This window comes from Oncorhynchus clarkii, chromosome 5 (genome assembly GCF_045791955.1).
Source record: "Oncorhynchus clarkii lewisi isolate Uvic-CL-2024 chromosome 5, UVic_Ocla_1.0, whole genome shotgun sequence".
NCBI classification, from domain to species: Eukaryota; Metazoa; Chordata; class Actinopteri; order Salmoniformes; family Salmonidae; genus Oncorhynchus; species Oncorhynchus clarkii.
Window position 1 is genome coordinate 54481093 of NC_092151.1, and position 71899 is coordinate 54552991.

The window sequence follows — 71899 nt, forward strand, 5'->3', positions numbered from 1 at the left end:
CTCCACATCACATCACAAAACTGATTTAGGTAATAAGATTGTCCATTATGATTCTGGACACACATATGTAGCGTTTTTTAAAAATCTAAATCCGGAAAAACTGTCAGACACTCTCGGCAGTGAGTTGTGACATGAATACAAAACAGATCGTAACTCCCAGCCAGTGGTTTAACTGGGCAGATGTCACTTACTTTATTATCTCCAGGGGGTGCTTTATGTATGTTAATTCAGAACCAGACCCTAATGGTTTGTGGACTGAGTCATGACCAGCCCAGCTGACCGTTATAGGCCTACTATAACACTGACAAGGCATTGCACAATTGATCAGTAGGCTACACACTGAGTTGACTTGTTATTTGTAGCTCTGGTCCAGGTTGCTGGTACGTGTTTGTCCACAACTGTGTACTAATGACCTGGACCAGAGCTAGGCTATTTGGTGTTGCAGCAAAAGTGAGTGGGCAAAGAATAACATTTCATTTTGACAGAGTCGACATCACCCTTGGCTCCGGGGGAAATCAGAGCACTGTATGCCTAGCCTGGTCCCAGATCTGTTAGTGCTCTTGCCAACTCCATTGCCAAGCCAAACATGACTTGAGTGACAAGGAGTTGGCATGAGAGCACAAACAGACTGGCACTCAGATCACTATGCCAACGTGATCATACATGGCCAGAATATTCCAACAATTCAATACAAAATCTAGCCCGGTGGTCTCAGATCTAATTGGGCTGTCTTGCCAACTCCTAGGCTAAATGGCCATTGTCATCGTCACACAACGGCCATAGAAGGTTGCTAAAAGACAGCACAAACAAGTCTTTAGTGTGGAAAGGGGACACATGGGCTACTTTTAATTTCATAAATGAAACACAGTTCATTTATTAGCCTGGCCACACTTCAAAATGTGGATATGAGGTGACTGACTACCTTTGTACATTGTGGCACAAACAACAATAATTAATCGCATCCTTACTCCGGAAATACCACATACTCCAATTTGATTAACATTAACCTTGCAGAGGAACTTTATAAGTGCCTTGCAGAGGAGCAGAGTTTATTAGAATACAATCACAGAGGGGCAGCACAACCTCATTGATTAGGGGGCTTTCGTGCCATAGATTTAATTACACCAATGAAAGAAAAGGACCACTCCACACCGTTCGATGTATGCACACATGCACGCCAACACACACGTGCTTGCGCTTAAAAAAATGTATATAGCTATCCCCTTGCAGTCTTCGCAGATTGTTTTTTAATAGAGCCTCTTCATTAAAGTTTCAAAAGGGAAATTAAGAGACACGTTTCGAAGTGTAATTCGTCATCATACACGTGTGTGCCCGTTTTTTGTTATCAATTAACATGTAATACATAGCCTATTCTGTGTAAACTACATCGAGCGCGTAACCTAATTGGTAACGCTCGTCGTTGTTTATACTTTTGTAGCCTAATGCATGATCAATACCGTCCTTAGCATCCGTGTAAGTGCTTCTGCATGCTACTCCGAGCAGAACTCGGCTAGGCGAAGTGAACGTATGTGCCTCGCATACTAGTGATGGGTCGTTCGCGAACGAGTCGGCTCTAGGTGAACGTTGGGAGCCGGCTTGCATATCAGAAGAGACGAATCTATTAAAAAAATTAAGACATGAATAACCAAAATATTTAAATGACTAGAATTAACTAATTCAAGGAATCAAAAAATAAATAAAATAATATAGACCTAAATGCTCAAGCGCACATATTCGTTCTGACTGTCTGCTCAGACTAACAGCTTCACCTGTTGTTCCTGTCAATCAGACACGCAGTGCCAACCAATGAACCAAAGATGCGTGAGGGAGGGCCGAGCCAACTCACTCACAGTCACACACTTGGCAGCCGAGGAGAGGGAGGAAGGACAGCTGTGAAAACAGCTGGAAAATGAGTCGGAAGCACAGTAGCAATTGGAGGCATTTTAATAATGTAGACAAATGTTAGAGCACAGTGTAGAATTGGCCAAAACAAAATCTCCTATAAAGCCGGTTCTACACACAACTTACACCGACATATGCGAACTGTGCACCCAACTGTGAAGCTAGCTGTAGCCGAGCTTCGATAAACTAGCGGGCCTGCTAGTGATAGTGGTGGAACCTGCACCTCCACACGTGGACTATTGCCACCGATTTCCAGCCATTTTTGATCATGGAGGACAGAGGTTTTAGAAATTATAGCAATAGTCTAAATCAATGTACACAATTCCAAGGAGGAAAACCCTTTCAAAATCACTTATTCCACAACTGTAGGAGAGCCCACAGGCTTCAGTGCGGGAAAGAGTCCGAAAAGCTACTGCAGTTTGCCTTACCACTGACTGCTGGACATAAAGGGTAACCACATCATTGAAGATTTTTCGATGTCTAGCTGTCTTCTGGACTGGTTTGAGTTCAGCGACAGACACACCTCAGAGAACTTGGCAGAGGAACTGTTGAGAGTCGCCAGAGAATGGCAAGTAGATGGAAAAGTGGTTTGTTGTGTTAGTGACAATGCAGCTAACATAACCAAAGCCATGAAAATGTTCAAATCGACCTATCGTCCATGTCTTGCCCACACAATCAACCTGATTGTAAGAGATGCTCTGAAGGTGCTGAAGCCCACTGTGGACAAAGTGAAAGCAGCTGTGGAATACTTCCACAGGAGCACAATAGGTGCTGAAAAACTAAAGTCTACACAACGCCAGATGGGGATGCCTGAGCTAAACAAGACTGCACTAAAAGGTAGAATTCAACATTTTACATGTTGAAGCGGTTTCTTGAGTCAAAGGATGCCATCTTCTCTACCCTGGCCATTGTCAATGCACATGTTGATGCTCTGACCCAAGAGGAATGGGAGGTGGTGGAGGAGGAGTGCAGAGTCCTGGAACCCTTTGAGCAGGTCACTGTGGAGATCAGTGGAGAGAGGTAGAGCAAGCAGTTATGACTACATCATTATTTAATCCAGTATTATATATGTATATGAGCAGTAGATGAGAATGTAGTATCAGTAGACAAAACATTAACCTGAAGTAATAAGTTACTGTTCTCTCTTTTCAGCTATGTGACAGCCTCAAAAACAATACTCCTGTGTAAGGGTCTGCAGCGAATCACAGCCAGCCGCCAGAGAGAAGCAAATGTAACCACAGGACATGTGACAGAGTCGACGGACACCCTATGTTCATCAATGGACAGAAAGCTCCACAGAATGGAATATAATCACGTGCTATCAGAAACTGCTGCACTTGACCACAGATTTAAGAAGTTAGCCTTCAGTGATGCCAGAGTGATTGATGAGGATCTTCACAGAATAACCTCAGCAGTAGGGAGGGACAACCCCAGCAGTCAGCTGGTTCAGGCACCAGGTAGTGCCACAAAAATCTGCTGTTTGACGAGAGAGCAACTGGGGATGCAGCACGAAGTAATCCCTCAGCAGATGCCATAATGGAGGTCCGATCCTATTTGAAGGAGCCCATACTCCAAAGATCTGCAGATCCTCTGAGCTGGTGGAAGAACAAGGCCTCTGTCTACCCACGGCTTACTAAAGTCATGACAGGGAGACACTGCATAGTGGCCACATTCGTTCCCTTTGAGAGGATCTTCTCAAAAACGGGACAAATAATTACTGAGAGAAGAAAACGCATCAGCCGCTCGAAAGTGAGGCAGCTTGCATTTCTGAATGCAAATCTCTCAAAGGCAAAATATGGTCAGCATTGCTGTGTGCTGCTGGTTATAACATGGCAATAAAGAAGAGAGAGAAAAGAGGGACCAGTTTAATGTTTTAAGTGAGATGCTGCAGTTTTGCACATTGTTATTAATTTTTCTTTGATATGGTGCAATATTCTATTATTATGTTGTTCAGATTGTATTCGATTTGAATTGTTACATTTATATGCACTTTGTTTATATACATTAAAAAGTTATATTTTAAATGCACATGTGTAATAGCATCCTTGTTTACATTTATTTCAATTTGTGGGATGCTGCAGTTTTGCAAATTGTTATTTATTTTTCTTTGATATGGTGCAATATTCTATTATGCTGTTCAGATTGTATTCGATTTGAATGTTTAGATTTATATGCACTTTGTTCATATACATTAAAATGTTATACTTTATATGCACATGTTTAATAGCATTATTTTTCATAACAAACCAATGTATTTTTAAATACTTTGTGGTTAAGGTAGAGTATGATTTCATTTAATAATTTAATTATAATTGTTTTAACACCAATCATAGTCAAACGATCGCAAACTGCTTTTTTTTTTTTTTTTTAAAGAGCCGGCTCTTTTTGGTGAGCTGAACCGAACGAGCCGTCTCACTGAAAAGAGCCGGAATGCCCATCACTATCGCATACTCCTTAAAAGACCTTCACTTGATAAACGATAAAAACAAAGCGGAAATAGTACTATTTGTTCCTCTTGAGACGCCGTAGTGTACGCTTCATCAACCTAGTCTGAATTAGTCTAAAATAACTCAAGAAGTCTGTAATTAATTTAGACGTTTTTGCCGAGGAGGTCTTAGTCCCGCAATTTTACATCTAAGATGTTTGTTGCATTATTTTTCCAGTGAAAAAATATGCATGAAAACGAGTTTTATGTCCTTGAATGACAACAAACACTTCATTGAATAATCCCTACTGTTCACCAATCACAAACTAAGGGGCGTAGAATTCGGCGACCGAATTTCTGAACTTCGGCTTGCCTCAAGAAAAAAATGTCACGTGGACGAACAGCCGAAGAAAAACCTCGCTGAAGACCAAAATGAACAAAAACGTTGCAAAATATGCACAATGCCATTAGTGATACTGTGGTAAAAAAAAGCACTTCAAATACTCACAGATGGAGCCAAAGATGTCGCGAAAAGAATCCAATAGACAGGGACGCACATCTTGAGTGTTCAAAGCTGTATGAATGCGCCAGTACAACTCAGCTCACAGTCCGCTCTTACTGAACTGCTGTCTATTTAAAGAAGTCTCCATGCATCCTTTATCATAGACAGACAATGACGTGCACTAAGGCAGGTAGCGGGAAGCTTCTCTCTCCACCACCCAGAAAGATTCATCTAAAACCATCTGCTCTCTGCTGCTTCGGAGCCTGCGCGTGCCACTTGTGGTCTGCACAAGCATCTCGCACTTCAAAGTCACATTTATGAAGCAAAAATGTTATCAAAACTAACACCTGTGTAAACTTTAATTGTGGGTGTATGCTTGTGCGTCAAACAAAGTGTCCTATTGCAGTCCAGTCCTTTGTCGTGCGTAATTGGACATTTCTGTAAGCATGTATGGGTGGAATAATGACAATTTCCACGTAGGATAGATCACCTGTAGACTGGAACGAACGTTATGTATTTTATCACAATTGCATCTAAAATACTGAACACACCAACAGCGTTTCGTGCACGAGCGTTGAATTTCATCCAAACGGGTCGTGCGCGTCTGCGTAGCCAGGCGACTAAAATAGAACTTGGCTCTATTTTTGACACTTGACCCGCTGCAAGTCCCGCATCTCCCATCTCATTGGTTTTTAAGAGCATATACACACGTGGGTGATTGAAATATGAAGGTGTCCCGATCAGTTGGTTGCGATAATGCACCTTAAAGTTGGTTGCCAAACGCCATATAAATTCAAAATCAAAAGAAGAGAGAACTGAAAACAAACTAGGTTTCCCCTTTTATCTGTGGATGAATTGTTGGAGTAGAGAACACATGATTTTGTGTGACTCCAAATCCTACAAAGATCTAGCAAAAAAAAGGACCTCAAATAACAACCCAAATGTTTATATCCCAGAACAAATTAGCTAGCAATAGCAAGTTTCGACCTGTCCCCAATGAATATAGTTGTTCACAGTTCGTTTTGATATTTCAACATGCATGTCCTGAACGCATCTGGCGGGGATAGACAAACTCAACATACGCACAATGGCGCACCCGCAGAGCCGGATTGGTCATTATATAAGTCAATAGGTAATGATATGAAAAGCACATTATGCACTCAATTAACCCGTAGCTCCAGCGAATATCATTGTTTTCATTGCTTCCCCTCAAGCTGCGTCGATGCGTTTGTCTCCAACTGAAAGGCACCGTTGGCCCTCGCCAGACGAAACAGTGGCCAGGTGAGAGGGGATGCCAAGACGCAACAGAGGGAATTAGGGAATGAGGGAATTAGGCTTGGAATGTCAAAACCCCTGGTCTGTGCAGTGTCCTCAGAAAAACGCATAGAAATTGAGACCCTGAAAATCACTCTACACACACACAGAAAAAAGGGTCTACCTAGAACCACAGGGATAGCAGATGGACGCCTTATTTTCTAAAGACTGTCCACCTGGAATAGGTGTGATGAGTTAGGAAGTGGAAGAAAGTGACATTTACAAACTTTATTTTAAAGTTGAACTGTACGTTTTACCAGTATCATAACCATTATAACAGTGAGTGCATAGATAGAGAATATGATGGTGGCTGACTCTTGAAATAAGTTTTGTTTAAATAAAATACATAGGATATCTTCCCCAGCACAACCACCATCAAACAGACTTGGTTCAAAACACAATTCCTTGTGACTTTGTAAATCATTATTATTGTTTTTCATTACAAAAAGTGCAAAACTGTAGAGAAAATATGAGGCTTTTTGTATACAAATTGCACAAATTTAGACCACTCATAAAATCTTAGAAATGGGAAACAGTTCTCTACAAAAGCAGCATCCGATTTAGCCTTCGACTCTTTGGTGTAGGGTGAAGTTGCCCCTAGAATCTGATCTTGGGTCAGTATTGCATTTTCCACTCGAATGGTTATCGTTAGGATGGGGGAAAACCCCACCCCGGACCTTGCTTCAGTCGTGAAAAACATTGGTAAGCTCCTTGAATAGGCAGTATTGTAAACAAGGGTGGTCACGCCTTATTACTATAGCGACTAATAGAGAAAGACAACGATCAACTTAGATTAGTGACAACAACAAAAAACACAAGATCTAGAATGTATGGCTATAACAAAATTCTAAACTCCCTTACAAAGATATATTACAAAATCATATTCCTATGATGGTATATCATATATAGGCCTGCTATTATAAACAGTTCAGATAGAATCCAGAAAGACCTTACACAAACATAAGCTTGCCATGGTACACTACACCAGCAATTCTCAACTGGTGGGTCGCAACCCAAGGTTTTGAACGCGTCTGGGGTGTATTTTTTTTAAACAAATATTTATACCAGTCAAAAGTGTGCAAAGCTGTCATCAAGACAAAGGGGGGCTACTTTGTAGAATCTCAAATATAAAATATATTTTGATTTGTTGAACACTTTTTTAGTTACTACATGATTCCATATGTGTAATTTCATGTCTTCACTATTATTCTACAATGTAGAAAATAGTACAAACTAAGAAAAACCCTGGAATAAGTAGGTGTGTCCAAACTATTGACTGGTACTGTAATATATATATGTATATATATATATGGAAAAAATACTCCAGTCTGAACTTAAATCAGGTAGGTGTGTAGAAATTATAATGAATTAAAATTTTAAAATAATTGAATCTCTGAAAAATCTTTTTTCAATCACAGTATTTCAATATATAACTATTAGCAGTGCAATTTTTGGTTGATTTTGTAATCTCAAACCAGTGAGTTTATAATTCTTCATCAAGAATATGGTCCAAATTGAATTAATGACAATGAAAGAGGTGGGAATGTTTTTCCCTTGTCATATAATTTCTACATTTACTACTAATATTGCATTAAACATGGTTTTTGGCACATTTTGCAACTGAGACAACCTGGTTCAATTTGGGACCCGAGGCAAAACCAGTTGAGAACCACTCCACTCCACTGTGCCCTGAGGTGCTCCTTGAGGATAGCCTTTAGGCTAAGTATTATTCCATGAGGATAGCCTATGGCTAAGCATTATTCCTTGAGGATAGCCTTTCGGCTAAGTATTATTCCATGAGGATAGCCTAAACATTAAAGAAGTAGAAGCACTGTATACAACAGTGGATTCTTAAAGATGCTGAGTATAGCATGAACTTGCTATCCAAAACACATGTCAAATCTGCACACGTGAAAAGACAATGTGCCATCTTGGCACTTAACTTTTCATTTTCACAGTGCAGATTTTATGTGTCTTGTAATGGAAACATAACTTTGAAAAAATGATGTTCAAAGGCAAGGATTGGCACGTGCTTTGTCAGTGAGTGAAATTGAGCTTGGTAATAGATCATAATAGTTGACAGTGTGCTGCAATAATATAATATAGTGTCCTTATAAACAATATTATTATGTTAAAATAAGAGAAGACATTGTCTTTTAAACAAAACCACTTGAAAATGGATTTCTCTTTGGGATATAAAAGCCCCCCGCCCCCTTGTGCTTTCAACATGACATTGACGATGGCAGTCTTCCATCTGAAAACATGAAATCTGGACTAACTTCAGGAAAGGCTATCGACGGGTCGAAGAGAGAGGTCCTTCATAGTGTTCAATTCACTCAAACAGTAGGCTTCAAAAGTCCCACCTGACACAAGAATTTGGTAGCAAAGCTTTCAATCCCCCTGTACTACTGACTGTTGACCCGCACTTTAATTCTGTTCCCTCAGCATCACAGCATTTTGGGGATGCTCCAACGTAACTGCCTTCTCCTTAACAACGTGTTGATTTTGGAGCTTGAAACAGATGCTCTATTGTTGGTACAGTGTTCCCTACTGATTGTGTGATTCAAATGTATGCAGTTGCTCAAGAAGAATCATCTCACCTGTGGACACTGTGCTAGTCCATGGTAGAAAGAACATCAGAACTAATAACATGTGTATACATGTGTGGTCATCTTAAGGAGTGTGTGCAATCACTTCTCCATCTTTAACAAGACCATGGCGTGTACTTACAAGGTAAGCATTTTAAACCCTTAGCTGTGGATAGGTTTTGTTTTGAATTTCACCACCGAATCTCAGTGAGGAGTCCATTAGGTCAAACCATTTGACTTAAGAGCGAACTGCTATGTCTGTAGGGTGTTTGTGCTCTAACTAAAACATAACTAACACACTCCAAAACATAAAAGCACTAGCTAGTGTTAAAAAATATATAGGGATCCTACAAAAAACAATTCAGAATAAAACAGCAAAACTAAACATAAAATACTTGGTGGGGAACACAGAACAAAATAAGCACATGGAATCCTTTCAAATTAAATACCTGTAAAAATGAAATGGACACATTGTCCTCCCTCTGTACCCTCTCCCTCCCCTATAACATTTAACCTGCGTAAGTGTCCACTATCAGTCTTAAAAATCCCTTCCGTCGTAAATAACCGGCTTCTCGAGTGTCAAGTGGTAGAGGACTTTCTTGGAGATGAACCTGTGAGGATGCGATGAAGAAGTAGAACAAAATGAAAATATGCAACATTAAGATTATACAATCACAAGCAATTAGTACGGCGCAGTACTTCATTGTACTTTAGAGCCGTCATCCTTCGCCACAAGGGCACCTGGGAACTGGATACGGACTTGATGCTAGCGATAGACGTTCTACACAAGCACACGTTACCATGAGGAGGAGGATTTCAGTGTGAGTGTTGAAGGGTTTTGCGCGAGTACGTACGGGTAAGCACATTAACGTTTTGCCTGTCGTATGCTGATAAGGAGTTGTCAAAGGGATGACGCTCTGCTCTAGACAAGCACACAGAGTGTTAAAGAACTGAGTGAGTATGGGTAACAACAATAATAATACAAATAATAATGGGAATCTTTAGCGTATCGAACCTTGAGAAGGAGTTGTCGAAGATGAGTGTGTAGAGACCAGGGTTCCTGACTTTCAGCTGGCCTTGGATGGCCTCTTTGTGGGAGTTACAGCGAGTCAGAGGAATCAGCACCTGAGAGCAGAGCATTAGAAGATGTCTGTAAAGTCCTAGATTTTAATGCTATTACTTCAAAAGATGCTCAATACAATGTTGTCTAAGTCAGAGGTGTCAAACTCAATCCCTGGAGGCCCGTGAGTATGCTGTTTTTTGCTATTTCCTGTAAATGCGTGTCCAATTAAGACCTAGACAACCATGTGAGAGGAGTTCCTAACAAACAAATTGCCTTTATTGATCAATCAAGTACAGGGGAGGAGAGAAAACCCGTAGACCGAGTGTCCAGGAATTGAGTTTGACAACCCTGGTCTATGTACTATTTATGTGTAAAAAGGTTTTGTATTATCGGCTTTGGATTATCTTATTTCCAATTAGTAAACAGTATGTATGTAGAATCCAGGGTAACTTAGGTCACACAAGATTTTAAAGTATTTCACATTTAGTCTAAAACCCGCTTCAAAAAGAAACAAAAGAAAATGTCAACATGAGAAAAAAATATGATTGTGTTGACATTTAGACAGGAAAAGAGGTGACTTTTCAGAACAACCGTTGCCCTTTTACACAAACTGTAGAAACAAGCTTGAGAAACAGACTATTTAAAACACTCATTGACTAGAATGATGAGTCAATTATTTATTCTCATCGGCAGTTGAAGCCGATGGAGACAAACTCTATAAACTCAGTGGTGTAAAGTACTAAAGTAAAAATACTTAAAAGTACTACTTAAGTAGTTTTCTGGAGTATCTTTACTTTACTATTTATATTTTTGACAACTTTCACTTTTACTTCACTACATTCCTAAAGAAAATGATGTACTTTTTACTCAATACATTTTCCCTGACACCCAAAAGTACTTGTTACATTTTGAATACTTAGCAGGACAGGAAAATGGTCCAATTCACACACTTATCAAGAGAACATCCCTGGTCATCCCTGCTGCCTCTGATCAAGTGGACTCACTGAACACACATGCTTTGTTTTTGGGTACTTTTCCCACCACTTCTTAAACTCGGGGCTGTTCTGAACAGAATGAGCCCATGTTCACCATATTGTAACGACAATTGCCCACTAAAGTCGCACCTGATGAATTAATTAATGAATCCATTCTGGGCAAAACAAAATGACGATGCGTTTCAATAAAGGGCCGTGCACAAATATTATTACCAAGTTACGGAATGTTTCAAGAGTACTTTCAGATTTCGTTATCAACAAATGGCTGTGAAAAAGTACAGTATAGATAAAATGCAGATAAAAGTCATTTCCAAATTCAGTCGTGTCCGGTCAGTGTTTTGAAAATGTCACAATTATCTCCAAAGTGCTCCCTTTATACCATGGGCATTATGGGTCAAATATCTTGTTTCTGTTAGAAGCATTTCAATTTGGCCCTGTCCATATTCATTTATTTTATTTAACTAGGCAAGTCAGTTAAGAACAAATTCTTATTCACAATGACGGCCTACCGGGGAACAGTGGGTTAACTGCCTTGTTCAGGGGCAGATTGACAGATTTTTACCTTGTCAGCTCGGGGATTTGATCTTGCAACCTTTCAGTTACTAGTCCAACGCTCTAACCACTAGGCTACCTGCCGCCCCCATAGACAGGGGAGATATAATCCTAGAAGATCAACTCTCCCAAACCGAGACGCTTGACACATCCCATAAATCAAATAAAGCCTGGATGACTGCAGAAAATCCTGCCTGTACACACAGTAGCTCTCCAGGACTTGGGTTGGTGATTGACCACTGATCTAAGAGCTGAGCTGGGGCGTGGTTGTCCTACCTTGGATTGTTCCACAGGGACATCGGCGGTCACGCGGTACACCATGCCGAACGAGATGCTCTTGGGCTCCGAGGAGAACATCCAGCTCACGGTGGGGCTGCAATCGACCACGACGATGGAGATCACACTGTAGCAACTGGACTTGACAAAAAGCTCCCGGGAGCCATCGCCAAACTGAGAGATGTCGTCGATGCTGACAGGGACGACCAGACTGGAAACACAACACAACACAACACAACATATCAAATCAAATATTTTTTGTCACATGCGTCGAATACAAAAAGTGTAGACCTTACAGTGAAATGCTTACTTACAAGCCCTTAACCAACAATGCAGTTAAGAAAATACCCCCCGCAAAAAAAAGTGAGATAATAATAACAAAGAGCAGCAGTAAATAACAATAGCGGGGCTATATACAGGGGGTACCGGTACAGAGTCAATGTGCAGGGGAACCGGTGTCGAGGTAATATGTACATGTAGGTAGAGTTATTGAAGTGACTATGCATAGATAATAACAGAGAGTAGCAGCAGTGTAGAACGGGAGAATGGGGGTAGAAGCTGTTTAGGAGCCTCTTGGACCTAGACTTGGCGTTACTGCTTGTCGTGCGGTAGCATAGAGAACAATCTATGACTAGGGTGGCTGGAGTCTTTGACAATTTTTAGGGCCTTCCTCTGACACCGCCTGGTATAGAGGTCCTGGATGGCAGGAAGCTTGGCCCCGGTGATGTACTGGGCCGTACGCACTACCCTCTGTAGTGCCTTGCGGTCAGAGGCCGAGCAGTTGCCATACCAGGCAGTGATGCAACCAGTCAGGATGCTCTCGATGGTCCAGCTATAAAACCTTTTGAGGATCTGAGGACCCATGCCAAATCTTTTTAGTTTCCTGAGGGGGAATAGACTTTATCATGCCTTTCTCATGACTGTCTTGGTGTGCTTGGACCATGTTAGTTTGTTGGTGATGTGGATGCCAAGGAACTTGAAGCTCTCAACCTGCTTTACTACAGCCCCGTCGATGAGAATGGGGACGTGCTCGGCCCTCCTTTTTCTGTAGTCCACAATCATCTCCTTCGTCTTGATCACATTGAGGGAGAGGTTGTTGTACTTGCACCACACGGTCAGGTCTCTGACCTCCTCCCTATAGGCTGTCTCATCGTTGTCGTGATCAGACCTACCTACCACAACTTAATGATGGTGTTGGTGTCGTGCCTGGCCGTGCAGTCATGAGTGAACAGGGAGTACAGGAGGGGACTGAGCATGCACCCCTGAGGGGCCCCCGTGATGAGGATCAGCGTGGCGGATGTGTTGTTACCTACCCTTACCACCTGGGGGCAGCCCGTCAGGAAGTCCAGGGTCCAGTTGCAGAGGGAGGTGTTTATTGATAAGCTTTGAGGGCACTATGGTGTTGAATGCTGAGCTGTAGTCAATGAATAGCATTCTCACATAGGTGTTCCTTTTGTCCAAGTGGGAAAGGGCAGTGTGGAGTGCAATAGAGATCGCATCATCTGTGGATCTGTTGGTGCGGTATGCAAATTGGAGTGGGTCTAGGGTTTCTGGGATAAATGGTGTTGATGTGAGCCATGACCAGCCTTTCAAAGCATTTCATGGCTACAGACATGAGTGCTACGGGTCAGTAGTCATTTAGGCAGGTTACCTTAGTGTTCTTAGGCATAGGAACTATTGTGGTCTGCCTGAAACATGTTGGTATTACAGACTCAGACAAGGAGAGGTTGAAAATGTCAGTGAAGATACTTTCCAGTTGGTCAGCGCATGCTCGGAGTACACGTCCTGGTAATCTGTCTGGCCCTGTCTGGCCCTTGTGAATGTTGACCTGTTTAAAGGTTCTACTCACATCGGCTGCGGAGAGTGTGATCACACAGTCATCCGGAACAGCTGATGCTCTCATGCATGTTTCAGTGTTACTTGCCTCGAAGCGAGCATAGAAGTTATTTAGCTCGTCTGGTAGGCTCGTGTCACTGGGCAGCTCTCGGCTGTGCTTCCCTTTGTAGTTGGTAATAGTTTGCAAGCCCTGCCACATCCGACGAGCATCGGAGCCAGTGTAGTACGAGTCGATCTTAGTCCTGTATTGAAGCTTTGCCTGTTTGAAGGTTCGTTGGAGGGCATAGCGAGATTTCTTATAAGCTTCTGGGTTAGAGCGGCAGCTCTACCTTTTAGCTCAGTTCGAAAGCTGCCTGCAATTCATGGCTTCTGGTTGGGGTATGTACGTACAGTCACTGTGGGGACGACGTCATCGATGCACTTATTGATGAAGCCAGTGCCTGATGTGTACTCCTCAATTCCATCAGAAGAATCCCGGAACATATTCCTGTCTGTGCTAGCAAAACAGTCCTGTAGTTTAGCATCTGCTTCATCTGACCACTTTTTTATAGACCGAGTCACTGGCGCTTCCTGCTTAAATTTGTGCTTGTAAGCAGGAATCAGGAGGATAGAATTATGGTCAGATTTGCCAAATGGAGGAAGAGCTTTGTATGCATCTCTGTGTGTGGAGTAAAGGTGGTCTAGAGTATTTTTTCCTTCTGGTTGCACATTTAACATGCTGATAGGAATTAGGTAAAACTGATTTAAGTTTCACTGCATTTAAGTCCCCGGCCACTAGGAGCGCCGCCTCTGCATGAGTGTTTTCCTGTTTGCTTACAGCGGTATCCAGCTCATTGAGTTTGGTTTTAGTGCCAGCATCGGTCTGTGGTGGTATGGTAGATAGTATGGTCTACAGCTTATCATCAGATATTCTACATTAGGCAAGCAAAACCTCAAGATTTCCTTAGATATCGTGCACCAGCTGTTGATTACAAATATGCATAGGCCCCCGCCCCGTGTCTTACCAGAGGCTGCTGTTCTATTCTGCCGATCGTGTATAACCTGCCAGCTGTATGTTATTAATGTCGTCGTTCAGCCACGACTCTGTGAAACATAAGATATTACAGTTTTTAAATGTCCCGTTGGTAGGATATACGTGGTTTCAGTTTGTCCAATTTATTTTCCAGCGATTGAACGTCAGGTAGCAGTATGGAGGGCAAAGGCAGATTAGCCACTCGTCGCCTGATAATCACAAGGCACCCTGACCTCTTTCTGCAAAATCTCTGTTTCCTTCTCCAGCGAATGAAGGGGATGAGGGCCTGTTCGGGTGTTTGGAGCATATCCTTCCCGTACGATTTATTAAAGAAAAACTTTGTCCAATTTTAGTTGAGTAATCACAGTTCTTTTGTTCAGAAACAATTTTCGGTCATAAGAGACGATAGCAGCAACATTGTGTACAAAACAAGTTACGAACAACGCAGAAAAACAAACAAAATAGCACGGTTGGAAAAGAGCCAATAAAGCCATCCCCTCCAGCGGCATCATCACATATCAGAGGAAGAGTAGTAATTTGATTTGACTGAGATTTCAACTTGAGTTCTCTCACACAATACACTGCCAGTCTTGGCCGGGATTCAGTGTAGTCGTGAAATTGCCTGTAATGGAAAAAGGAAGTACTGGCAGAGGGAGCTGGAATAGTAGTGCTGTTATTGACATCAGAAATGTTAGTTGTTGATGTGTTATTCGGGGTTCAGTGAAAGATCTGCAACGTGTGTGTGTGGGTATGTATGTGTGTGTGCGTGCACAAAGTTCTAGACTCACGTGACTTCTCCAGACTTGAGAAGGGTGATCTCTGCGTCCTGCAGAGTGGGCACATTCTCTTCTGGGTCATCTGGGGTCGTGTCTCCTGTGCCTCTGCATGCCGTGGGTCACATGACAAAAGACAGTATTGATTTACCACATAGCTTCTCATAACCACACATCTACTGTGTCTATTGGATAATTAAGACTTTAGGGCTGAACCAAACCATACGGTGGTCGCAATGTTTACAACCACAAATAACTGGTGTCTATTGGCTAATTAAGACTTTAGGGCTGAACCAAACCATACGGTGGTCGTAATGTTTACAACCACAAATAACCGGTGTCTATTGGCTAATTAAGACTTTAGGGCTGAACCAAACCATACGGTGGTCGTAATGTTTACAACCACAAATAACCGGTGTCTTTTGGCTAATTAAGACTTTAGGGCTGAACCAAACCATACGGTGGTCGTAATGTTTACAACCACAAATAACCGGTGGCGTATTGGAGGGTAAAACTGCATGACAGTTTATCTGCCTGTAGGGAAAAATGTATAGGGAACGTAACTTTCTCACTGTGACCAACGATCAGAGTTTTGCCCACCTGTTCTTTTGCCACTACATCAGTGCAAATAGCAATATTTGTGTTAGTGACCCTGTGTTTGAAGACGTTTGGCAATTTGATGCTATATATAAACATTTTTTAATATTTTCAACAAATGATCCACCATCAGGTTTCTGTGCCAATGCACCACAACTAATGAGCAAAGCATAACGACTTTGGGCGCTTCAACATCCTGGTTTGCAATTTCAACACCATCAATCTGCACAGTTTGGATGCTGGATTATATTCCGGACGAACGCGCCCAGGTGGCCTACAGGAGACTTTTGAAGTAGCCTAATTTATGCCACACATAAAAGGAAATACATTCTAAAAGTGAAATTACAAATATTTAGGCTATATTGAAGCGTTTTGGGTTCTAGGTACGCGAGGAAAAGCCACTCGGATCAGAGAGGAGGCAGAGCAGGTGTTAAGCCACTCGGATCAGAGAGGAGGCAGAGCACGTGTTAAGCTTTCCTGAATAACTAGGCCTGCTGGGAGCATATTTGGCCACATTATTATACGACAGACTGAGCTGCTACTGTGTCTTTCTATACCTTATGAACTGTCGAGAGTAGACCCACAATTGGTCCAAATAGAATGAATGGCATGAAACATTCTAATCACAAGGCTTTTGCGCCGTTGTTCAAATGACAGTTGCAGTTTACAGCTTACAGTAGAATGTTTTACTCACTTAAAAACAATAACGCAATTATGCATTACAATGTGGTGCTGTAGGCTAGCCTGTGCAGGATAATTGTATTGTCCCTAAACAAGACCAATAGGACAGCTTTTTGAGCTGCGTGTCTCAAGCCTTCACTGTTCTTTCATAGGCAATGACGCACCTTGGCATCTCCGCTTATATTGAAAATTGGTCCAGCTTTGAATGATTTTATGTGTGGTAGGATTGCTAGTTAGCATATTGCAGATCTGGACAAATAATCCGCCTACCACCACAGGCACTATGAATGGTGGATAGAGGGCAGGCTAGACAGACTGGTTAACTATATTGACCTGTGTGGTATAGTTAGCGCGCGGAAAATCAGAGTGCATAACGGATGTACCAAAACACCTTGATATAGGGGAGGCGCATGCAAGCAGATGAGGAAATTTAGCTAGGATGGAAGACATTATATAGGAAACCTTGGGGAAAAAACACACCACCCTACCCAACCTGCCAATTTAGCTAGGATGGAAGACATTATATAGGAAACCTGGGGGAAAAAAACACACCACCCTACCCAACCTGGCAATTTAGCTAGGATGGAAGACATTTTATAGGAAACCTGGGGGGAAAAAATGCACCACCCTACCCAACCTGGACGTGTTAAATCACACCACTGGATGCATACATTTACGGTCATTTTCTTTCCCACTGTTAACTCCGGGCTTTCTCCTTGATCTGCTTAGGACTTCCATTCACAATCATTTCAGCAGCGGGTGTCCACAAATGGAAGGCAGCAGAGTGTGTGAAGGTCACACTGAACTTTTGTTTGCGACCAACTTTTTTGTGTTTTTTTTTTTCTTGTGAGGGGTTCAGATCACAGACAAGCAATAATATTCATAGAGAAAGAATCCCACCATCCCCACTGTCAAACATGGTGGTGGCAGCATCATGGTTTGGGCCTGCTTTTCTTCAGCAGGGACAGGGAAGATGGTTAAAATTGATGGGAAGATGGATGGAGCCAAATACAGGACCATTCTGGAAGAAAACCTGATGGAGTCTGCAAAAGACCATGAGACTGGGACGGAGATTTGTCTTCCAACAAGACAATGATCCAAAACATAAAGCAAAATCTACATTGGATTGGTTCAAAAATAAACATATCCAGGTGTTAGAATGGCCAAGTCAAAGTCCAGACCTGAATCCAATCGAGAATCTGTGGAAAGAACTGAAAACTGCTGTTCACAAATGCTCTCCATCCAACCTCACTGAGCTCGAGCTGTTTTGCAAGGAGGAATGGGAAAAAATGTCAGTCTCTCGATGTGCAAAACTGATAGAGACATACCCCAAGCGACTTACAGCTGTAATCGCAGCAAAAGGTGGCGCTACAAAGTATTAACTTAAGGGGGCTGAATAATTTTGCACGCCCAATTTTTCAGTTTTTGATTTGTTAAAAAAGTTTGAAATATCCAATAAATGTCGTTCCACTTCATGATTGTGTCCCACTTGTTGTTGATTCTTCACAAAAAAAATACAGTTTTATATCTTTATGTTTGAAGCCTGAAATGTGGCAAAAGGTCGCAAAGTTCAAGGGGGCCGAATACTTTCGCAAGGCACTGTATGTAGATGCTAATGTTAACAATGGCATCATATATTCAATATGCTGTGGGCTATTGTCTTAACAGTTTTGCTCAATTCATTCTGCTCAACCTGTGACGTGGTTAGGTTGGACCCAGGCGCAGAAAAGAGACCAGACGAGGAATCAGTGCTTAAGTATAAACATAATGCTTTACTGATATACGGTAGCCGCAAGATCACTGTATACTTGAAGGAACAAACACTAAGTCTCAAACTCACTCAGGAAAGGAACGCACACGATAAACAATTCAAGCATCTGCAAAGGACCACAGAAGACACACCTCTTTAAAAACAGGGACACAATCATGAAATAAGACAATAAGAATAAGTCCAATAAAAGTCTCTAGGACGGCCTCTGTCGCCCTCTGGTGCCAGAAGGAACCATGACACAACCTAGCAATTATGACACACCCCTCACTGTTGTCATTGGTCGCACTAATTGTACTGTTTGTCGACATAACCGAGTTCAAGCATTCATGAAATTACCCTGAAGTAGGCACAGTGATGCCGAAATGTTGGTGTTTTTTTACCCAATAAATGACTGGGAAGTTATATATATATGGAGTGTGCGACTCCCTTTCTATAGCTTACAGTTTATTCACCGCTAGTCAGCACCTCTACACTAAATCATTTTCTCTGGGTGTGCGCCAGCTCATGCTTTTTATGTGTCAAGATGTTTGGGATGTTGAAAACGCAAGTTTCCGAAGTCATTATGCTTTGTCGATTGGTTGTGTGGTGCATTGGCACAGACACCTGTTGGTGGAAAAATCATTGCGTATATTTTATATAATTATAAATATGGCATCAAAATGTAGAAAATACTATTTCTACCTAGCTGACAATTGTCTGCAGCCGGCTCTGATCATAGTGTAATTAAACAGGCAGGGAGAGTGAGCTCGTTGGCGAACCGTCAAACTTCTGGTCCGTAGCCCTGTGTGGCATCGTCTGTGCCACCAAAGCATGCTTAAGTGGCAAAGTTGATAAACACAGGGTCGCTACAGTTATTGCTATTTGTAGTCATAAACATTATTTTTTGTTAATTCTATGGGGGGAGCCCTCCCCATTAAATTTTGATCTGTCCCTTACTGCTTTTGTTTAATTATTAGCAGTAGAGGAGGCAGCCACCTTGAAGTTGATGTTTTCTATTTTGCTTATATATCATCCATCATTATTATGAGTTTTTGATTGATTTTCCTCATTATTATGAGTTTCCTTCCTATTGATAATATCAAAACAACTGTAGTAGTACATTTTCTTTGTTCATTCATGCCCTGTAAATTCCAAGAAAGCACTGATAACTTAAAAAGTAAATAGATGTGTATTCTGTAACCAGCATAGAATATGTATAAAAAGAAAAAAACACATTTCCCAGGAGTCTCACCAGGTCGCAACTCATATAAACCTCCCCCTTTCCCCCCCCTACCCTCCCACCAAAAAGGGAATATTCATGATTACATTGCAGCTGTGTTATATTCGTAATATTTACAACATCCCTTTCTTGTAGACTCCAACAACGATGCATACAGTTGCAGGGCTCTGGCATGACAGGAACAAATAGCCCATCCACAGAGCTCCCTCTATTATCGTCCCATAATCTAAATACCAAATACATTCTACTGGACTAGAAAGGGGGGGATAATAAACCATATGAAATCATTAACGTGAAATAAAAACTCATAAGCTTGAAACCTGTTTAATAGGGACGAATATGAAGCATTCAACAGATCCTAATTTGAACAGTAATTTGCTCATTGCTGTTCAGTTCCCTCTGGGACATTCTATTCGTGGGTCCCGTCTAAGAGGGTCAAGAGGGTGTAAAAAAGTAAGTGGGTTTGAACACCCACACAAAGACAGACGGGAGTCGAACGCGAAATAAATAATACAGAAAGGGGAGGGGGGTCAGAAAGCCTGTGAGGCCGAGTAGATTATGGTCGGGGGAGGAATCCAGCATTGGCTTGACTTCCATTGCTTCAGAGGCTTGCGTGGGTCTTGTTGTTGATGCTTCGCCGGGTGAACCACGCTGTACCTCAGGTTAGTTTCGCGCAGTAGTCCTCTCACCTGGTTGTAGGTAGCTTGCTGTTTCTGTAGATCTGTGCTTACATAGGCTGTTGGTTAACCATCTTTGGATTCCATGATCCAATCCGATTATTCTCAAATGACATTTCCTGCCGTGGTTTCCCAGCACCTGTGTCTTTTCCTCCAGCAGCTTATTTGTAACTAGCAATGTGTCATACTTCTCCACCGTTTCCAGCCAGGTGTGTAGGGCGGTAGCTGAAACCTTGAGATCTTTTTCCTTTTAGCCTCAATTGATGACCGTGGTTTGAAGTTTCACTACTGTGTTGTTGATTGGGCTCAGCTTGGTGATTGGAGGATATTTCCTCACGGACAATCACTCTGATCACACTTGCAAGATCGTCAGGATCCATTGGAGTGCTGCATGTCTTGTACGGCATCCACGTGTAGGCTAGTTGTTACTTCCTGAAACGTTAACCTCTCTTGGGTAGGGGGCAGTATTTTCACGTCCAAATGAAAAGCGTGCCCAAAGTAAACTGCCTGTTACTCAGGCCCAGAAGCTAGGATATGCATAATTGGTAGATCTGGATAGAAAACACTCTAAAATTTCTAAAATTGTTAAAATAATATCTGTGAGTATAACAGAACTGATATGGCCTGCAAAACCCAGAGGACAAACCATGAGAGCGCATTCTTTGGTATTTTTTCTCCGGCAGACAATAACGATTCTCCATCTTAAATTTGATCATTTTTTACTTATTAGGATACCTAAGGTTTGATTATAAATGTTGTTTGACTTGTTTGGAAAAGTTTATTAGTAACGTTTGTGATTCATTTTGTATGCATTTTGATGGAGGGAAACTGGGTGGATTATTGACTGAAGCGCGCCAGCTAAAACTGAGTTTTATGGAAATAAAGAAGGACATTATCGAACAAAAGGACCATTTGTGATGTACCTGGGACCTTTTGGAGTGCCAACAGAAGAAGATCATCAAAGGTAAGGCATTTTTTATATCGCTATTTCTGACTTTCGTGTCGCACCTGCCTGGTTGATAATATGTTTTTCATGGTTTTGTAAACGGGGCGCTGTCCTCAGATAATTGCATGGTGTGCTTTCGCCGTAAAGCCTTTTTGAAATATGACACAGCGGCTGGATTAACAAGAAGGTAGGCTTTATTTTGATGTATTACACTTGTGATTTTATGAAAGTTAAATATTTATAATTCTGTAGTTTGAATTTCGCGCTCTGCAATTTCACCAGATGTTGGCTAGGTGGGACGGCATAAGAAGTTTTAAGCCAATACCGTTGGAATTCTTAATATTTAAAAATAAAGATATATTTGTTGTGAATAAAGTCTTACTTTGAGGGAATTCTGTGGTACGAGATAAACCCGTTCACTGCATGCCACTGGAAATCAAGTCCTCCTAAAGGACTGACATTTTTGTCATGAAATGAGCGCACGTCTTTGAGAGATTTGAGAGTTTTTCATGACTCTTTGAGAGAGAGCTTGTCATTACTCAAGAGTTTGTCATGACTGTGCACTTGGAATGCTGTGTGTGTGTGTGTACCCACATTTGTGTATAGGCGCATGCGTGTGTGTGTACATGTGTGTGTGTGTTTATTTGGCTAGGTATCTGTCCATGTCTGGTTGCACTCACATTTCCAGCGCCCCCAGTGTCCGTGCGTCCTGCTCCCCCTCCAGTGAATCCCCTGTGGTTAGGGACAGCGAGTCGCTGTCATAGATACCGTTCGCATCCTCCTCTGTGATGATGTCATAGGCCCCGTCATCTGTCTTGGCGCTGGGGTCCGACACTGCACAGGAAACAGGTGATCAAACCAGTCATGTACTTGTAACACTAGCCTGTATGTATGCATTAATAAAGTGTTTATAAGAGCTGTCTAAAGACATAACAGGAGCAAGAAGTCACACCTATACCCAATTCTATCCCAGGCAGTCATACATGTTTTACACATAGAAAAGCCATAGAGATCACATTATGTTTTTATGAATAGCAAATTGTGATCACCAAGGCTTTTGTCTTGATGTTCTTTTACAAAAAAAATATATAAATATTTTTTTACCTATCCACCTTCGGAGGACAAATATATATAATTTTTTGTCAGCTTTTCTGCTACACATACAGGTCCAGTCAAAGGTTTGGACACACCTGCTCATTCCAGGGTTTTTCTTTATTTGTACTATTTTCTACATTGTAGAATAATAGTCAAGATATCCTAACTATGAAATAACACTTATGGAATCATGTAGTAACCAAAAAAGTGTAAAATAACCCTTTGCCTTGATGACAGCTTTGCACACTCTTGGCATTCTTTCAACCAGCTTCATGAAGTCGTTACCTGGAATGCATTTCAATTAACAGGTGTGCCTTGTTGAAAAGTTAATTTAAGGAATTTCTTTCCTTCTTAATGCGTTTGAGCCAATCAGTGTGTGTTGTGACAAGGTAGGGGTGGTATACAGAAGATAACCCTATTTGGTAAAAGACCAGGTCCATATTATGGCAAGAACAGCTAAAATAAGCAGAGAAATTAAACTCCACCATTACTTTAAGACATGAAGGTCAGTCAATATGGAAAATTTCAAGAACTTTTTAAGTTTCTTCAAGTGCAGTCGCAAAAACCATCAAGCGCTATGATGAAACTGGCTCTCATGAGGACCACCACAGGAATGGAAGACCCACAGTTACCTCTGCTGTAGAGAGTAAGTTCATTAGAGTTACCAGCCTCAGAAATTGCAGCCCAAATAAATGCTTCAGAGTTCAAGTAACAGACACATCTCAACATCAACTGTTCAGAGTAGACTGCGTGAATCAAACCTTCATGGTCGAATTGCAGTAAAGAAACCACTACTAAAGGACACCAATAAGAAGAGACTTTCTTGGGCCACTAAACATGAGCAATAGACATTAGACCGGTGGAAATCTGTCTTTTGGTCTGATGAGTCCAAATTTGAGATTTTTGGTTCCATCTGCCGTGTCTTTGTGAGACTCAGAGTAGGTGAACGTATGATCTCCGCATGTGTGGTTCCCACCGTGAAGCATGGAGGAGGTGTGACGGTGTGGGGGTGCTATGCTGGTGACACTGTCTGTGATTTATTTAGAATTAAAGGCACACTGAACCAGCATGGCTTCCACAGCATTCTGCAGCGTTACGCAATCCCATCTGGTTTGCACTTACTGGGACTATCATTTGTTTTCAACAGGACAATGACCCAACACACCTCCAGGCTGTGTAAGGGCTATTTGACCAAGGAGGGGAGTGATGGAGTGCTGCATCAGATGACCTGGCCACCACAATTACCCAACATCAACCCAATTGAGATAGTTAGGGATGAGTTGGATCACAGAGTGAAGGAAAAGCAACCAACAAGTGCTCAGCATATGTGAGAACTCCTTCAAGACTGTTGGAAAATCATTCCAGGTGAAGCTGGTTGAGAGAATGCTAAGAGTGTGCAAAGCTGTCATCAAGGCAAAGGGTGGTTACTTTGAAGAATCTAAAATCTAAAATATATTTATGTGTTTAAAACTTTTTTGGTTATGACATGATTCCATATGTATGAGTTCCTAGTTTTGATTTCTTCTTCACTATTATTCTACAATGTGGAAAATAGTAAAAATAAGGAAAAACCATTGAATGTGTAGGTGTGTCCAAACTTTTGACTGGTACTGTACAAACATTTTACATACACATTTTACATAGACATTTTGCATACACGCTTTACACACATGGTACTTTTATATAAAGCAGTCACATAACAATAACACATTACCAAACATAAGCTCTTTAATCCCACCCCCTCTGCCCATCCCGCCATATATTTTTCAATTGTGCTCTGATGTTTTACATAATGTTTTAACCTTTCTAATCGTATAGTATCTCTTGATGTTTTTACTAGCCAATCTCTTTGAACTTCTTATCTTATCCCATCTGTCAGGTTTTGTATGTGTGATGACGACGCGCGTCGTCATTGTCATTGGGCTTTGGCTGTTCTATAAACGTCCACAGCAGAACTTACCTTTTGAGGAATATGAAGACTTCTTGAAATCTGTAGTAGCCGTACATTTTCCCTTCCCAGTACAATGATGTGACAAAACAAGGCAGATGTTTGCCAAGCAACCTCCGCTGTGGTTTTTGCCCTTTTTGTTCATGAAAGCAGTAAAGCGGAAGGGAGATTAAGACAATTGAATTGAGGTGGCACCTACCACCCCTCGCCCTTTTGCTTAGAACAAGATAATGGAAGTATACCACTAGAATGGTTAGGAATGCCAGAAGGTTTCTGTTCTTATTCCACAGGGTACAGAGGATGGTCTTGTTTCAGTACCTGTTATGACTTCCCTATTCAACACAAAACCACTTTACACAACTTTGAAAGAAGGCCAGAGTAATTGTAACAAATTGTGTTTTTCAATCAAATTGTCTAATGGGGGTTGCTTAAATATGTGTCCCTTTCGACTGAGTGTTTGAAAAAGGCCTTTGCAAGTGTGTGTGTGAGCATGTATTTGTATGTGTGGGTTTTTGAGTGCGCATACTAGGAGTGTGTACGTGTATTTGCGTGTGCATACGTGAGACCATCTATATCTCACCTGTAACCCTGGGAGTAGGTTTGTAGGGGGCTGGTTTGGGGAGTGAGTGAGGCCCAATTACGGGGGGAGGCAGCTGGGTGTCGGAGGGACTCAGCTCACCCTCTGTGAACCTCTCCACCACGGCTCTATGTTGGGTGTAACATTCCCTACAGCAACGCTCCTTTTTCCCACTGTGCTTGGTCATCACAAAGTTGTTACTGCAGTAGTAGCAGAAGATGCGTCCACACAGCCTGAAACAAGAAGAGAGTCTAGTATTGTATCACTGTGGAACATTCATTCAATACAGGAGTTAAATTACTAAAATGCCAATTCAAATACTGAATTGCCTGAAAGTCCAATATAATTGAGACCTTGAAATTATTAGCCAATATACTCAATCAACCATCCTGGCAATATCGCCAGATTCACCACCCCTGTCCATTGTAACCACTATGTAAAATGGCCTGTTTACAAATGTGTATAACAGTGGCGGTCAGTGGCGTTAAAGATGAGGGAGGACAATTTATTTTTATCAGCATGGCCTTATCTCTATTACAGCATATTGGATGACTGTCATTCATATTCCATTCACAGAGATAGGTTTAGGCTATTACATGATACTCTAATTTTCCGTATACCCATCATGAGGTTGCTACAACATAGCCTATGAATGAAAGTTTACAATGTAGGTTCACACAGGTCAAGAGAAGAATTTGAGGTGACAGACAGTGACACATGGACAGACAGTGACACATTCAATACCGCCTTACACACTCTTGCCTGCATCTAGCTGATAAAGGATGTGATAATTAGTCCAATAGTTGCAAACGAGAGTTTCTATTGGACAAATTCAGGTATGTTAATCCCGTTTAAAATCAGTGGAATGAATAGACCCCTGATCACACGTAAATACAGTTCACTTTCATAATAGCCACGTTTTATTCCTTCTCGCATCTATATCCTCTCCTCCTCTCATATTTTCCCTTTGTCGCTTGTGGACATTAATGCACAACACATCAGCAGTATGTGTCCAGGCGAAAAAACCTTTCTAAGCCAAACTGCTACCCACAGCCTACATCGTTGTCACCATATTAGCTAAAGTAACGTCATAGTCAACATAACTAATAACGTTACAGTGTACAGTCAGTAAGCAGTTTAGTACTTACACCGGCCGGCTACAGTGGCAATACATTTGTAAAAACCAAAAGCTTACCTTTACTTGGAAGAGTTCCAGTGTTGTGTTGGATAGTCATAGCCAGCTAGCTAACATAGCATCCCTCTGTTTGAGTAGGGTAAAGTAGCTAGCTGCATTTGCTAGCTAAGTGAAACTGAAAGTTAAAAAAATTAATCTCTCTCTCTCTTGCTTGCCCTTCATTTTGGAAGGAATTAATTTGTCCACCCAATCAAACTGCAGTGCTAGCTAGCTGTATCTTATACTTTCAGTACTGTATTAGTCTATGGAAGGGGGTGAGATTTGTATTGAAGTCAATGGACCCAGAGGTGTACGGAAGCTAGCTGTCCTCCGGCTACACCATGGTGCTTCCCTACAGAGTGCTGTTGAGGCTACTGTGGACATTTCTTAGCAAAATAGTATGTTTTAATCAATCAATTATTTGGTGACATGATTATATTTAGCTTAGTTTTATCTAAAAAGGATAACTTTTTGAATGTAAAAAAATAAATAAAAGAATATGAAAATCCCTGAGGAGGATGGTCCTCCCCTTCCTCCTATGAGGAGCCTCCACTGGTGTATAGGTGTATCACAATGTTTTCAATCATTACCAGTCAGACCGTAGTCTGTTGAAGTCACGATAAGAAAAAAAGAAGAGTCAGCAATTTCTAAAGTCACCGACTCTCTAATAGCAATTAACACCGTGTCTACGGTTCCCGTAACATGACGTAATATGGCCATTTGGTGAGTCAGTGCCCTCTCAGTGCCCACCTGCAGTGGTGTCGGCGTAGCCACCAGGTGAAATGGCCCTGACAGCCCAGGCAGTGGGTGGCCTCCTTGTCCTGCAACCAGCGTTCCTCTGCACGCAGCTTCTGCTCAAACTCCAGAGCATCGGACTTCTGCCACAGAATGTCCTTATCCCTGCCGGAGCACATACACACACTGTGAATACATTTTGAATGTTTGGATCCAGCATCCAAGCACAAAGCACCAAAAGGTCACAAACACACACGGGTACACACACACATACACAGGTAGGGGGTTAGAGCGCAGGACGTGCTGTCAAAAAGAACATGGGTTATACAAATCTGGTTGTTCCCCTCTGTTCATCAGAGCGTGACAGAGTATGGCAATTATCCGCTCAGTTAGGTTCATTCAGGCATGGTTTCTTTGTAACGAGTGAATCATACATTTGTATGGTTTGTGGGTACATAATCATTACTCATGCTATTCTGTTTACATTGTCCTAATCTAATTTCACATGCACTTTCCAATGACCCCCTGTTCTGGAGTGCATCTTTCTGCCAATGAGCAGTAAGGAATAGGAAAAAGTGAAAGAGTAAATGAAGACGGTAAATAACAGCACTCTAGTGGTTTAAGGAGACCCCAGGGGAGCTGGAATTGTGTTTTATCCCCTACTGGGGATGAGAGCTATGCGAATAGCTGAGACAGAGAGAGAGAGAGAGCATCAATTACTGCCAAAACAACGGGATAATCATAAGCAGACGAGAGCTGTTGCTTTCTCTTCATTATTCTCCCTCTTGAAATCCCCCTCGCACTCTTTCTCCTTGAAATCATAGACTTTCTGAATTCCAAATTGACTACTCCTAGGCACTTTATGTACAGTAGATTTCAACAGATCGGATATTTATAATCCATACAGTACAGTAGTTCTTTCATCTTGCCCGTTTAGCTGTATATTGGATACACCTAACCAATTGTTTTACACCTACAGAAGTGCCTACCGGTTGATTTGGAATTCCGAATTGGTTTCTGTCTGTCTCCAAACAACTTATTTCTTCGTCGCCCTCCTCTGTGTCACTTTTTTATACCCTTTCCCCCCCCATCCATCTCTTTCCTTTCCCTCCCTCCTTCTCATCAGATGAGACTGTCAGTGGTGAGATGGCATATCAAAGGCCCAAACTGTGTTCGCTATGGGAGAGCATCCTCAGAACACACACTTCCCCCAGGGCTCAGCTAAGAGGGCAGAACCCAGACATAACATGCCATCTGATCGCCCAAACAAAGGGGGGAAAACAAGTCATCAACACCCTTTCAAGTTCCTAAACAAAGCTCCTCCCCCTCTACAAGATCAAAAGGTGCAGCTGTCACTTTTCTGTTTCCTCCCATGGCTCGGGGCAGGTGCAGAGGAGGGTGGAAGGCCCAGGGCGTACTTGATTAGTTCGATGAGGCGCTCCTCCAGGGTGCTCTTGGTTCGGTAGAGGTCGTCGATCTCTGCTGTCGTCCTGAGGCAATGGCTATGCTTGTCAACCTCGGCCTGCTCCAATTTCTTCTTCAGCTCCTCACGTGCCGCCTGGACCTCCAAGAGAGCCTCCTCGGCACTAAATAGGGGAGCGATTAGAAGGGAGTGAAAGGGATTAAGCGAATGGAAGAGCGAATTGGCGTTTGTCTACAATGTGAGTTTTGATATTGTACTATATTGTACTATTGTACTATTGTACTTTGGACACATGGGGTTAAAGTCCTGTGAATACATGTTTAAATGATCAGATCATAATGATGTTTGGTATATACTGTAGATTGTGAGGACCAATATATATATTAAAACTATATCTAAAGAAATCCACTCATACACTTCTAGAGTAGATTATACAGTATAAGCAAATTCCATGGAGAGTGAGGCCTGCTACAGCATTCTCCAATGTTCTCTCCCTCTCTCACAGGCACACATGTACATACAGCACACATGTACCACAGACATACAGTATATGTTATTTAGTATATGTAAAGACAACGTTAAATTAAGAATAGTCTGATGGGTGACAATATTAGCCTATCATTTGTGAATGATGTATTATCACAGCTTGTGCAGTAAGGCAAGAAACAGTGCATGCCTTTTTCCACCATAAAAAGGCATCTTTATAATAATAATCGCATTTGCCATCACTTTCAGGAAGAGCGTTTTCCCGCTAATTGATTGCATTTTGGAACATTTGCGCTTATAGCCTCCTGCCGTGTGCGCATTGCTGCGCTGATAATGGGAAGAGATAGTTTATCAACATTTTAAGCAAAACGTTCTGTTACATCATTGCTTACATTTTTTGTTGTTGATGCGTGTGGTTGTATTAATTTGGCCTCAGAGTTCATGGTTTTCTTTAGGGGGCATTACAGCCACACAAGGGAGATGCCACTGGGAAATTCCAGGTCTGGTGAGAATATTATCAAGTGCTTGTAAAATTGTGAATGAGAGACTGATGAAGTGTGTGCAGCTTGAACAAAAAAACAAAATCACAGCTCATGCCTTTCATGCAACTTTTTTTCAAATCACCATTAGAGTCCCGTCATGCAGCCTAAGAATGTATTAAAAATGTTTTAAAAAATATAGCCCTACGTTTGTATCACAACTTAAGTTGCATAAATAACTCTAAATTAAACATATAGGAGGACCAGTTTATTTGTTAAATGCTCCACAGAATAGCCGCATGTGCGCACTTTCTTCGAAATCGTTTGGAGAAAAAATCCTTTATATTCTATGAAGCTATGTTCAATTGTTCCTTCATACTATAAAATGAAATAAAATTATGCCACGGAATTCTAGGCAAATCTTGTCTTCTAAATGAACTAGTGTAGCTCACAGCCATATGGTATAGCCATATCAGGTCCTAACATAAGGACAACTCAGTATGCTATTCTGTTCTTCTGAAATAAGACTACATTTTGTTCATATCATGTTTCTTTAGACGTGTCTAAAATAAAGAATGGATTTATTGTAATGGTGTCGTCCAGGGGTGGGCAAACTTTTTGGCTCGAGGGCCACATCCGGACTTTGAAATTTAATGAAGGGACACATTTTTGTTCAAATCAATTTGTGGGGGCTTCCTGAGTGGCGAAGCGGTCTAAGACACTACATCTCAGTGCTTGAGACGTCACTACTTCGATCCCAGTGACTGGGGGACCCATGAGGCGGCGGACAATGGGCCCAGCGTTGTCCGGGTTACGGGAGGGTTTGGCAGAGCGAGATTTCCTTGTCCCATTACAGCGACTCCTGTGGCGGGCCGGGCACATGCACGCTGATATGGTCACCAGGTGTACGGAGCTTCCTCTGATACATTGGTGTGGCTGGCTTCCGGGTTAAGAGGGCATTGTGTCAAGAAGCAGCGCGGCTTGGCTGGGTCGTGTTTCGGAGGACGCACTAATCTCCTTCGCCTCTTCCGAGTCCGAACGGGAGTTGCAGCGATGGAACAAGACTGTAACTACCAATTGGATAACATGAAATTGGGGAGAAAAAAAAGGGGTAAAAAAAATATTGATATTTTGAAGTGCCCAGTGGGCCGGATACAGCCAATACTTTGCTCCTCCTTGGTGTACACTATATTAACTAATGTAGATGTTCCAAAAGGATTGCATCAGTATCTTGTAGGCTGTGCGTGAAAGCCAGGAGATGATAGACATGTTTATGCTAATTAACGGTCAATTACCGTGAGACAGGCAGTTATTTGTTTGACAATCACTGGTTGACAACATTTTGTGACCGCCACGGCCCTACAATAATAATAAGGTGACATTACAAGGTGTGGCCTAAACATATGGTTAACGGTCCGGTCCGCAAGTAACCCAGTTTTAGAACGGCCCGAGATATGCATCATGAACGTAAGAGGCGGCCGCCAACGCACAATAGAAATCTTTAACGTATAATGGGTCATATCTTTTGAACGGTAAGGGCTAGAATCGAGACGTTTTCCACCAGGGAAAGAGGGAGACTTGGCCATGTTGGCTACAGAATCTGGCTATGAAATGCAGTGAGGAAAGTGGGAGGGTTGAGCGAGACTACAAATTTAAAGACGGGCTACTTTTCTATGCTCAAGGGAGAGAAAATATAGCTAGACTTGTTTTACTATTAAACTCAATGCTGCTATTGTTTTTTATTTTGTAAAGCAGCTTGGGTTTCTTAACCAGGCAAAAGGTAGCTAAGTAGAAGTCTGATGGTGACTGGTTAGCTTGTGCTTGTTATCATTGAAAAGCATAATCTCTCCAAAAAACCTTATCCAGTCCACTTAGTAGTCCGATTTTATTCACAGAGATATTTTTTTTCTTCGTTTTAGTCAACTGAAACATCATTTCTGTTTAGTTATAGTTTTTCTGTGTCTATTTAGTCAGTTATAGTCTCGACAATTGCATTTGAAAAACACGAGTTTGACTAATATTTTAGTCACTATTTTGTATGAAATGAACGGGTCAGAGGTAAATGGAAGAGGTAAATGGAAGGGGGGTTATAGCCATACCTGGTGACAGAGTCTCTCAGTCGCTGAATCTCACCCTCACTCTGACGAATAGCGGCTTCCGACTTTGCGACGTGAGCATCCTTCTCTCCAATCAGCCGTGAGTACTCCTCATTCACCCCCTTCATCAAACATAATCATAACATACACTTGTTTTTTTTTTTTTTAAGAACCAAAAAAGCTTTCGTAAACAGATGAACTGCTGACCCCTTTAAATACAGACAAAGGATTAAGAAGTCTACAGAGAAGCGATGTTTTGTAAATGAACTCTCTCCTTCTTCACTCAATCATTGCAAAGTATTATAGTACAGGCAGACTCTCTACGCAGGGAGAGGAAGGAGATTCACACCACCCTGCCCTCAGTTTTATCATCCTTGGCTTATGAACACTGAGCTAATCTAATCTTCGGGGTATTCATTAACCCAGTCAGGTGTGTGCAGCCCTGCTCCTCTCGCCCCCTTTTTGTATTTTTACCTTTGCCCCCTTTTCCCTTTCTCATATTCATTCTTCTGCCTCTCTAATGAAAACATAAACAAGAAGATGAATGTGCCACGGCTGGATTTGTCATCCACTCTCTCCTTCTACACACAATACAATCTTTCACAAATTCCTCTTACTGATTCTTTCTTTCCGCTATTCCAGTGTCAGCTGCTAAACAGACATGCCATTTATCCAATCAGTTGTTCTGCACCAGTGTATCCTAAAGTGGTCTATCTTGATAAGGGATTGAAGACTGTGGTTTAATTTTTTCGTCTGGCGCTATGTCAAACGCACGTTAGTTTGCAATTTCGTCGTGTAAAAACTGCAGCACTGGCATTTTACAGCCCTAACGCCAGGTTCGGTAATTTGCCTGTCTAACAACAGATCGCTTGCGCCGAGGTGGGAGGGGTGTCAATATTTGAGATGTTGCCTTAAAAACAAGCACAAAAGTGACAATTTCATGCAGTAGTAATGGGAAGTTTTAAGACCCACAAAAAGCACATCTTAACGGTAACGCAGTTGATTTTGAGAGAGAAAGCGCAGACTATCCAGCCATGATGCACAGTGCCCATGGAAGGAGAGATGCGTCTTTTGTGACAGTGAATCGTGTTTATAAAAAAACGATTTAATTTAATTTGATTAAAAAAACAAGCATAGCCTACCTTCCCCTTAATCAAGGCTGGTTTAGTGATATTAAAAGTAGCTTATGAATATAGAGGTTTTAAATGGTCAACAGAGCGCTTTGAAACATTTGAGGTTTTTGTCCTCATGCTTTTTCATTATTCACAATTCACATACCTGCATTTTTCTTGTTCAAGTAGGCTATCCATTCCCATTTTCAAAGAGCTACCCTCGTCCGATTGCAAAAGATAACCTCCTCCAAACTATTCAGTCCTCCTATAATGCCATATCAAAAGCAGATTTTTTTGAGAATCTGCCTCACACATACAGTACCAGTCAAAAGTTTGGACACACTTACTCATTCCAAGGTTTTTCTTTATTTTATTATTTTCTACATTGTAGAATAATAGTGAAGACAACAAAACTATAAAATAACACATATAAAATCATGAAATAACAAAAGTGTTAAACGAATCAAAATATATTTTAGAGTTTTCAAAGTAGCCACTCATTGCCTTGATGACAGCTTTGCACAATCTTGGCATTCTCTCAACCAGCTTCATGAGGTAGTCACCTGGGATGCATTTCAATTAACAGGTGTGCCATGTTAAAAGTTAATTTGTGGAATTTCTTTCATTCTTAATGCGTTTGAGCCAATCAGTTTGTGTTGTGACAAGGTAGGGGTGGTATACAGAAGATAGCCCTATTTGGTAAAAGAGCAAGTCCATATTATGGCAATAACAGCTCAAATAAGCGAAGAGAAACGACAGTCCATCTTTACTTTAAGACATGAAGGTGAGTCAATATGGAAAATTTCAAGAACTTTTAAAGTTTCTTCAAGTGCAGTCGCAAAACCATCAAGCGACATGAAACTATCTCTCATGAGGACCGCCACAGGAAAGGAAGTCCCAGAGTTACCTCTGCTGCAGACGATAAGTTCATTAGAGTTAACTGCACCTCAGATTGCATCCCAAATAAATGCTTCACAGAGTTCAAGTAACAGACACATCTCAACATCAACTGTTCAGAGGAGACTGCGTGAATCAGGCCTTCATGGTCAAATTGCTGCAAAGAAACCACTATTAAAAGGACACCAACAACAAGAAGCGCTTGGGCCAAGAAAAACGAGCAATGGACATAAAACCGGTGGTAATCTGTCCTTTGGTCTGATGAGTCCAAATTTGAGATTTTTAGTGGTATGGGGGCTGTGCTTTGGCAAAGTGGGTGGGGTTATATCCTTCCTGTTTGGCCCTGTCCGGGGGTGTCCTCGGATGGGGCCACAGTGTCTCCTGACCCTTCCTGTCTCAGCCTCCCGTATTTATGCTGCAGTAGTTTATGTGTCGGGGGGCTAGGGTCAGTTTGTTATATCTGGAGTACTTCTCCTGTCCTATTCGGTGTCCTGTGTGAATTTAAGTGTGCTCTCTCTAAATCTCTCTTTCTTTCTCTCTCTTGGAGGACCTGAGCCCTTGGACCATGCCTCAGGACTACCTGACATGATGACTCCTTGCTGTCCCCAGTCCACCTGGCCGTGCTGCTGCTCCAGTTTCAACTGTTCTGCCTTATTATTATTGGACCATGCTGGTCATTTATGAACATTTGAACATCTTGGCCATGTTCTGTTATAATCTCCACCCGGCACAGCCAGAAGAGGACTGGCCACCCCACATAGCCTGGTTCCTCTCTAGGTTTCTTCCTAGGTTTTGGCCTTTCTAGGGAGTTTTTCCTAGCCACCGTGCTTCTACACCTGCATTGCTTGCTGTTTGGGGTTTTAGGCTGGGTTTCTGTACAGCACTGAGATATCAGCTGATGTACGAAGGGCTATATAAATACATTTGATTTGATTTGGTTCTAATCTATGCGTCTTTGTGAGACACAGAGTAGGTGAATGGATGATCTCACCTTGTGTGGTTCCCACCGTGAAGCATGGAGGAGGATGTGTGATGGTGCTTTGCTGATGACACTGTCTGTGATTTATTTAGAATTCAAGGCAGACAACCAGCATTGCTACCACAGCATTCTGCAGCAATACGCCATCCCATCTGGTTTGCGCTTAGTGGGACTATAATTTGTTTTTCAACAGGACAATGACCCAAAACACAACTCCAGGCTGTGTAAGGGCTATTTGACTAAGAAGGAGGGTGATGGAGTGCTCCTTCAGATGACCTGTCCAAAATCACCCGACCTCAACCCAATTGAGATGGTTTGGGATGAGTTGGACCGCAGAGTGAAGGAAAAACAGCCAACAAGTGCTCAGCATATGTGGGAACTCCTTCAAGACGGTTGGAAAAGCCTTCTTCATGAAGCTGGTTGAGAGAATGCCAAGAGTGTGCAAAGCTGTCATCAAGGCAAAGGGTGGCTACTTTGAAGAATCTCAAATATAAAATATATTTTTTATTTGTTGAACACTTTTTTGGTTACTACATGATTCCATATGTGTTACGTCATAGTTTTGATGTCTTCACTATTACTCTACAACATAGAAAATAGTAAAAATAAAGAAAAACTCTTGAATGAGCAGGTGTGTCTTTTAACTCGTACTGAAGGTAACAATACAATTGACAGGAGCCTAGCATTTTGTATAGACGTGTGAATCTTATGCGTTAAGACATTTAGGCCTACGTGTGCACACAGTGCCATGTAACGAGAGAAGCAATTTATGATATCATGCTTCGGATCCGATCCTATTTAGAAATATTGTTGGTTTAAAAAATATATATTTATTGTTTTTCGTTTAATTTGATAAAAAAAACGAACTTAATTAGAAAGATTCACCGTCCATGGGTTTATGGTGAGAATGTACATGGTTCGGATGCGATGCAATTTCGTCTGCTATTTCCAGAGGAGTGCAAATATGATCCATAAGATGGTTCCATGATGTTTATTAAAACATTACATTTGTGAGCAGTATAACGGTGAGTGGACATTCCCCCTTTCTCTTTATATTGGATCTTTATCCAGCTCCTGTGAAATGTTTGGATGTGTGTAAAACCTTCCATATTCTAAGTTGCCTGGTCTGTATTATACACCTTTGGGGAGTAATTATGGTGCCAGTAACTGTAGTTAGACATAGCATATTTAGAACAAGTTGTTGTTTCGTTTTTATTAGAATTTGAATAAAATTATACAGTGTCTTTTCAGGTCTTATCAATATTCTAGTGAATTTAATAAACTAGGCTATAACGGACTAACATTCTAATTGGAGTTGATGACAACGCAATACATAAAATACCGTAAATACACTACATGAAGCAACCACATATTTAGCCATGGAGCATGTTCTGACTGGCCAGAGAAGCCTCAACACACACACAACCTGTTTATTCATCAAAATCCAGCCCTTTCACGCCACCGCCAACTTTTGCGCCCATAATTCTGGTTGTGAAAATATCAAAAAAATATTTTGGACCCCCCCAACCTATAACGCTACAGCCAGCGCTAAGATTTACCATTGCATTATAGTTGTTATAATGTTCTCTATCATATGTGAATAATGAAAGAGGTGAAGATACAGACCTCTATCTCAAAGATTTTGGTCTCCAGACTGGACACCTTCTCCTGCTCTTTAGGCAGCTGGACCCTCAGTTTCCCCAGCTCATCTTTCAGACTCTGGATAGAGAGCAAAACATACAAGTGTTCAAATTGTGCCAAATCGGTCATTCAAAAACATGAAAGTGAGGAGAATTCTGCAGCTCCTGCACAGCAAAAGCACACTGTTTTATAAAGAGGTAAATGTGTTCTGAGTCACACATAGTAATTAATTGTCTAATTAATCACAATTTCCCCCCAGTCACAGGCTTTTGACAGAAATCCAGCCAAACTCACCTTGATCTGGTTCTGATGATTCATGCTCTCGGAGCTCATCTGGAACTTGACCGCCTCCATCTCCTCCAGACTGGTGTCCTGGAGGCTCCTCACCTGGCCCTCTGCCTTCTCCAGCTTGTCCTGCAGCTCCAGCATGGCTCCCGGAAGGTTCTCTGTCATCCTCAGTTCCTCTCTTAGGCCGGTGTTCTCCTGGCGCATGGCAGCCATGCAGGCTTCCAGCCGCTCCACCTCCCCGGAAGTTCTCTCCTCCAGTTCCCCTATCCTGTCTGCCTCCCCCGCCCAGCCTTCCTTGGCCTCCTCCCTTTCTGCTGTCAGTCTACAGATAGTCATCCCAAGCTCTGCCATCTCTGTATTGGCCCGGTGGAGGCCTTCACGTATCTCAGCATTCTCCATGGCCAGCCTCTCATTTTGGGCCTTTAGCGTGGCCAGCTCTCCCCTGGCGGTGGCCTCTGCGGCAGCCGACTCGGACCGGGTGGCTGCCTCCTGGTCACGCTCCCTGCTCAGAGCCTCTTCCCTCTCTTTGCACTGCAGGAGCTCGGCCACGTGCCTCTGGTTAAGTGCCTCTGTCTGGGCTTTGAGCTGCTCTGTTAGGGTCCTGAGTGCGTCTTTCTGGGCCTCCATCACCTCCAGCTGGGCCTGGCTCCTCATCCTGTCCTCCCCAGAGGTCTTCAGCTGCACTCTCAAATCCATCACTTCTGCCTGGAACCTGGACACCTCCTTCATGTTCACTTCCAGTTGGCCCTCCACCATAGTCAGCTTGGCGGCTACCTCCTGGCTCTCCTTGGCCTGGGCAGAGCTTCTCTGTAGCTGTGTTCTCTCCACCGTCTGTTTCTCAGTGGTGACCCTCTCTATCAGCTTTGTCTTTTTTGCACAGGCATTTTCTGCATCTGCCTTAGCCTTTTCCAGTGTCCTTCCTCTGGCCTCCAGGGCCTCCACCCTGGCCTGGAGCTCTGCACAGCTCTTCTCCTTGTTCTCTAGCTGGGCCTTCCGGTCTTTGAGCTGCTCCTGCAGGCTGGCCTCGCTCCTGCGGGATGCCCCCAAGCTCTTCTCCAGCTCTCCAATCTGCCCGTGGATGGACTTCAGTTCCTCCTGCATGGAGCTCAGCGCCGCCCTCACCGTAGCCTGCTCCTCCCTCAGGCCTTGGTTCTCCTGCTCCAGCCGTTTGGTAGAGGCATCTGAGACCGCAGCGGCCATGGCTGCCCTCTGTAAACTCTCGTCCAAGGCCCGGTTCTCCTCACGCAACTTCCTGTCCTTCTCATCCACTGTTACCTTGGCGTCGTCCAGCTGGCCCCTCAGGTGCTTGTCAGACACCCTGAGAGCAGCCACCTCGCCCTCCAGTGCTGCCCGGCTCTCTGCCAGCTCCTTCTTCAGCTCCTCATTCCTCTTCACTGTGTCAAGCAACTTCCCATTCAGCTCCATCAGGTTGGTGCACTGAGTCTTGTACTCTTCAATTTTATTGGCCTGCTCCCTGATGCTAGATTCCAGCTTGGAGAGGTTGGCGCTCAGGATGTCCCTCTCCGTTGTCAGGCTATGGCTCTGGACCTCCAGGTGCTGAAGCCTCTGTATACTGGAGAGCAGCTCCGCCTCTCTGCTCTTCAACTGCTCCTTCAGGTAGAGTTGTTCCACCTCCAAGGCCTCTTTCAGACTGCATATGCTTTCCTGGATCTCCTCTTTCTCCTCCTCTGCTCTGTTTCTGGCCTCCTCTGCTTGTCTCTCCATCTCTTCCAGAACACACTGGAGGTCCTGCAGCTGCCTCTGCAGGTTGTTGACCTCCTTCTCTCTCAAAGTCAATGTCAACTTCAGCTTGTCAATGGCATTACGCTGCTCCTCTGCACACTCCGCAAACTTAGCGTTCCCCTCTGCAATGGATTTTGACAGCGACTCGAGCTTGGCCTCATCCTTCTTTTCTGCCACCTCTTTGACCCTTAGCTCATCTGCCAGCCTGTCGGCCTGTCTCCTCCTATCCTCTCCCTCTGCTAGAGCCTCTATCTTCCCCCTCTCAGCCTCCTTCAGTCTGTCCAGTAGCTCATGGATCTTCTGTGCCGAGTCAAAGTAGCTAGTCGCCTGCTGGCCCTTCTCATCCAACACCCCATCCAGTTTGGTCATTAGTTCTACGTTCTTCCCCTCTGCGGCTGCCAGCTTCTCCTGAAGGTGCCGATTTTCGATCTCCCTGGCCCTCTCCCCGGCCCTCAGGGCTGCCAGCTCGCAGGACAAGGCCTCCTCCCGTGCCTCCAGGTCTTTCAGGGTCCCTTGCATTCCCTGCTGTTTCTCCTGGGCGGTCAGTGACACGTCCAGCTGCCTCTGTAGCTCCACCACCACACGTCTGAGCTCAGCACCCTCCTCCCCCATCTGCTGTACCCTGTCCAGGAGCTCCCGCTGCTTCAGCTCTGACTGGTCCAGCTCCAGGCGGAGCTCGTCCAACATACCCACCTCTACGCTGGAAGGCAACAACTCGTTCAACTCGCTCAGCATGCTTGGGCCATTGTCAGGGCTGCCAAGGAACTCATGAGCCTGCTGCGGTGGTTTAGGGTGGTTGGGGAAAGAGAGTATTAGATTGAGTGCAGATGACACCACTCAGTTTATGGTTTTACGTTTCAATATGGTATAATCTGAGCAATAGGACTAGCAATATGATATGGTAAGATATGACCAGTTCATAATAGTGCCAGCAGAATAAAAGCTTTGAGGAGGAAGGCAGGCTGTGTCAGTACCTGTGAGTAGGTGCTGGCCAGACTGTTGATGCTAGAGCTGCGACTGGGTGGTTTCCACATGTGGCCAGGTGAGTTGGGCATGCCCAGTGTCCTCCTGGAGTTCAGAAAACACGTGATGAGGTGACATCATCAAGTATCGTTTTAATCTACATCAATTCTTCAATCCAATACACAGCACCTGGAGAATGGGATGTATTATAAACCACTCTGTCTTTGTGATTGGTTACCTTGCGAAGGTGGGCCAAGACGAGTCAAGGTCATGACCGCTGGAGGCCACGTCAAACTGGACCTCGTTGAGCTCATACAGGTGACTTATGATGTCAACACCGAGGTGAGATTTCAGCAAAGGGCTGCGAGTATAGTACCAGTCACTGCACAGAGAAGAAGATAAGCATATCGATAAAATGAAAGGAGAAATACACACATTCACATAGAAATACCTTCACTAATATACTTAGCTTGTTGGTTATATCCAATTACCTTGGCCCTCACAAAAACTACAGTGCATATATGAAAAATGAACATCCCTTTTGTAAACACACAGATACATTTCACAAGTACATCGAGCACACAGACACGACTCTTTACGAAGGGAGAAGCAACTTTTCGAGAAGCAGATCTGTACAATATATCTTGACTACATCTGAAAACATGTCAACCCCTCCAAAACCCACTGGACACTGCTTCCAGTAACCTTTGGCGCCATAGTACAGGCACACTCTCTTTACTCACCTGAGGAACAGAGAAATACATTTATAGAAGTAAAACCCCACAAGGGAAGAGAAATGAAAGGAAATGATGTTTACTCGAAACAATGAACTTACCGTCAGATCAGTCCAAATCTCAGAACAGTAGTCTATGTCTAATGAAGTGTCACTTCAACCAAAACGCTAACAGTCCCTTAATTTAGCCAAACATGATTATGTTCCACAAATTTGACCCTACGCATCCACGTTCAACCCCTAAAACTGTTCCAGAAGTGGTGTCAGGTTTGAGATTTTCTGCTCACTTTGCCATTCCCACATGTGATACGTATTTGAGAGATGAACCCCTCTATGCCTCAGGGTTTTTAACCCATGACCTCTGTAAATCCTGTGCCGGGTTGAATTTTACCTGGTTACCCTTTGGTTCATCAGACACTGCTGCAGAGTGTCGGCCAGTCGTTGGTGCACCAGGGAGTAGCGAATGAAAGCCCTGCCCTTCCCCAGAGATGTCTTCAGCTGGAAGGGGGAAGTAAATAACATATTCACAGTGTTGTACAGCAAATATATGTGATAGCTGTTCAGCTGCAGCACCAATGAGGCCTACAATGAGCATATGTGCTTCCTGAACATGTCCGTTAAAAGGATAGTTCAAATCAACGTTTGTCAGACATTTTAATTCCTCAAAAGTGGTTTATAATTCATCCATATTCAGCAACATCTGTTGTGTAGATCCTGCTTACAAAGAGTATTTGTGTTTCATGGCTAGTGTCCACCACCCAGCAGAATGCTAAATTCCCCCATGTCCTTTTAACAACAGGTAAGTGCCAAAATAAAGGAAACACCAACATAAAGTATTTTAATAGGGTGTTGGGCCACCACGAGCCGCCAGAACAGCTTCAATGCAAATTGGCATAGATTCTACAAGTGTCTGGAACTCTATTGGAGGGATGCGACACCATTCTTCCACAAGAAATTCCATAATTTAGTGTTTTGTTGATGGTGGTGGAAAACATAAGGGTTCAATTGGGTTGAGATCTGGTGACTGTCACTGTCACACAGACACACACACACCCCATATGCTCCTTTGAGACACCTTTTTCAAAGTCCCTGATCCCTTCTTCTAGCCATGGTAGCCCAAATAATAGGTAACTGGGCATTTTTATACATGACGCTACGCATGATGGGATGTTAATTGCTTAATTAAATCAGGAACCACACCTGTGTGGAAGAACCTGCTTTCAATATACTTTTTAAAATCGCTCAATTACTCAAGTGTTTCCTTTATTTTGGCAGTTACCTAGTTATCAGCGAGACAGAGAACTGAATGCATAAACATTAATTAAGCAATCCATGACAGTTGCAATGTCAGGAGTATTAGCGATCAGGTCGATTTCAATCCCTTCAATCACTGTTGTGAAATATGTGTCTTGTAGATCAAGTATATTTGTTCCTTCATTATTTCACATTAGGTAAAAAAACAAACAAACATTAAGACCCAAAACTGTAATATTATACATAACTTTAGATAGAGGTTACACAGAAATGGTGACAGTGTTTGCTGGGACCCATAAAACGGTGGCAAAAAAAACTCTGCAGAGACAACAACATTACATATGAATTACTACTAAACGTTGTGTATCAACAGCTGACAATCCTTATAATTGACTTTTAAAAGTGCAGATCTCCATACCTCTGGGATGGATTTGACAAAGCGGATACCATCGTTGGCGCCTTTGATCTTGGACAGACAGTCGCTGAAATAATCCCAGTAGTCTTTTCTGGTGCCAAGAAATGTTGTCTTCTCCTTCTGGTCAAACTGAATAGTGTAGATGACGTGTTGGCAATAAATCTTACATGACATACTGTTTAGCGATGTGAACAATGTCATATTGGTGAACATAGCAGGTTGGCCTTGATTTGACTTGGATTCTTCTGGAGACAGATTAGATTTTTAGTCTAGGACTAGACTTAATCGGTGTCTGGGAAACCACCCCTAAATCAAATCAAAGTTTATTGGATGTGTACACAGTTTAGCAGATAGGTGCAGCAACATTATTGTGTTACTAGCTCCTAACAGTGCAGTAATTACCATGATTATGGATAATCCTGAATGAATTGTGAATAACGATGAGTAAGAAAGTTAGAGGGTCAAAGGTTATACGCCAAAGACATGTTAACCTCTCCATTACCAATAACAGGGAAGGTTAGCATGGCTTAGGGGTATGATCTTTGCCCATCTGTTACTTTCTCACTCATCATTATCCATGATTCATTCAGGATTGTCCGTAATCATGGCAGCATCCACGTTCATGTAGAAGTGTTCAGAAACATATTCTACTCTTATTTACAATAAAAGTGACTCCAAAATGAAAATATACATTGTTTACCATTCATTTATATTGGGCAGCAAATAATCTGAAACAAAACCAAAACTAACCGCAAATGCATCCAACCTGTTTGTAGAGTCACAAGCTTGATGTAGTCATTGCGTGCTAGGGCCTTGTTCCCATCCGGGCAGATGGTACCGGTGCATCATGGCTCAGACCAACAGACTGCTAAACAGTTTCTATCCCCTGGCCATAAGACTTAAATGGCTCACAACTACTGCTCCCCCTCACACCTACGCTGCTGCTAAAATTACTATTGACCAGATGTATTACAACCACTACACTACTATACATTGATTATTGATTTCCATTACCAATAGTATCAATCTATTTTATCCTGCTACTGGTCACTATTACTCCTGTTCACATTTATACTCAGAGAGTACAAAATATTAGGAACACATGATCTTTTCATGCCATAGACTGACCAGGTGAATCCAGGTGAAAGCTATGATCACTCATTGATGTCAACTGTTAAATCCGCTTCAAACAATGTAGATGAAGGGGAGAAGTTACAGAAGGATTTTTAAGTCTTGAGACATGGGTTGTGTATGTGTGTGCCATGCAGAGGGTGAATTGGCAAGAGAAAATATTTAAGTGCCCTTGAACAGGGTTTGGTAGTAAGGTGCCGGACGTACCGGTTTGAGTGTGTCAAGAACTGCAATGCTGCTGGGTTTTTCACACTCTACAGTTTCCCATGTGTATCAAGAAAGATCCACCACCCAAGGACTCACCTGCAGCAGGTACTCCAGTTTGTAGGATAATTTGTGCAGATTGGGACTATCATCCGTGATTGGCTCCCCATTCTCCCTGTACTCTTTAGTGAGCTCAGCAACAGCATCTGTGGTTCAGAGAGAGAGGAGAGAGTCCATCACAGAACAAAAACAGATGTAAACACACTTAAAGGCATTTACTATACACATGCATTCTCCAGCGTAAAAATAAATAAATGGAAAGATACTCGACGGGAGGCGGAGCACCCCCCTCTCTTCTGCTGCATGCTGATAGGGCCTTTAGGGTCGCCCCCGCCACACTCTAGAAAGCACACCCCAGGGGGCTGGGGGAGAGGGTCGGCTCCATGATGTCCTCTCAATGAGGAGCGGGGACAACCAAAGTGTGGAAAGAAATGCTGTCTGGATTGTAGCCAATGCCAAGCCAGTCACATCCAGGCCACTGCAACCCCTCTGTCACTTGACCTCTACGATCCTTCTCCATTTCTCTCCCTCTTTGTCACTCGCTGGCAGCAGACAGTGGCGGTCTCCCCCTGTCACATTTACACAGGCCCGGACACACTCGTTGTCACAAAGAGACTGACGCGAGCAACCACACGCAGCCTCACGCACACTCAATGGCAACGTACCATGCAGATCTCTGATAATCCTCCGAAGCTGGCTCTCCCCCAAAGCCTCACCGGCGGCCATGGTCAGACTAGCTCCCCGGCAACCAGTTCACCGGGTCATAAACAGCCTGCTGAATCAGAGAATCAGAGGGACAGTCAGAAACAAAAGACAAGCACGTAGGTACGCACACACATTTACTATATCCCTTTCACTCTTTCATACAGTCTGTCTGTCAGTCACTCACTCTATCACACACACATGCACGTAAACACGCATGGACGCACACACGCACACACACACATACATATATATATATATATATATATATATATATATATATATATACTACCATTCAAAAGTTTGGGGTCACTTAGAAATATTCTTGTTTTTGAAAGAAAAAAATAATAAAATTGTCGATTATAATAACATTAAATTGATCACAAATACAGGGTAAACATTGTTAATGTTGTAAATGACTATTGCAGCTGGAAACGGCAGATTTTTTTATCCATCATACCCGTGTTCCAATGGCACGTTGTGTTAGCTAATCCAAGTTTATCATTTTAAAAAGGCTACTTGAGCATTAGAAAACCCTTTTGCAATTATGTTATCAGAGCTGAAAACTGTTGTGCTGATTAAAGCAATAAAACTGACCTTCTTTAGACTAGTTGAGTATCTGGAGCATCAGAATTGTTGGGTTCAATTACAGGCTCAAAATGGCCAGAAACAAAGCCCTTTCTTCTGAAACTCATCAGTCTATTCTTGTTCTGAGAAATTATGGCTATTCCATGTGAGAAATTGCCAAGAAACTGAAGATATCGTACAATGCTGTGAACTACTCCCTTCACCGAACAGCGCAAACTGGCTAACCAGAATAGAAAGAGGAGTGGGAGGCCCCGATGCACAACTGAGAAAGAGGACAAGTACATTAGAGTGTCTAGTTTGAGAAACAGACGCCTCACAAGTCCTCAACTAGCAGCTTCATTAAATAGTACCCGCAAAACACCAGTCCCTGTCACGCCTTGGTCTTAGTATTTTGTGTTTTCTTTAATTATTTGTTCAGGCCAGGGTGTGACATGGGGTTTTTGTATTGTCTTATTGGAGTTTTTGTAGGCATTGGGATTGTGGTTGATTAGGGGTGTGTCTAGTATAGGCTTGGCTGCCTGAGGCGGTTCTCAATCTGAGTCAGGTGATTCTCGTTGTCTCGGATTGGGAACCGTATTTAGGTAGCCTGAGTTTCACTTTGTATTTCGTGGGTGATTGTTCCTGTCTCTGTGTAGTTTCACCAGATAGGCTGTAATAGGTTTTCGCGTTCCGTTTGTTGTTTTGTTTATATATAGTTATTTTCATGTATCGTACTTATTTTCATTAAAGATCATGATTAACCACCACGCTGCATTTCGGTCCGACTCTCTTTCAACAAACGAAGAACGCTGTTACAGAATCACCCACCACACACGGACCGAGTGGCGTGGTTACAGGCAGCGACAACAGGAGCGAAAGGAGGTACTTACGAGACGCTGTTATGAGGACGTTAGGGACAGCAGAAGCATGGAGTATACGACGTGGGATGAAATAGACAGGTGGGCGGCCGACCCAGAGAGAGTGCCTGAGCTCGCCTGGGATTCGCTAGAGCAGTGCGAAGAGGGCTATAGGCGAATGGAGTTGGAGAAACAGACACGGCGGCGCAGAGCGAAACCCGAAAGTCACCCCAATAAATTTATTGGGGGGGGGGGCTCAGAGGGAGAGTGGCTAAGTCAGGAGATAGACCTGAGCCAACTCTCCCTGTTTATTGTGAGGAGCCAAGGAGGAGACCGGAACCAGAGCCGGTGTTGGAGGTGAGCGAAACAGAGACTGTGAAGGAGTTAATGGGGAAATTGGAGGAGAGAGAAATGAGGGAGTTGCTGTGTTGGTGCTTTTTGCATGGAATTCGCCCGACGGAACGTGTCGGGGATTTGATGGCACCTGGATTAGCGCTCCATACTCGTCCTGAGGTGCGTGTTAGTCGGCTGGTGAAGTTGGTGCCAGCCTCACGCACCAGGCCTCCTGTGCACATCCCTAGCCTTGCACGTCCGGTGCCAACACTGCTCTCAAGATCTCCAGTACGCCTTCACGGTCTAGCCCATCCTGTGCCACCTCCACACTTCAGTCCTCCGGTAGCAGCTCCCCGCACCAGGCTTCCTGTGCGTGTCCTCGATCCAGTACCACCAGTTCCAGCACCACGCACCAGGCCTTCAGTGCGCCTCGCCTGTTCAGCGCAGCCAGAGCTTTTCTCCTCTCCTGCGCTGCCGGAGCCTTTCGCCTGTTTAGCGCAGCCAGAGCTTTTCTCCTCTCCTGCGCTGCTGGAGTCTCCCGCCTGTTTAGCGCAGCCAGAGCCTTTCTCGTCTCCTGCGCTGCCAGAGTCTCCCGCTTGTTTAGCGCAGCCAGAGCCTTTCTCCTCTCCTGCGCTGCCGGAGTCTCCCGCCTGTTCAGCGCAGCCAGAGCTGCCAGCCTGCATGGAGAAGCCAGAGCTGCCAGCCTGCATGAAGCAGCCAGAGCTGTCAGTCTGCATGGAGCAGCCAGAGCTGTCAGTCTGCATGAAGCAGCCAGAGCTGTCAGTCTACATGGAGCAGCCAGAGCTGTCGGTCTGCATGGAGCAGCCTGAGCTGTCGGTCTGCATGGAGCAGCCCGAGCTGCCAGTCTGCAATGAGCTGCCATTCTGCACGGAGCCGCCAGAGCTGCCAGTCTGTAAGAAGCCGCCAGAGCTGTCAGCCTACATGGAGCAGCCAGAGCCGCCAGTCAGCATGGAGCAGCCAGAGCCGCCAGACAGTATGGAGCAGCCAGATCTTTCAGTCTGCCAGGATCCGCCAGTCAGCCAGACTCTTCCAGATCCGCCAGTCAGCCAGACTCTTCCAGATCCGCCAGGCAGCCAGACTCTTCCAGATCCGCCAGTCAGCCAGACTCTTCCAGATCCGCCAGTCAGCCAGACTCTTCCAGATCCGCCAGTCAGCCAGACTCTTCCAGATCCGCCAGTCAGCCAGACTCTTCCAGATCCGCCAGTCAGCCAGACTCTTCCAGATCCGCCAGTCAGCCAGACTCTTCCAGATCCGCCAGTCAGCCAGACTCTTCCAGATCTGCCAGTCAGCCAGACTCTTCCAGATCTGCCAGTCAGCCAGACTCTTCCAGATCTGCCAGTCAGCCAGACTCTTCCAGATCTGCCAGTCAGCCAGACTCTTCCAGATCTGCCAGTCAACCAGAATCTTCCAGATCTGCTAGTCAACCAGAATCTTCCAGATCTGCTAGTCAACCAGAATCTTCCAGATCTGCTAGTCAACCAGAATCTTCCAGATCTGCTAGTCAACCAGAATCTTCCAGATCTGCTAGTCAACCAGAATCTTCCAGATCTGCTAGTCAACCAGAATCTTCCAGATCTGCTAGTCAACCAGAATCTTCCAGATCTGCCAGCCAGCCAGGATCTACCGGAGCCTACTACCTACCTGGGCTTCCTCTCAGTACCGGGCTTCCCCTCAGTTCCGGGCTGCCCCTCAGTTCCGGGCTGCCCCTCAGTCCCGGGCTGCCCCTCAGTCCCGGGCTGCCCCTCAGTCCCGAGCTGCCCCTCAGTCCCGAGCTGCCCCTCAGTCCCGAGCTGCCCCTCAGTCCCGAGCTGCCCCTCAGTCCCGAGCTGCCCCTCAGTCCCGAGCTGTCCCTCAGTCCCGAGATGCCCCTCAGTCACGAGCTGCTCCTCAGTTCTGTGGGGTTCTGGGTGAGGACTATTAGGCCATGGTCGGCGGCGAGGGTGGATTATCCCAGGACGCGAAGGGGAGGAACTAGGACATTAATGAAGTGGGGTCCACGTCCCGAGCCGGAGCCGCCACCATGGACAGACGCCCACCCGGACCCTCCCTATGGTTTTGAGGTGCGTCCGGGAGTCCGCACCTTAGGGGGGGGGGGGGTTCTGTCACGCCTTGGTCTTAGTATTTTGTGTTTTCTTTAATTATTTGTTCAGGCCAGGGTGTGACATGGGGTTATTGTATTGTCTTATTGGGGTTTTTGTAGGCATTGGGATTGTGGTTGATTAGGGGTGTGTCTAGTATAGGCTTGGCTGCCTGAGGCGGTTCTCAATCTGAGTCAGGTGATTCTCGTTGTCTCGGATTGGGAACCGTATTTAGGTAGCCTGAGTTTCACTTTGTATTTCGTGGGTGATTGTTCCTGTCTCTGTGTAGTTTCACCAGATAGGCTGTAATAGGTTTTCGCGTTCCGTTTGTTGTTTTGTTTATATATAGTTATTTTCATGTATCGTACTTATTTTCATTAAAGATCATGATTAACCACCACACTGCATTTCGGTCCGACTCTCTTTCAACAAACGAAGAACGCCGTTACAGTCCCAATGTCAACAGTGAAGAGGCGACTCTGGGATGCTAGCATTCTAGGCAGAGTTGCAAAGAAAAAGCCATATCTCAGACTGGCCAATAAATATAAAAGATTAAGATGGGGAAAAAGAACACGAGGAAAATTGGAAATAAGTGTTATGGACAGACAAATCTAAGTTTGAGGTGTTCGGATCACAAAGAACAACATTCGTGAGACGCAGAAAAAATGTAAAGATGCTGGAGGAGTGCTTGACGCCATTTGTCAAACATGGTGGAGGCTATGTGATGCTGGGGTGATTTGGAAAAAAAGTGGGTGATTTGTACAGGGTAAAAGGGATCTTGAAAAAGTAAGGCTATCACTCAATTTTGCAACACCATGCCATACCCTGTGGACGGCGCTTAATTGGAGCCAATTTCCTCATACAACAGGACAATGACCCAAAGCACAGCTCCAAACTATGCAATAACTACTTAGGGAAGAAGCAGTCAGCTGGTATTCTCAACCCTATTGAGCTGTTGTGGGGGCAGCTTGACCGTATGGTACGTAAGAAGTGCCCCTCAAGCCAATCCAACTTGTGGCAGGTGCTTCAGGAAGCATGGGGTGAAATCTATTCAGATTACCTCAATAAATTGACCACTAGAATGCCAAAGGTAATTACTGCAAATGGAGGAGTCTTTGTCGAAAGCAAAGTTTGAAGGACACAATTGTTATTTCAATTAAAAATCATTATTTATAACCTTGTCAACGTCTTGACTATATTTCCTATTCATTTTGCAACTCATTTCATGTATGTTTTCATGGAAAACAAGGACATTCTAAGTGACCACAAACTTTTGAATGGTAGTGTATACAGTACCAGTCACAAGTTTGGACACACATGCTTATTACTGGGTTTTTCTTTATTTTTCCTATTTTCTACATTGTGGAATATTAGTGAAGATATCAAAACTATGAACTAACACATATGGAATCAAATGCTGTGCTTTGTTAAAAGTTCAATTGTGGAATTTATTTCCTTCAAGACTGTTGGAAAAGCATTCCAGTTGAAGCTGGTTGAGAGAATGCCAAGAGTGTGCAAAGCTGTCATCAAGGCAAAGGGTGGCTACTTTGAAGAATCTCAAATATATTTAGATTAAGATTTCACTTCTTTGGTTACTACATGATTCCATATGTGTTATTTCATAGTTTGTGTCTACACTATTATTTTACAATGTAGAAAATAGTAAAAATAAAGAAAAACCCTTGAATGAGTAGGTGATGTCTAAACTTTTGACTGGTACTATATACACACATTCATTACCCATTTCAAGGTATTGCTGGGGACAATGTTGTGCTTCCCAACTTGTGGTTTGAACTCATAAGCCTCTGAGAGCTCAGTGTTGGACTGAGAATGAAAGAATTAGATGTACTTTTAGTTTGTGAGTTTTACTATGAGCTCCACATTAAACTCAGCATCGCTTTTAGTACATGGTGTTCATGGCTGCTTGGTTGCATAGAGGTAGAGTCATTTACCACAGCAGCTGTTCCTCCAGGCTAAAAAAGGCTAAAAATATATCTATGAAATATTTCTAAAATATCACACTTCTCAATTCAGTCAGCTGTGTCTGTGACAGCCTCTCTCTCGCTCAGCGTGAATAACAAAGCCACTGTTGCTAAGCAAAGTGAGACAACATCAACAATAACAGTATAAAAAAAGCTATAATAAATACTCAATAATTATAATAATAGTGATTAGACAAAGGGGACAATATACAGTGCATTCGGAAAGTATTCAAATGTTTCCCAGATTTGGTTACGTTACAACATTCTAAAATGGATGAAATTATTATTATTGTTTCCCTCATCAATGTACACACAATACCCAATAATGACCGAGCAAAAATAGCTTTTTTGAAATTATTGCTCATTTATTAAAAATGAAAAACAGAAATACCATATTTACATAAGAATTCAGACCCTTTGCTATGAGACTCGAATTTGAGCTCATCCTGTTTCCATTGAACATCCTTGAGATGTTTCTACACCGTGATTGGAGTCCACCTGTGGTAAATTCAATTGATTGGACATGATTTGGAAAGGCACACACCTGTCAGAGCAAAAACCAAGCCATGAGGTTGAAGAAACCGTCCGTAGAGCTCCAAGACAGGATTGTATTGACGCACAGATCTGGGGAAGGGTACCAACAAAATGTCTGCAGCATTGAAGGTCCCAAAAAACACAGTGGCCTCTGTAGCAATATTGATGTTAATCATATTGATGTTACACAGGATACGGAAACCAATTGTTACTAACCGTCTTCATGTACTGGATGTGCTGGTTGACAACATGCATAGCAAAGTTTGCTTAACTACATCTTTGTCTGTCGTGACCACAACACAAAGGACATTGAAACACGGTGGCAGCGGTACTGAAAAGAACCTGGATCTCATCGACGTAAATGAAGAATACATCCCAGGCGGCAGTTTGGAATAGTGCCGCATTTACAAGCTAGTCATTGAGCCTAACGTCAACGCTAGCCGGCTATCGTGAGTGAGTCTATGCTAAAACCTAACTGGCTACTGGACACAAGCAGATTCATGAGTAACTAACATTCCAATCTACAAATAAATCACCATGGAAAATGCACAGAACCCTCTGGGAAAAAATAGACTTTGATGATTGTAATTTAGCACTGACCTGGAAATTAATCATGTACAGTCGTGGCTAAAAGTTTTGAGAACGACACAAATATTAATTTTCACAAAGTCTGCTGCCTCAGTTTGTATGATGGCAATTTGCATATACTCCAGAATGTTATGAAGAGTGATCAGATGAATTGCAATTAATTGCAAAGTCCCTCTTTGCCATGCAAATGACCTGAATCTGAAAAAAAATATTTCCACTGCATTTCCGCCCTGCCACAAAAGGACCAGCTGACATCATGTCAGTGATTCTCTCGTTAGCACAGGTCTCAGTGTTGACGAGGACAAGGCTGGAGATCACTCTGTCATGCTGAGTGAGTTCGAATAACAGACTGGAAGCTTCAAAAGGAGGGTGGTGCTTGGAATCGTTTTTCTTCCTCTGTCAAACATGGTTACCTGCAAGGAAACACACGCTGTCATCATTGCTTTGCACAAAAAGGGTTTCACAGGCAAGGATATGGCTGCCTGTAAGATTGCACCTAAATCAGCCATTTATCTGATCATCAAGAACTTCAAGGAGAGCGGTTCAATTGTTGTGAAGAAGGCTTCAGGGCGCCCAAGAAAGTCCAGCAAGTGCCAGGACAGTCTCCTAAAGTTGATTCAGCTGTGGGATCGGGGCACCACCAGTACAGAGCTTGCTCAGGAATGGCAGCAGCCAGGTGTGAGTGCATGCACAGTGAGGCGAAGACTTTTGGAGGATGGCCTGGTGTCAAGAAGGGCAGCAAAGCTTCTCTCCAGGAAAAACATCAGGGACAGACTGATATTCAGCAAAAGGTACAGGAAATGGACTGCTTAGGACTTGGGTAAAGTCAATTTCTCTGATGAATCCCATTTCCGATTGTTTGGGGCATCCGGAAAAAAGCTTGTCCGGAGAAGACAAGGTGAGCACTTCCATCAGTTCTGTGTCATTCCAACAGTAAAGCATCCTGAGACCATTCATGTGTGGGGCTGCTTCTCAGCCAAGGGAGTGGGCTCACTCACAATTTTGCCTAAGAACACAGCCATGAATAAAGAATGGTACCAACACATCCTCCGAGAGCAACTTCTCTCAACCATCCAGGAACAGTTTGGTGACGAACAATGCCTTTTCCAGCATGATGGAGCACCTTGCCATAAGGCAAAAGTGATAACTAAGTGGCTCGGGGAACAAAACATCGATATTTTGGGTCTATGGCCAGGAAACTCCCCAGACCATAATCCCATTGAGAACTTGTGGTCAATCCTCAAGAGGCGGGTGGACAAACAAAACCCCACAAATTCTGACGCAGGCGCAGGCCCCTGTCCGGTCTGGATCAAGTCACGAGCTAAACTGGTCGGCTACTGCGTAGCAAACTAGCGGTGCCAACAACACTGGTATGCCCAAAAAAAGCCTATTTCAATTCCGATCGCCAGAACGTCCCAGAAATAATTCTGGGCTCTAAAAATTAGTTTATTATGATCAAGTTCGATCCCCAGGGTGAAGTATTTTGAAGTTCGCTACAAATCGAGATATTTTATTAAATAGTGATCCATTCTGACTACTGCATTTGTCTCAAACAGGACCACGTGCTAATCTGGCTACGTATCAATAAAATACACCATGTTGACACATGCCCAGTCGGAGCAACAGTCAGAGTTGAGCCTTTGCCGAGGACAAGCGCTAATCTGAACTAGGAAACACGCCATTTCCAATTTGATAAGTAGTTGAACGCAGCACAAATATAACAACATCCAGTTAGCAAGTCGGACATTTCAGTTTCCTAGTTCCGACTAGTAGATGAACGCGGCATTTGTTTGTCTCGCACACGCTACTGCAATCGATTGATCATGTCTCTCGTGTTTGATGGGATTTCGTGTGCGAAATAACCTACTTTCAGTGATAAGTACATGTTTAAAGGTCTACTGAAAGCACAATGTTTTCGCCTTTCGATGTTCCCCGTCCTTACGCAACAGTTTGCGATGGCCACAATTTTGTTTCAGCCATGAGGATAAAAATATGTTCCACTCAGAGAGGATACATTTAGCCTAATGTTGTTATTATCGATATCCAAAGTGACCGCGCGTGAGTGTAGTATGCTTGGTATGCATATAGCCCCAAATCAGTTGTCATTAGAAGTGAAGTTGCATAAGACACATTGATATTCATATCAACAAATAGACATTGATTATTTAAGAGAGAAACGTACTTTAAACTTGGCGATCCATGAAAATCCATAAAGTTACCATCCTTACGCAACCTTGCTATGTGGGGCGGAAACAATAACTGGATTGACAAGTAGCTAAACCACTTACAATGCGAGAAACAGGACCAGGACAGAGGGTTCGTTATGTAGGCTATAGTTTGGTTGTAGAGTATTACAAGTTAAACAGTAAAATCATGTGACTACAGTAGGAATTAGACGGCTCAGACACGAGAGGTATGTGGCAGGGTCTACAGTCAATCACGGACGACAAAAGAAAAACCAGCCCCGTCGCGGACCACGATGTCTTGCTCCCAGACAGACTAAATAACTTATTTGCTCGCTTCGAGGACAATACAGTGTCACTGACACGGCCCGCTAACAAAATCTGCTGGCTCTCCTTCACTGCAGCCAACATGAGTAAAACATTTAAACGTGTTAACCCTCACAAGGCTGCAGGCCCAGACTCTCTTGTTTTGCACACTTTGTACAAAATTTATGTTTACACATATGCATATTACACAGACGGCATCCTCTGCTGCCAGTATGTTGACTGCTGCCAACATACTGTCTCAACTCTAGCCACCTTAATAATGGAAAAATGTATGTAATAAATGTATCACTAGCCACTTTAAACAATGCCACTTCATATGTTTACATACCCTACATTACTCATCTCATATGTATATACTGCACTCCATCTACTGCATCTTGCCTATGCCATTCGGCCATCACTCATTCATATATTTTTATGTACATATTCTTATTCATTCCTTTACACGTGTGTGTATAAGGTAGTTGTTGTGAAATTGTTAGGTTAGATTACTTGTTAGATATTAATGCATGGTCAGAACTAGAAGCACAAGCATTTCGCTACACTCGCATTAACATCTGCTAACCATGTGTATGTGACAAATACATTTAGATTTGATTTGAATGTCTGGGTTATTTGTCAGGACTGTCCCACAGTCATATAGGCAGGATTTGTAAGAAAATAAATAAGCTTTAGTGAAGAAGAAGAAGAAGAAGAAGAAGAAGAAGAAGAAGAAGAAGAAGAAGAAAAAGAAAATAAGAACAAGAAAGTGTTTTATCTAAAAAAACTAAAAAATAAAAAAAGGAAAGTTTGTTTCATAAAACATTAAAAGCAGATGATAGCCTATTTATACAATTGTAACATGCTACACGATACAGTACACATATTTCAACTAGATATTGTATTTGTACAGCTAGCCTACTGCACTTCTTTTGATGGCACAGTTACTTTATCGGTTGGTTGTAAACCTGTTGAGTTAAACCACAGATGAAAAATATTTTTGTTTTTCATGTACTGCACGCCTACGTAGAATGGAAATACCTTCGGCAGTGCAATTATGACTGTAGGATATTTCATGTTTGCCCCAAAAAAGTTACACCGGAACAAACTAGGAGGAATAGAAACCTGATTATTTTGTTACCTTAGCGACATCACACCTCAACAGTCCTCGTATCATTGTGCACATGGGAACGTGAGGCCATCAAGCTAAACTGAAAGAACAGACACAACAGGTAAGTTTGATCTTGTAAATAATTTATTGAGCCTAATCCTTCAAACTTGACTCTAGAGTTTTAGCCAAACCAAGATATAGATCAATACCAAAAGACTGTTGTTACATTTTAATGATTTCAGTTTCAGATGTTTCCATGACTTCTTCCTCATTCATTTTTGTATACCTTTTTTTTACATTTCTGTAATTGTAGTTGTAGGTAAATTGTTAAGTCATTTTGAGATTTGTGTTGCAGTTTTTAAAAGAGGGACATGCATGAAGAAGTCATTGATAATTATAATTAGCATTTTTCTTTTCCAGCTTCCAACCTGACCATGGGATATTACGATACAAACATCACTTATGATGACTACTATATAGATGAGGTCTGTAACAAGGAAGGTGTTGTCAAGTTTGGCTCCATCGCCACCCCTGCCTTCTTCTCTGTGGTGACCATCCTGAGTCTAGCGGGCAACATCCTGGTCCTGGCCATCCTGGCCAAGTACGAGAACCTCAAGTCTCTCACCAACATCTTCATTCTCAACTTGGCCCTATCTGACCTGGTGTTCACCTTTGGTCTGCCCTTCTGGGCAGCCTACCACATCTGGGGCTGGACCTTTGGCTGGTTCCTCTGCAAGACTGTGACCTTTGTCTTCTACGCTGGCTTCTACAGCAGTGTTTTGTTCCTGACCATCATGACGATCCACCGCTACCTGGCCGTGGTGCATCCTCTGTCCGACCACGGCTCCCGGAGGGGCTGCTACGGGGTCACCGTCTCTCTCATCATCTGGGCGATCAGTTTTGGTTTGGCCGTCCCCGCTTTGATTTTCAGCTCTGTCCAAGAGAATCCCCATGAGGGAAAAAAACATTTGCATTGTGAATACAGCGTTCCAATGTGGAGGAAAGTGAGCACACACCAACAGAACGTCTTCTTCTCGGCTGCTTTTGCAGTTATGGGTTTCTGCTACGTAAGAATATTGGAGGCAATCTTCAAGTCAAGGTCACACATGAGGAATCGAACCGTGAAACTGATCTTTAGTATCGTGGCAGTATTTTTCCTTGGCTGGGCACCTTACAACGTGGTTATATTTCTGAGGTTGTTGACCGACTACTCCGTAGCACCTTTCAACGATTGTGAGGTCAGCATGAAGCTCGACTATGGGTTCTACGTGTGTCGACTCATTGCTTTCTCCCACTGCTGTCTCAACCCTGTCTTCTACGCATTTGTTGGGATCAAGTTCAGAAATCACTTGAAGGTTATTCTGCAGAGACTTTGCAGTCGCCGAAGCACCGTAGATTCACAACCGATGGAAGCGACTCATGTTCCCTCAAAGGGATCCATGTATTAGTCTGGCTCTTGAAGTTTCAGAGCACCATGGACTGAGCAGTCCAACCATGATCAATTGTAAAATGAACCTCTGCTTTTTCAATACATTTAGAATGTTACTTTTTAATATTTTATTTCCATTACTTATTATCATTGTCATTTTGTCTTGTTCTTTTCATTCTATTGTTAGTCCCACTATTGGTATTTTAACAAGGGTTAAAATACTTTGCCTGATGTATTTGTATAACGTATCAAAAGTACTTTTCAAATAGTTATTATTGATCTGAACCCTTTTTACAGTGTGTGTACTACAGTGGATATTAGGATAGATACAGAGGAGGACAAATTCCTAATTACGTCTTCAAATATGGGGATGTAGAGTAGATCAAGTGGTGTGTGTGTGTGTGTGTGTGTGTGTGTGTGGGGGGGGGGAAGATAGGCTCCCTGTAGTAACTTTACCACGACTTTTTCATAGCTTCAGCTAGGGTTCCACTGCCCTCTGCTGGGGAAAGAAACAATAAAAAGGTTTACAGCAGAGTCCTCAATTATTTTCCCTATGAGGTTCAGAGCCTGCTGTTTTTTTGTTCTACCTGATCACTACATTGCACACATCTGGTGTCCCTGGTCTGAATCCCTGATTAGAGGTGAACAATACAAAAATACAGGGGCACTGGCTTCGACGTCCAGAGCTGAGTTTGAGGGGTTCACAGCATCCGGGCCCATATTCATGAAGCGTCTCAGAATGCTTTTTAAATGTTATTTATTTTTTATTTGACCTTTATTTAACTAGGAAAGTCAGTTAAGATGCCAACGATGCTGACCCAGGTTCAGCCCCCCCCCCCCCCCCATGTAATTATTAATTATGATCTAAAAGGAAAAACTGGTCCTGGATCAGCACTCCTCTACTATATGAATATGCACCCTGATATATATTATATACCAAGCCGGTCTCCCATCCAAATAGCCTACTAATAGCCTACTAACCAAGTCCAGCGCTGCTCAGCCTCCGAGTCTAGAGATTGGGCGTGATCAGGGTGGTTGGACATAAGCGATGATAAGGGAGGAAGAGATGCCTCTTATGGCTGTCATTATGCTTTTGGAGATGTGGGGAGAGAGACAAACTAGGAGTAGGAAAAGATAGTGAGAGATTAAAACTGTGGCCAACATATGAACTTGGTCTAGAAGTCTTTAAAACAGGAGCACTATTCCACTCTTTTAAAGTGTGTGTGTGTGTGTGTGTGTGTGGCAAGGGGGATAGGTAGCCTAATGAAATCTAGGCTAGGTGTTGGGGTTGAGTTCAGGAGTTAGATTAAAGGGTTAAATAACCATCTGTCTTGTGTAACCATACCAAATGTAACATATCATACTAAATAGCTCATCTCAGATTTACATACATAATAATACGAAATGCTCTTAGACCAGGTTGCAACCACTGATCAGAAACATTTAGCATGCAATAATGAAGCCCAAATCAAGCGTAGGCCAAATATTTTTGCTTGATCGCGTATGGGCAACTCCAAAAGCACGAGGAGGTTATGAAATATGATCAAGAGACTTGCATGATTTAAAAAATAGGATTGCTATTATTTTGTATGGGGATCATGATGAACATACTCTCACAATGCATGATCCTAACGCCCGCTCCCTAACAAAGTGGAGTGAGGGTAGGAAAGAGATGAAACGTGGTTTTAAAAAAGCGTGGGCTTGGGCTCTGTTTCAAAATATCACCTTTTTTTTATGACAGGGGTTCCACACTTTCCCGTGACACAAATTGTGTGTGGAAAATGTTGTATTTTATTCTGTTATATTCCATTATATTCTTACTACAAAATATGTGTGTTGACTGTGATCGGGGTAGGTGTGTCTGTTTAAAGAACACAAATAATTAACGATTTAATTCACTTGGAAGTAACCTAATTCAACTCAAAATATGGCATTCTATTCTTTTGATTTTTTTTTTATTCCTCTTATGTTTCTTAGGACCTGCCTAAAATGAATTAATAATGGATTTCTTTTTGATGGTGTATGTTCAATGGGTTTATTAAAATAGGCGCCCAACCACTTCCGCACACCATTACTACCACTTATCACATGGGAGGTATAAAAGGCATGTGTGCACAATAATGTGTTAAAAATGGGCCTGTTTGGGCCAAAACATGTTTAAGGAAAAATATACATCAATCCTATGTGAATGCAGAATAGATATTTTCTTGTGATGACAGCAAATTACCAGCAGAGGATGTTAAAGCATAACATAAGAATTCACATCCATGTAGCCTAGGTCAGGCTGTTTTAAACCGTCCATGTAGCCTATTTGAACTATTTCACAGCTAGCACACCTAATTCAACTTGTCAATTAATCATCAAGCCCTTGAATAGGTGAATCAAGTGAGCTAGTTCAGTAGCCTTGTAGTAAGTAGCCTTGCCTTGTACGAGCTGGAATGTCTCATAGGAGCAGATCTCCTGTTTCTGTAGCGTAAGGCAGCTTGATGTACAAGTACACCCCCTGGACAGGAAGCGAGTCTATCGCAGTGCCAAGTCCCATTTGTATAGTCTTCGGTATGACTCAGCCAGAGAAAAAACTCTCAGCCTAATATATCAATTATAATATATGACATTTAGCGGATGCTTTCTTTCCAAAGCGAGTCGACTTATGCATGGGTCCATTTTTACAAAAGGGTGGTTCCAGGAATCAAACCCAATATCCTGGTGTTGCAAACATGTCCAATCACCGTCCATGTATCATAAGCCAATCATGTATAGCTTCTCCTTCTTAGAAAGAATGACACAGCCAAAAGCATCGCGCCCCTCCATCGTTGGCAGACTCAGCCAACCAACCACTAAGAAAAATGTGCGAGGTCCAGTGAGTGCACGATCGAGAATGAACTGTAGAGCCAACTTGTTTTCCAACAGTATCATTTAAATAGCAACCGCTAGCCATGCTAACACTTCTAGGAAGAGAGAAGGTTTTTGTATCGTTACCCATGTTCCCCTAATGTTTGAGTGTCCAGTTTTCCGTTAGTTTTTGGGAACATTCTATCTATGTTAGCCAAAACCTTCTGAGAACATTTTCAGCATGCCGAGTAGAACTTATCTAGAACGTGATTACAATGTTCTCAGAATATACAACATTAATGTACTAGGCGCTTTTTATGGGACCTTGCAACAACATTCATGTGTCCAGTTTTCTGAGGGTTAGGAGAATATTCCACACACACACACACACACACACAGACCATAGGGGCCCAAGGTTCATTGCATGGTAATGGTACAGTAACATTACAGTAACTCTAGCATTCATTTTCATAGGTAATAGAACTGTCAAAGTTGGTGAGATCTAAAGTATCATGCAATCTGCTAACATTACCAAGGTTAAGTTATTGCTCATTGTCGTAAATGCTATTCAGCTAGCTAGGTTTGTTAGCTATCTAGCTAACGTTTGCTAGCTATGTAAACAGCTTACAGTACAGCCATGCAAAAAAAAATGTAACGTTACAGTAACATTCACATTCATACCCACAAGTGGCTATGATAACTGACTGATTCTTAATGAGGGACAGGATCCAAACATATAACAACATCCATGCAAACAGCCAAAAAAATCTCCATCTGGAAGTTCTAGAGCTCGATTCAATCCGACTATTTGAATCCAGTGGAGGCTGCTGAGGGGAGGATGGCTCATAATAATGCCTGGAACGGCGCTAATGGAAGGGCATCAAACACAAACTGTGTGTTTCATACCATTCCACTGATTCTGCGCCAGTCATCACCACAAGCCCGTCCTCCCCAATTAAAATGTCCCCCAACCTCCTGTGTCTGAATCAGTATGCTATCATGGCAGCAGAGCCGTAGTAGTTGAGGAAAAATAATGTGACAAAAAATGTAATGTTGACAACAAGCTCAATACAATCCTCAGTGGAGTAGTCTGAACCGCTAACTCAGACGCAGGCGCTGGCGATGTTGTCGGTGCTGGACCAGTAGGTCCACTGGTAGAGACCTGCTTAAAGGGAGTAATATACAGAGACAGCACTACAGTATGGTAATTTCAGTAAAAGAGAGTACATGTTGTTTTAGCCTGTAAGCTTGATTTCATTGTACCTCCACGGGATGAAATCCACAGACATCTCTGAAGTCCCCGGAGCAGAGCTAGCACGGACCTGCATTGGTCAATTCTCTATCTGTAACAATACATAAGGAAAGCCTGCGTTAGGAATCCCCCCCCCGCTGGTGACTTCCCCATCTCACAGCACTATCAAACAGCTCACCCCACTAACCATCCCCCACACCAGAAACCGGGAGTCAAGGGGTGATGCACTCTGGCTCTCTCTGGACCTTTCCTTAACCTGTTGTGATTGGTTGACAAGATCACAGCTTGGGACTTTGACCGTGCATATATTCTCTTTGTTACAAAATGCAATGACAATTTGATGGCCGTATATTATAATACAGTTGCTGTTCATTAGTAGTAACGAAATACATTTAATGACCGGTATTTCTAGTAACACGGTATGTTTTTCTAGATGAACACAACGTTCAAATGTCATAGGCCTATGCATGTTTTGCCAATATCTCGGCATAATACATACTTTTGGAGAGGTCACACCACTTCTGCCTCAGAGCTGGCCTGTTGCCCGCATTGGAGGGCCAAACCCCCTGTGGTGGCAAATGTCCGCAAGCGGGACATCCACTCCCTTATGGGGCCTTTGGGGCTTATGGGGCTTTTTAGACATCTGAAACCAACAGGCCAATTAAGGATAATGGCAAGTTAGTTAACTTTGGCTATTATCAGCTAGGCTATCATCACTGACTGACTGATTTGAATTCATAAACAAATACATAGATATTAACTATTAACTATATACTGTAGATAACATAAGCATTGGCTAGACATGGGCCCCCGAGTGGCGCAGCGGCCTAAGGCACTGCATCTCAGTGCAAGAGGCGTCACTATAGTACCTGGTTCGAATCCAGGCTGTATCACATCCGGCCGTGATTGGGAGTCCCATAGGGCGGCACACAATTGACCCAGCGTTGTCCGGATTTGGGTGGAGTAGGCCGTCATTGTGTAAGAATATGTTCTTGACTGACTTGCCTGGTTAAATAAAGATTCAATAGAAAATAAATGTTTATGACAAGGCAGAAGTTTGTCTCCTGGACATCAACGCATTAGCTGGCATAATTCTACATAGCTAGTCAAAAGAAATTCAGTTGACACTAACTCTGATAGCTGCCTCCATTGAAAGTGAATGTTACTGTAACATTACCAAATTATATGCATGACTGTACTGTAAGCTGTTTACAAAACTAGCAAACAAACTTAGCTAGCCGAATAGCATTTACTACAATGAGCAATAACTTAACCTTGGTAATGTTAGCAGATTGCATGATATTTTAGATCTCACCAACTTTGACAGTTCTATTACCTATGAAAATGAATGCTAGAGTTACTGTAATGTTACTATACCATTACCATGCTAGCTAGCTTGCCAGGCAGCTGCTAAGCCAAAAGTGTGTGTTCTATCTGTGTGGCTAAACTAAGCAGAAACTATTGATAATTTAGTGACAAATTAGCGGTTGCTATTTTATTATACTGTTGAGAAACAAGTTGTTAATATCACCATTGCAGTATAATTCAGGTATTATAATTTTTGTATATATATATTTATCTTTACCCCCTTTTTCCTGATATCCAATTGCGATCCAATTACGATCTTGTCTCATCGCTGCAACTCCCCATTGGGCTCGGGAGAGGCGAAGGTGAAGTAATGCGTCCTCCGAAACATGACCCGCCTAACCTCGCTCCTTAACACCCACCAGCTTAACCCGGAAGCCAGCAGCACAAATGTGTTGGAGGAAACATATTTCAACTGGCAACCGGGTCAGCCCGCAGGCACCCGGCCTGCCACAAGGAGTCGCTAGAGCACAATGAACCAAGTAAAAACCCCCGGCCAAACCTTTCCCTAACCCGGAGACGCTGGGCCAATTGTGCGCCATCCTATGGAACTCCCGGTCACGACCTGTTGTGGCACAGCCAATGAATGAAGCCCAGGTCTGTTGTAACACCTCTAGCACTGTGATCCAGTGCCTTAGACTGCTGCACCACTCAGGAGGCCCCTGAAACACTCTAAGTTGCATGGATATGAGTCAGAAACAGTCATTCTAGTTTAAAAATTTACTACAAAGTGTAAATAGGATCATTTTGGTCATAAAGTAAGTCTTATCTAAAAGAGAGTTTGGAATATCAGTGTGTCACACTGAGTAAAATAATGTTGGGCTTGGATTACAATTATTTAATCAAATCATGCCCCCCTTTTCCAAGCTCCATGTACAAATCGGCCCTCCACCCACTTCACTTCCCTTTATTGAATGGGGCTCATCACCCCCAACATGTTCAAAGGACGACAGACTGAAAAGCCTCCACAGCCAAAGTTATATGGTTTGCACGCCCTGCTGACAGACCCAAGTATGCTGAATAGCTAGGTGGTTGGAGTTTGTCGGTCCCCAAGTCTGCACCAGTAACGCTAGGCCGGTGTGCAATGACTGGTGGTGGTGAGTATAACCAGAGATACTGGAATATAATGACCTCTCTGGTATAACTTAACTAACAATGTTAGATCATGTTTATGCTGGTTATGTAGGTAGCTAGCTATCTTTTGATAAAGCAATGCAGGCTAGCTAACATTAGTTGATGTTAGCATAGCTAGGTCATTATAACTTAGTTAGGTCGTAGCTTATACACGCTTATTGTGTATTGTCTAGATACTGCTGCAGGGCTCTACAGTGCAACCATTTACTCTTACTCTTAAATATATTGCAGTGCAACCTGGGATTTTAATTTAGGAACACCAGTGCGCCCAGACAAATGAAGGATTCTAGCTTTAATAATACCTCAAATATTTTTTATTGTGCTCCTACTTTCTTTGTGTGTGCCTTTTCCAATTTAGGCGCACACGTCGCTCTATGTAAAAAAGGTCAGCATTAGAGCCCTGGGCTATGTAATATTATAAACTGAGTGGTTTGAGCCCTGAATACTGTTTGACTGACAGGTGTGGTATATCAGATCATATACCACAGGTATGACAAAACATTTCTAATTACTGCTCTAATTACATTCGTAACCAGTTTGTAACAGCAACAAGGCACCTCTGGGGTTTGTGTTATATGGCCAATATACCACGGCTAAGGGCTGTATCCAGCACTCCACTTTGCGTTGTGGTATATTTGCCATATACCACACCCCCTGGGCCTTACTGCTTAATTATCATTGGATAATGTTAGCAAGGCAGGCTAGCTAACGTTAGCCTACAAGTCAAATTTGCAAGTTAGTTCATAGCTCATACAAGTGTATTCTGTATTGTCTAGGGCAAAACTAAACAATGGATGCAGCAATGGTGGTGGCTAACTCATGTCTGAGTCTGACTAATGCAGTGTTCACGTGTTAGTCGGAACTCTGAAATTTGCCATGTTCAACGAATCAACAAGTCAGATATTTCAGAGTTTCTTAGTTCCGACTAGCATGTGAACTCGGCATAATACAGTGAATCTTATCCAATATGGAGCTACAGTCTGTCTCCACCTGTAAAGCATAGAATTAGTTACCACTAGTTACCAGAGACAAAGTAAAAATTGGCTATAAGTATAAATGGATGAAAACAAAGGTCAATTTTAGTAGTGTGGCTAAGGTTAGGGTTGGGTTTAAAATCACATTTTAAGATAAATAAATAGTTGAAATAGGAGGGATTTATGACTTTGTGGCTGTGGAATTAGCTTTACCCGAGTTACTGCCCTGATGACACAAATGGCTTCATCAACAACGGTAATGCGAGTCTTGTAAAAAGTTGTATTAAAACATACCCAGTACTGGATGTCATTTTGGTTGTGAAATGCATTATCAGAAAGCTTATTTTCTTTATAACAAAATGCACTTCACCACTTGGCTGTCTATTGTATCACCGTGCCACAGGTCCTCCCAGTCAACACCACCTCATAAAATGAGGAAGTACAATGTTTATGAAGATTGCCTGCTGCAGTTGTCCAAGTTTGAAGCTGAACATGCACCTCACTACATTCAATATAATTGAATAGCCCATTTCATTGAGTGTGTTATAAACTGGGCGATTTAGTAACTTACTTTGAAAGGATGGGGATTGGGTCTAAATAGATGTTTGGTCGTCTAAATTAAGTGTACTTGTCTTTAACTGCCATTTCCCGAAAGTCAGACTCTTCCCACACGCCAACTCATTTCTCTCTGCTTAAAGAAGCATCTACATTCAACTACTTTCATGTGGTTATCCTTATATATACAGTATATTCTCCAGACTTGCCCAGAGGGAACTGTTGATATGTTGTACATGTTTTATTCTAGATTTAAAAATATATATATATATATTCACAAAAAAATGCATGTCACATGCATGTCTTTAGTATATTACAGATATAAAAAAGTTTCAAAACCTAGCCTGGAGGTGGCCCCCATAGAATTAGGAATTAGAATACTAGAATAGCCACGAGCCTTCTTATGATGGAATTAAGGTCATCCATCTTGGTCAGAGAGTTGGTAAACCATGGTTTGCCAGTGCTGTGATAAGATAGTGTAAAATATCTTGTGTAAAAATGAATTTGAAGAATTTATCTGCACTGTATGTTTGTTAGCTAGATAGCCAGTTTTAGAGGAATCATTCCATTGATTTTTCAAATGAACTGACAACATTCCATTCAAACAATGCAGATGATAGGACTTTGACAAGTTGTAATTGCAACAAGTAGGCTACTGATATTTGATCATATAATAGCAGTCTCAGCTTTCCAAAAATATTAAATGTATGGTCTGTTTACATATATTTAGAAGCTACTTATAACAATAACCTATATAAATCTTGTAAACTGTATTTATGATTATATGACAATATTTGAGGTTGACAATAACTATATTATACCATTTTTGATACATCACGTCTTTGTTTTATTTTCCTGCATAAGCTAAATCAGGATTATGCCTCTTCTGCCATTCATTCCAATAAGACTGGGTTGGATTTCTCCCTGACCAATATGGCTGCCATTTTCACTCCATTCTGGAACTTCGAGAGTTAATGACAACCTTCCTCTGGATCTCAATGTTCGTCGCTGGTCTTCACTGACAGGATGTTGGTCGTGAGCAATGACCATATCTATGGTCGTGACAGAGAGAGCTGCGTTGACAAAGAATTAATGACAAAAGGAAATAATTTCAGCAGTTTTCTTTTTTTCCACCATCAGGCCTAAATGTCAGTAAGCTTGTGAATATCTGACATAGGCTAATTAGCCAATTTGCTAGAAAAAAAATATCTTCCAAGCGGTCTCACACATATAGGATATATTTAGCCATTTAGATATGTGTTTTGTTCACTAGAGGTCTACTGATAAAAGATTATTGATTTAATTGTGGCATGTCTTTGAGAACCCCATCATTTACCCTCAATCCCCTACTTTGAAAGAAGGGATCGAAACTGGTAGGCCTAAAGGACACATGTAGACTTAAAATAGCACCAAACATTGCGTCTCTGAGAATATTGGGTGTCTCACCTCCCGCTTTGACGGATGAACCTGCAGGCCGTCTTATCTCTGTCTGCAAGGTGGTCCTTTGAGCTTTACACCAAATTCTGCCAAGTCTCTCAAGGCATCCCTACGCGATCGATCCAATCCACTGCAAAAATAACAAAGCAAGAGGATTAAAGGAGTCTGATAATTTATACGATTTGCCTATTTTCCTCTTATGTGGGTCTATGTTTATTTAATTTAGGCTATAGGACTTTCAATGTATAGCCATGCAGCTAATCAGGCTAATGATGATAATCATAAAAGTGATGTAGACTATACCCGGTAGGCTGTGCTGCTTCAATTGATATTGTTGATACAATTGATACTGTTGTTTGGTTTTTCATGCAAACCTATCTCGTGTGAATATTGAATACGCCTATTTGAATGGCCCAAATAACGGGGAGATAATTGTGTTCCGAGTGTTGTCAAATGTATTAACATATGAGTTTGACCCAAATGACAAAGCATTAGACTACTTAATCATCATTGTTGCACAATATAAAACCTTCGGAAATACATTCAGTAGCCCAATGGTATTCATTTTACATGTCGCATTCATTAATTCAAATGCATTCATCAAAAACTTGAGAATTCGCTGTTTATTAATTCTCCTTCATAAAAGGTTAAAATATTAGTCAAAACAAATACATATGCCTAATGGTATTTTTCTCAAGTCAACATCCCAACTGATATGATTTAAATACGCTCCATTGCTCTTGAACTAAGACTTGGAGCATTTTTACAAGGCATGCATGCACCTGCTGTAATAAACATGGATTTGTATCCTTTAAAATCTCCCGTTATAGGTCTATGTCAGTGCATATCCATTCACAATATAAAGGCAATAGTTTTTCCTCGCGCTTGCCCAAGATAAAAAGCCAAATAATAATGAATAATTTAATAAATAATGGTTTTAGGGGCTTATCGAATATGGAGTGGCCGCAACTGCGTGCCCTTATCTCTCCTCACCACATTGCGCCTGTGTTCCGCTCGCTCCCCATACTAAGTGGCGCACTGGACGTGATGTGGAATTATATAGACCTCACTTCCAGTTTCCACGCAGCACTTCAGTGAATCTAAAACATCAGACATGGATTACCCTCGACAAAATGGCTCCACACATAGGCTACTCGATCAACAACACTCCGGCTATGGTAAGGACAACACACCCAAATAGGCCTTATCAAGTCACACATGTTGTTGTCGATTTATGGCCATGTTATTGATAATGCGAATAGATAGTTGGAACATTGTTGATCATTGGCCGTTCCTATTTCGGGTTGACGTTTGTTTTCTCGGTGAAGTGAAACATCATTTAGCCTATCGAATTAGCATTCGTTTTATCTACCAATAAAATGGGATTGAACACGAAACATGGACAAAGATTCGATATAGTCAAATATTTTTTCGTTTTGATAATATGTCCTCAGTCTATCGACGCTTTCATTTAAATCAAACAAGACTAGCCTACACACTCAGGGAATGCTAGCCGAGAGGCTAAGATTAATTTATGGGTGATCATTTTATTTTGCAACAATGAACAACAAATCTATTTTAAATATTAGTTAGCTATGTATTCGGCTATTATATCTCCATAGGCTATTGTGAAACAGAAAATTATGTAGCCTACCGCAATGTTTTTGTAAAAATGTGTGATGGCCTAGCGCACCTACACATTTTATAGAATGAAAAGGTTGGCGATGCACAACGTTCTGCGGACTGTGGCTCAATTAAGGTTAAAGCTTTCAAAGCCTCAGTAGTCTCATAAATAAACGACGCAAAACGCACTCTTATTCCATTTCATTTTACGTGCCCTACAAGCTGTAGCCCAAAAACTATTCCCACAGTGGTGGTGAAAAAAACGACACCAATTCCTTTTTCACATGACGTAAGAACTTTACTGAGGAGCAAGGAACTGATTATTTTGAAACTCAAATCATGAACACGCAACAAAGTAGGCTAAGAACAGAAATAATCAAATAAAAAACACATGAAAAAAGACAAATTAATGAACGAAGAATTATGAAATCAATTGGAAAAACAGGCACTCGAGTGACAGAGGTTTTAATTCCACTTATATTAATATGAGTATGTTATATAACGATAATGATACAGTGACGGGCAATCAATTGTATTGATTTCCACGCAGAGATAACGCTTCCGTTTAACTGCACGACGTGCGTTGGACAGAAGCAATATTGGGAAATCGTGAATTTAGAACCAATTTAGAACCAAGGCAAACTCTTTTAACAAAGAGGCAAACAAATAGGCCAACAATTGTAAAAAACAACAACACAAATCACAAAGAAAGACATTGGCTCTGATAATATCCTCTAAATTATTAGCCATGAAGGGATATGATTTTCCCATGTGATGGACCGCAAGAGTGCAGTCCGAACACTTAATTGGATTAAAAGCCGTATTGACAAGGGAAGCAGTAGCGCAACAGTGCGTTCGTAGTTGAAACATTGACAGTATATGCACCCACCCTCAATGATGCAGAGAGAGCACCGGGCAGAATACACAGGTCTGCCTGCAGAGTTGGTTGATGATTTGCCGCGCACGGGATTGACTGTAGGCCTACCATTTTATATCTCTGGGTCATTCCAGTGTCGCGCGTACTCTGCATTTTTGGTATTTTATTCGTTAGAAAGTTTTCATTCATACATAAAAAGCATAAAAGCTTTCTTTTTTGCAGGTGACATCAAGGATTAATATCGGCGGATGAAAGAGATCGTTTCGATGCGGAGGCATCCGTCGATGGCATTAAGCAAATGCACTTTCACAATTTAAGATATATTTACGCACGGTCTAATCTATCAAATAACCGCGGAAATGATGGAAAAACTGAAACCAGAAGTTGGGCAGCTCAGTCCTATGGGCAAGGAATGCAAGTCTCCACCTCACGACAGCATGACGACTTCCATAGCAGGTCGTGTAAATGGGGAGGGGTGCGAGGCTGGTGGTGAGATACAGGAAGCGGCGTCGGCGAACTCGGCTGAGAGGGATCGTGTCCCGGGGGGGCGCTGCAACGGGACTATCCTCTTTAATGCAGTTACCAAGGAAACGGCGTACCACAGCGAGCAAAAAAAGGAAGTGCCAGTGATCGAGTTGGCCAGAAAAGGAGGGCTCGTGGACATAAAAGCTAGGGAGCGGACGGCAGACGGCAATCACAGGATACAGACCACCGAGCTGTGCAGACCTCCTATTCAACTGCCACTGCCTTCCCGGGACCCGTTGTTGAGCGAAACTCGAATGGTGCAGTTGAGCCAACCTGGGTTCTCTCTACCTGCACGAGCGATGCTGTACAGTAACTTTGCTCAACCGCTCGCTACTATGAACAGGTAAGGCAAGCTATTCCTTTGGAAAATGTATATGTCATAATAATGTGATTTTTCATGGACAAGTTTGTGGCATGCGTCAGTGCATGCACTGTTCATCTGTCATATTTTGATTGATGTAGCCTATTCTACTTTTAGAACTGAAATGTGCATCGCTATTTCCATTTTCAGAGTTTGTTTTCATGATCATCATCATCATATTATTATTATTATTATTATTAGGCTTATTATTATTACATAAAGTCTACATAATTTGGTATACATTCGGCCTAACTGTCATCATTTAATTCAACAAAATCACCAGAATAAAATAGTCGACATATAGCCAAAAATACACACTGGACAAAAACGAGTTGAATCAACATGGTTTCCACATAATTTCAACCAAAAATCGCGTTGAATCAACGTGGGACAACTCATTGAATTTGCAAAATGTAATATTTTTTACCCAACTTTTAAACTAAATCCAGTGACTTGGCGACATGTTTTGTTGATTTCACGTTAGTTGACATCTAAACCAAATGTAATTCAAACCTAGATGTTGAACTGACATCTGTGGCCAGTGAATATAGGCCTATATATTTGTAGAGGGAATTTGTAATTTTACTAATTCACACTATCTTCCTGCAGTGGCTACGGTGGGGAGATGGAACAGTATGGCATGTATCCCAGCCATCGGATAAAACGTCGACCAGCGCCCTATGAGATTGAAATCAACGATGGTAATGGTAAGATCATAGATTTTTTTATACTTATACAAAATATATATATACACATATACACACTACCATTCAAAAGTTTGGGGTCACTTAGAAATGTCCATGTTTTTGAAAATAAAATAGTCCATTAAAATAACATCAATTTGATCAGAAATACAGGGTAGACATTCTTAATGTTGTAAATGACTATTGTAGCTGGAAACGGCTGATTTTTTATGGAGTATCTACATAGGCTTACAGAGGCCCATTAACAGCAACCATCACTCCTGTGTTCCAATGGCTTTTGTTCCAGGTCAACTCTAACACATCTGATTCCTACATACTGCTGGTGTATGCATACAGTGTATAAATCAGACATGATCAGAATACCTATGTAACACCCTCTCCTCCTCTCCCTCTCAGGCTCACAGCCCAAAATCGTGAGGCGGATATTCACCAACAGTCGTGAGCGCTGGCGCCAGCAGAATGTGAATGGTGCCTTCGCTGACCTCCGCCAGCTCATCCCCACCCACCCGCCCGACAAGAAGCTCTCCAAGAACGAGATCCTCCGACTGGCCATGAAGTACATAAACTTCCTGGCCAAGCTCCTGGACGACCAGGAAGGTGTGTTGGAGGCCGGCAACAGCGGTGGCATTGTGGGGGCGCGGACCCACGAGGCCCGAGGGGAGGGCCTGGTCCGGGAAGAGCTCCTCCAGGGAATGCTGTCGCCCAGCAACTCCAGTTGCGGGAGTCTTCTGGACGGGGACGGTAGTCCCGACAGCTACACCGATGACCAGGATTTGTCTATAGGGTCTCGAAGGCCCAACTCCAGAGGCCTCCATCATCACTCTGGACTCCACATTGACGAAGAAAATCAGAGATGACTCTACGTTTTCTTTATGGGGAGAAGAACAGAGAATGTGAGATGGAGGAGCTTGGCAATTTTCTACCAACCTGGAGTGAATGGGCATCAATAGGATGGTTCCGATGGCGATACATTTCGTGCTGTGTACACATTTGATCTTTCTCTAATTCCTGTTTCCTGTCTGCCGTTGGCTTTTCCAGAGGTGGGTATGTTCTCTGGTGGAACATAAAGACTTTGTCCCAACTGCTGTTGTAAGCAGGTGATGGATTGGAAGTCATGACAGACCTAAAATGTAACTCTGAACATAATATTGAAAAACAATTAAGGGAATTTCCAAAAACAGCATGAATCTCATAATGGTACCTTTTCTTGCCTGAGATCAAAGTTTGTTTAGGTACAGTGTTTGACTCTTTCAATGACAATGAGAATTTTGTTCTTAAGTACTATGGACTGTACTAAATTTAAGTGATTTGTTTTCATCTTAGAGCCCTCTAATGTCAGTTCTTTTGTTCTTTTAGTAACTCAAATTTGGAGTTATCAAATAATAGTATTTCGACCTGATTTCCAGTAACATTTTTCTTGAACACCACGTCATAAGTTGTTGGATAACACAGTTTATCCCCAAACACCCAGTTTTGCAGTGAGATAACTGATAATTGTTTTTAAAAAGTGGGAGATCTGTGTTGCTGTCAATGTTAACGTTGGGAGAACAAAAGTTTGAAAGTGTACTTGTTAATGTGATATTCACATAAACCATATGGTTACAATATTTACCATACAAAATTGAGGTCAAATTGTTGCCATTTTTGGATGGAATAATATGGATAGCATATTAGTATGACATGCACATGACACAGATGCGCGCACCACACACACACACACACACACACACACACACACATGCCTGTCCAATAATAGAACAAAATAACATCTCTGTATCTTGCAACGTAAGAGGTACAAATGTACATAAAAACAGACCTGTACATTTGTATTGAACAATGAAACGTGTCATTTTTTGCACTGCTTCTTTCATTGTGACCATGGTACATTGAGTTGATAATGTTTTCACATTCACTTCTTAAATTTCTCTTTTATTCATAACATTAATCAAGTGTTTTACCACTGTATTGGACATTATGTACGTCTGCTATTTCAGCAGACTATTGAGTAACCAGAAATGGTACCTTCACGTCTTCGATGTGTTAAACAAAAAAAGGGATATTCTTTTTTTATGTGATATTTAGTAAGAAAAAAACTGTTGCTGTTAAGGTGATTATGGAGACATCTATAAATATATTCAATGTTATATCTCAAATTTTATATACCACAAAATAAAAATGAGGGGAAAAATATACTGTTACGCTCATCGTGTATTCAAATTTCTATGTGATATTTCTTAATCATCAATTAAAGTTGTGAGTCTACAGAAATGACGGTAATACAGTACAGTGTACAACTCCCATCACCAGTAGATGCTTCCAGTTTTTTTAAAGGTAGACTGTCTGTATATGCAGTAGGTTGTAATCAAAGACATGTTGATATTGCCATGGCAGGTACAATCCAAGTACAATAATTCAATTTGTTTGATTTATTTCAAAGTTGAATCAAATAGAGATAAAAATAATGACGATGACATTTAATTAAGGGAATTTCGGGGGGGATTTTAGAAATGGACCCCAACCCCTGTAACTGTCCATACAATTTCAACACATTTTTAGGGCAGTTCCCAGCTTTTCAAATTCCCATCCCTAAATATGACCATCATAATTGAATAATCGATCCACAGACAGACCCCACAATCGATCTGGAGCGATGCCTCTTAGATGCAATGGGTCCAATGTAGTCTTCCATGTTTCCACCATATTAATTGAACATTATCGTTATTATCCACTTATTAGATTGAGGTAGTGCTAGAGATAGAGTGGCCAGTTTGAGCTAGAAGGTATTTGAGGGGGCACTGGGGAACAGTATGTCATGATTACAACTCTATGATGAGCGGAGAGTTGGAGCTGATGACCGATAAGGATCGCAGCCAATTAAAAAGCCGTCAGCGGAGACCGGGAGGTTAGGTTACTGGTCCCTTAGCGAATGAAGGGGTGAGTGTGAAACACTGGCACATCACCAGTTCCCACCTCAGTCTATGCTACGTATCACACTCAACAGTTTTCC

At 42.5% G+C, this 71899-nt stretch overlaps 3 protein-coding genes and 1 long non-coding RNA gene across 7 annotated transcripts; 2 read left to right on the forward strand and 2 right to left on the reverse strand.

The window, feature by feature from the left end:
- Window positions 1-7546: 7546 nt before the first annotated feature.
- Window positions 7547-52545, reverse strand: LOC139409009 (FYVE and coiled-coil domain-containing protein 1-like). Of its 3 annotated transcripts, none has more exons than XM_071153624.1 (18): window positions 52407-52545; window positions 43228-43337; window positions 42602-42708; window positions 41171-41296; window positions 39890-39996; window positions 39004-39147; window positions 38777-38870; window positions 36066-38579; window positions 35757-35849; window positions 31146-31264; window positions 28077-28244; window positions 26674-26823; window positions 24852-24982; window positions 21810-21963; window positions 15254-15346; window positions 11618-11828; window positions 9747-9856; window positions 7547-9342 (listed from the first exon to the last, which is right to left on the reverse strand). In XM_071153624.1, the coding sequence occupies exons 2-18, from the start codon at window positions 43286-43288 to the stop codon at window positions 9270-9272; spliced, it is 4455 nt and encodes a 1484-aa protein (XP_071009725.1). In that variant the 5' UTR covers window positions 43289-43337; window positions 52407-52545; the 3' UTR covers window positions 7547-9269. The 3 variants fall into 3 exon arrangements, with proteins under 3 accessions (XP_071009725.1, XP_071009723.1, XP_071009724.1); XM_071153622.1 differs by having other exon boundaries at window positions 24753-24982; XM_071153623.1 differs by having other exon boundaries at window positions 24753-24982; window positions 43228-43334; window positions 52407-52464.
- A 1343-nt stretch (window positions 52546-53888) lies between these two features.
- On the forward strand, window positions 53889-57311 carry LOC139409010 (chemokine XC receptor 1-like). Its single transcript, XM_071153625.1, has 2 exons — window positions 53889-53945; window positions 54245-57311. The coding sequence occupies exon 2, from the start codon at window positions 54259-54261 to the stop codon at window positions 55270-55272; it is 1014 nt and encodes a 337-aa protein (XP_071009726.1). The 5' UTR covers window positions 53889-53945; window positions 54245-54258; the 3' UTR covers window positions 55273-57311.
- Window positions 57312-64156: 6845 nt separating this feature from the next.
- LOC139409012 (uncharacterized) lies at window positions 64157-65816 on the reverse strand. The gene is made up of 3 exons (XR_011634350.1): window positions 65796-65816; window positions 64812-64932; window positions 64157-64438 (listed from the first exon to the last, which is right to left on the reverse strand). It is a non-coding gene; the product is annotated as an uncharacterized lncRNA (long non-coding RNA).
- A 39-nt stretch (window positions 65817-65855) lies between these two features.
- Window positions 65856-71080, forward strand: LOC139409011 (T-cell acute lymphocytic leukemia protein 1 homolog). 2 transcript variants are annotated; one of them, XM_071153626.1, is made up of 4 exons: window positions 65856-65980; window positions 67525-68170; window positions 68798-68895; window positions 69289-71080. In XM_071153626.1, the coding sequence occupies exons 2-4, from the start codon at window positions 67662-67664 to the stop codon at window positions 69747-69749; spliced, it is 1068 nt and encodes a 355-aa protein (XP_071009727.1). In that variant the 5' UTR covers window positions 65856-65980; window positions 67525-67661; the 3' UTR covers window positions 69750-71080. The 2 variants fall into 2 exon arrangements, with proteins under 2 accessions (XP_071009727.1, XP_071009728.1); XM_071153627.1 differs by having other exon boundaries at window positions 65892-65980; window positions 67756-68170.
- The last annotated feature ends 819 nt before the right edge of the window (window positions 71081-71899 follow it).

Bases quoted from the DNA above. Each gene is read 5' to 3' on its own strand.
- LOC139409009 (XM_071153622.1), bottom strand. From the start codon at position 43,288: ATGGCCGCCGGTGAGGCTTTGGGGGAGAGCCAGCTTCGGAGGATTATC. The intron at 39,148-39,889 runs GTAAAATTCAAC...TTCTCTGTGCAG, and splicing joins ATGAACCAAAGGGTAACCAG to TGACTGGTACTATACTCGCA. The intron at 24,983-26,673 runs GTGGGCACTGAG...TTCTTGTTTCAG, and splicing joins CTACGCCGACACCACTGCAG to GCTGTGTGGACGCATCTTCT.
- LOC139409010 (XM_071153625.1), top strand. From the start codon at position 54,259: ATGGGATATTACGATACAAACATCACTTATGATGACTACTATATAGAT.
- LOC139409011 (XM_071153626.1), top strand. From the start codon at position 67,662: ATGATGGAAAAACTGAAACCAGAAGTTGGGCAGCTCAGTCCTATGGGC. The intron at 68,171-68,797 runs GTAAGGCAAGCT...ATCTTCCTGCAG, and splicing joins CCGCTCGCTACTATGAACAG to TGGCTACGGTGGGGAGATGG. The intron at 68,896-69,288 runs GTAAGATCATAG...TCTCCCTCTCAG, and splicing joins TGAAATCAACGATGGTAATG to GCTCACAGCCCAAAATCGTG.